The sequence below is a fragment of the Taudactylus pleione genome, unplaced genomic scaffold (genome assembly GCF_031769625.1).
Source record: "Taudactylus pleione unplaced genomic scaffold, aTauple2 ptg000619l, whole genome shotgun sequence".
Lineage (NCBI taxonomy): Eukaryota > Metazoa > Chordata > Amphibia > Anura > Myobatrachidae > Taudactylus > Taudactylus pleione.
Genome location: NW_028285021.1, coordinates 3,463,353 through 3,535,441, shown reverse-complemented (window position 1 = coordinate 3,535,441; position 72,089 = coordinate 3,463,353). Strand labels below are relative to the sequence as shown.

The following is a 72,089-nucleotide window of genomic DNA, read 5'->3' as shown; positions in this document are numbered from 1 at the left end:
ATAAAATTAAACTCTAAAGCTGGCCACACATCTAAAGATTATCTGTCCAACCAGCCAACTAGCTGATTAGTTGGAATGAAAATCTGGTAAGGTATGAGAATAACTGATGATCAGCAACTTGCTCCAAAATGCCAGAAAACAGATGAAAATGGTTGTCAGACAAGTTTGTTAAATGTTTAATCTAAACAATTTGTTCAAACAACAGTTTTTGTCCATTTTCCGGCATTTGGGAGCAAATTGCTGATTGTCATTTGCTTTCATACCTTACCAGATTTTCATTCCAACCAATCAACTAGTTGGCTGGTTGGACAGATAATCTTTAGATGTGTGGCCAGCTTTACAATGTCAGTATATAATATCCTGTGGGATTATTCATGTAAAAGCCAGGGAACAAGGCTGTGTGTCTGTATAAGATTTGAACTCCTCTTGTGGCTGTAGAATTTACTTGTAAACTCTCTTATAGGGCTCTATTTACTACAATCCGCATATTGAATGCGGATTGTAGTGTGATATTACCGAGTGAATTCGCATTGCGAATTCAGGTAATATCACAGGGATTTACTAAAAATCCCTTGCAGGGACAGAGCTTGCGATAAAGCTCTGTCCCTGCGGATCCCATCCGCACTCTAGTCGCGGTATTTTCGGAAAAAATACCGCGATTAAGAGCCCGCGCATGCGCCGACCCACCGTCACTGCTACTCCCCACTGACGCTAAGCCCCGCCCCCGGCACTAAGCCCCGCCCCCGCGATCGCGGACCCCCACTTCCCCCCCCGCGACCCCCCTCCCTTCATTACACTTACCTGCATCCTCCTGGCCTCCGGTGGTCTTCTCCGGGCTTCCCGATCAGGTGATCTCCCATACTGCACTGGGGCCCGATCACCTGATGACCGGGCCCCAGTGCACTGTGGGAGACCAGCTGACCGGAGAGGAGCCATCACCGGAGGCCCGATCACCGGTCCCTGGATTCAGGTAAGTAAAAAAAAAAATGTTTCATTTTTTTTTTTCTTTTTTTTACAGCAATCAGCTTGCGGTCTATTTAGACCACATAGCTGATTACTGGTACCGGCTCCCGCCTCTGCTCTCCCCGTTAGAGCAGAGTGGGAGCCCGGTAACCGGGGGGAGACCCTGGATAACGCCACCTCCAGGTGGCGTTATTATCACAGGGCTTCCCCCGGTATTTTTTTACAATTTATTTTTAGTAACCTGCACACAGATCACATTTCCCATTACAATTATGGGAACTGCGATCTGCTTTACTAAAAATAAGTGATACTGGGGGTTGGAGTAGAATTTTACTAATTCTACTCCAATTGCCCTGTAATAAATACAGGTGAAACTAAAATAATGTGAAAAGGGTGTGAAAACACCCTTTTTCACTTTATTTTAGTAAAAATAATGTTAATAAATAGAGCCCATAGTCTGCTAAAGTAATGAGCAATTACTCTCCTAAATATCCACTTGTTACACTGTAGCTTTTGCTGTTCCCAATATACTGTAGTAATACTCAATACGTACCGTAGTTATAGTGCAACTGTCTCTGAGATTCCTCTGGCCCAAGTTACACTGTATTCAGGGACTGATTTAGACCCTGGATAAACTCTACTGAATGTAATTAGAGGTTTCCTCTGATATAGTCTAAAAGGTAAATATCTATAGTTTCTCTAGTAGGAAGTTTGTTAATTGCTCCTCTTAGACAAATGTCTATGTAATTATACAGCTGTGGTAGAAGCACTGTAAAGAGCACCACTAGTAGATAAATCCTCTGGTGCTCCTTATGATCCTGGGATATCAGCCTCTGTCCCTATAGAGCCTCTTTGCTGCCACTAGGGATATCTGTGTCTGTGTGAGTGACAGGTATTAATTACGCACTGCTGATGCCGTCCACCTGACACTGGAGCTGCCTCACCTCTCAGTCTCCATCTCTCATTGGCTGCACGCCGGACCGGCTCCCAATCAGCGGCATATAGCAATGGTGATTGATGGCCCTGCAGCCGCTGAGCTCATAGCTGTGCACCGGCTCACCTCGCAACAAGCGCCGCCGTGCAACAGCACTACCGCCGCCTCCGGCAGGGAACACCCCCATCGGCGCGTGTCACTGCGCTCCTCTCCGCCGCCTCTCCTGCCAGACAGGGTGAGTACCACTGTCTCACCTTCTTCCCCAGCTCCGGCTGGGCTCCCTCTCCGGCTCTGCCCCCCTGCGCCTGGCAGCTCATCGCCGCTCACTGGCTGCCCGGGTCACAGGAGGGCAGGCACTGGAGGGAGGGATCAGCAGACTGCCTGTCAGCTGCTGTTAACAGCTGTTATATATCCTCCCTCTCACCGGATCCTCTTTTCCTGACAGGAACCAGTTCACTCCCACCTATATTACTCCACCCCTTTTCCCCCAGTGCATCCAACACACTGTAGCACATCCTCACCACAGAGATAAAAAAGTACCACATAAAATGATATGTTAATACATTAAATACATATATCATGAATTAAATTGTGACTATACATATATATATAACCTCATAAATTGTACATTTATAAATATTACATAGATTTATAAGTACAGTTCTTATTTTAACCCTTAACCATATATATATATAAGCACTGGGTGTCACCACTGAACATATGTTACTGCAGCAGTTCTGAGTGCTGCGATGCCTGCAGTCATCGTCTATCTGAGCAATTTTACTCAGAATGAGCAAAGGAACTGCTTAGCTGGGGCCAGAAATACACAGAACCTAGCCCTGGCACGCCTACAAAATGGGGATGACATGCCCCCGTTTTGTAATACGGCCCCCTCCCTGCTCCGAAACGACCGCTGCAAGTCCATCATCTTGCAGAACCCCTTTTGCTTATATCTGTGAATCAGACCCTTAAAGAAGCAATCTGAGGCTGCAAACAGTGAAACAATAAAATTAGAGTTGGGTTTCCAGGCTGTGAGACAGGTGCCTTATTACTAGATTAATTTTAGCAACGTTTTGAACAAATAAAAAGGCAAATTCTCCTTTGGACATCACCCCTCAGTCAAGGCCCAATCCAGTAGACCCTTACACTTTAATTGGAATTATTTAGTAGGATCATTTGGCAAAAGTGTATCGAAATCCTTATAATCTAATTGTCTCATCATAGCCTCCTTAATATAGTCATCAAAATCTTGTCTTGCCGTTTTAATGATAATAGAATAGTCCTCCTGTAATTCCCTGAAAGCCGTCTCTTGAAACCCAGTAAGAGATGTAATCCCATAATTACTGGAGGAGTTCTTACCACATAATCTCTTGAAATCCTCCTTTGTAGATTGAACACAAATGTGAATAGAGTAGCTCATCTGGCATAGAGAAAGGAATTCAGATTTAAGTTTAAACTTATATGCAGTATTTGGGGGTGCTCTGGTGGCAATTAGTCATTTGTATTAAAATTAAAAATAATGTATATATTACCGGAGAGTCCTGTTTGTATGTTTCCTACTTCCCACTAGGTTACAGGTGTTATACAGTAAAGATCGTTCTCATCTAAAATGACAGGTGACGACTCTAAATCGTGTTTCTATATATTGCAAAACAGCATTTATGCCAAAAAATCCTAACGAATATAAAAGCACCATAGACATGTCAGTAAGTTTGTGTGTGGCACTCGGGGTAAGATTCAGCCGCTTGCAGGAAAGGCTGATTTGTGAGGTATTTAGATTTTTCTTGGGTGAATTAATTATTCTTACTGTTCTTCATAATTTCTTTTGTCTCTTTTTCCTCTCTCTCTTATGCATTTGGGTTCCGATTATCCATCCCTTGCTTCCTATCACTGCACATTGCACACAATTGATTGGAGATGTGTTGTACATTATTTATTCACTTATAGAGAACGCTGAAGTCATTTTTAGGGCTCCCTTGGGAACTTAGGGTTAGACAGCCCCCAGGAGGGTTAGGTATAGGCTAGGGGAAGGGGGAGTTAGGGTTAGGCACCCCCCAGGAGACTTAGGTTTAGGCTGCAGAGAAGGGGGGTTAGGTTTAGGCACCAGGGGGGAGGTTAGGGGTAGGCACCCCTAAGGGAGGGTTAGGGGAGGGGGTAGGGATAGGGATAGGGCAGGGCCACCCCAGGGGTCGGAGCACCCTGTGCCGGCCCTCTTCACTGTGCTCTATCTTTGCGCGCGACCGAAAGGGGGGCGTGGCGTGATTACCATAGGCCACACCCCATTACATGACATTATTAGGAGGCATGCCTGTCTCCAAATAACGTCAGGCTGAGGGGAGCCTCACTAGCTGGGCTTCCCCCAGCCCCTCTCTCTTCACTGAATGGATGTCGCACACATGCGGCACCGCCACACAGCTACGGCGGTGGGGGTCCCCAACCTCCCGATTTGACCACCCGCGGGCCATTTTTCCCCACAGGTGGAACAGCGGGACGATGCTGTCCTGCTGAAATCGGGATATTGGGGAGGGGTGCATCCTCTATGGGTGGCGCCCCTGTGCGAACGCACAGGTCGAACACCCCTAGAGCCAGCCCTGGGTTAGGGGTACTTACCAAAATCAGGTGTCGGGATCTTCACCCTTGCCGGGCTTCCGCGCCAGCGGTATTACATACCGATTCCGATGCACTAAGCTGTAAAACGTGATAAATTGGAAAGTGATAAACTACTAGGCACTCAGCTCCTAACTGTCATTATACAGGCTGTGTTTGTAAAATGACAGTTAGGAGCTGATTGGTAGGTACTCTATCAGTCTCCAATTTATCACTTTTCAGAGTTTAGTACGTCTGCCGTTTATGAGACTGTACCCAGTGAAGCCAGAGCACACTGTCAAGAGTCACTTAGAGGAACTAGGAGAAGAGGAGCACTGGATAGAGATGGACATGAGGAAGGATGCCAGTCAGGGGAAAAGCAACAATCAGAGGGAGTATGGATATAAATGAGATTAGAGATGTAAGAGGGTGCACAGTGATTACGTGCTTTGTATGTAAGGGTCAGGAGTTTGCACTGGATTCGGAAGGGGATTGCGGCAAACAGGGCGATAGGACACGTTTAGCCATTTAACACTAGCCCCTGTCTGTTGTCGAAGTCAAATAAATGGTTATGATCGTTTGTAATTATTATCTAACGATCTAGTCATCTATGGCCCGATGGGGGGTAGATTGGATGCTGTCCTGCATCGGCGTGACCTGATGAGCACGGATATATATATATATATATATATATATAATCCAAAGAAAATCAGCGGCACTTTGAGCTTTTGCAGAGAGTTTGTTTAATGTGTACCCAAACACATGTCACCAACATTTCGGGGCACAGCGCCCCTTTGTCAAGGTAAAAGTGTATAGCGAATGTAAGAAAAGAAAGCTTACCTTATACCAAAGAAGCCCGCCAAGTGCAGGTGTCAGGACGCCGCACGGGACCCCTCGTGACGCTGCTGGAGTCCCGCACTGAAGACGTCACAGCGCTGGGCGTCTGCAGAAACCTAGGCAACCAGGGCGTCCGCGCTGTGACGCGGCTGGCCGTCCTGTAGACGAAAAATACAGAATGTTATAGATAAATAGAAAGAAAAAGAAATACCAATAAAAAGCGCATATGATATGCAATAAAACCCGTGACCTAAAATTAGACAGGTCTCAAAACAGTATGTAGAGAAAATGGAACACAACATGTCACAGGCAAATGATTAGCTAACTAGCTGTAGGATAAATACTCCGCATCATATTATACTTAAGGGCCAACTTCCATATTGGGAAGAAGGAAAACAAGGGAAAGAAGGGAAAAACAGAAAAAAGAAAGAAAGAAGGAATCATAAAGGGAGAAGGAGAGAAACACAAAAAACACAACCACATCAAAGAGTATCGGTACTCTAGCTCTATTAGGTGGCTACCACTTATACTCTCTGCAACCCTTGGTCAGAAAGAATCAAGCTGTAGACTAGTTAAACACGTTCCAATTAATCCTCTCATTGAGACCAAGGGGACTAATGGTCTGCAAGTTGTATATCCATTTGGCTTTCACCTGAAGGAGACGTGCTGCTCGTTCTCCTCCCCTGATGTTTCTGGGCACGTAATCTATGGCCATGTGTCGAAAGTCGCTGAGAGCATGTTTCTTCTCAAAAAAATGTTGGGCCACTGGTTGATCTGTAGTTTTCCCGGAAAGGGCTGCTTTTATAGCATATCGATGTAAGGCCATCTGCTCCCTCATTGTCCTAGTGGTCTTCCCCACATAGTGGAGTCCACATGGACAACTAGCCAAATAAACAATAAACGATGATGTGCAGGTCAAAATATGTTTGATGTTGTAGATGCGTTGAGAATGGGGATGAGTGAACGTCTGTCCGGTGATCATATGTTGGCAGGTTGTGCATCTCAAGCACTTGTAACAACCCGTTTTTTTGGTCAAAAAATGCCATCTGGAATACTGCTACTCTTTTCAAAATTAGTGATGTCGTTGTGGACTATCATGTCCTTAATGTTGCGCCCTCTAGTAAAACAAGCTAGAGGTCTCTTGTTCTTTAAGGATGGAAGGTCCTTATCAGAATTAACTATGGGCCAAAGTGCCCGGGTAGCTCGATGAATGACCGCACTGCTGGTGCTATACCTGCTCTTCCACGGAACAACAGATTCCTTGTTTCTATCTTTGGGAGTAAACAGGTAGTTTCTGGACATACTCAGAACCTCCTCCTTTTGTTGTTGTAGCAAACTCGGATCATATCCCCTCTGCAATAATTTCCGTATGATGCAATCAATGTTCGCCTCTACCTCAGTCTGTTCGCTGGTAATCCTTGCCACTCATCATTTGAGATTTCGGGAGGCCCTTTTTAAGGGCTGGGGGATGATGGCTGTTAGCTGACAGTAAGGTGTTTTTGTCAGTGGGCTTGGAATAGACGCTGGTACTAATACGCCCCTCGTTGATAGAGACTTGGACATCGAGATAACTCAAAGATTGTAAACTGTATTGGTAAGTGATCTTGATCGGTGAATTCCTAGCGTTGATATTAGACAACAGAGACAGAAGCTCCTCCTCGCCCCCTGTCCATAGCATAAAGAGATCGTCTATGTATCTCACAAATAATAAAATGTGTTTTGACACTTTGCTGTCGTTGAAGAACATGTGGTGTTCCTCCCTGAACATATATATGTTCGCATATGAAGGGGCGACATTACTCCCCATAGCGCAACCAGTGCGCTGAAGGTAATATCGCCCATCGAAGAGGAAGTAGTTCCTTGTTAAAATTAGTTCCAATAATTTAAAAAACAAAGCATGGTCAATAATGGACACATTCTCCAGCTGCAGGAACTCTTTCATGGCCTCCAATCCATCCCATCCTATCCTATCCATTTTCTTTCTATTTATCTATAACATTCTGTATTATTCGTCTACAGGTCGGCCAGCCGCGTCACAGCGCGGGCGCCCTGGTTGCCTAGGTTTCTACAGACGCCCGGCGCTGTGACGTCTTCAGTGCGGGACTCCAGCAGCGTCACGAGGGGTCCCGGGCGGCGTCCTGACACCTGCACTTGGCGGGCTTCTTTGGTATAAGGTAAGCTTTCTTTTCTTACATTCACTATACACTTTTACCTTGACAAAGGGGCGCTGTGCCCCGAAACGTTGGTGACATGTGTTTGGGTACACATTAAACAAACTCTCTGCAAAAGCTCCAAGTGCCGCTGATTTTCTTTGGATTATAACTATTGTGCAGGAGGCACTGGAGTACTTTAACGTGAGCTTAGCAGAGTGCCGGTCCGGTGGAGTATTATATATATATTTAAAAATTCAACTTTTAGCCAGTGTATAGGAGACAGGTTCTATGTATGTCTGTGGCAGATAATTGAAAAACACACACATACTGTGAGGTGCAGACAAGTGTTTTAAATGCAAAATTAGAAACCATTGTCATAAGTCTGACTATCATTTATCATTGCATGCCTAAAGGAACTAACGTTTACATTCCAAATAGGCAGAAGAGGCCTTTGATTAGCCATCAGACATTGTGACTCTTTCAAGTACCTATCTGCTGGTCATCTCTGATCAGAACAACTTCATTGTCTGTCATTTGTTGAACTTAGTTCAGACAGATATAATATAAAAAATACCAGTTACTGGATAAAGCTATATATATATATATATATATATATATATTAATCCATGACACATATTCAGACACACATTAACGAATAAAATACATACAGCACGTTTGCATGATACATGACACAGACACGCAGCGCAACGTTTGCACTGCGTTCAGACGCACAAACTCACAATGCATAATTGCGTTGTGCACAATACATACACGCACCGCAACATTTGCACTGTGCTCAGACACACAATGCATACTTATGTATTTCTGTAAATATCTCACTATTACTTACGTAAGCACATATAGAAAAGGTTTTATTAGACAATCATTATGGTATAAAGTGTGCATATCTGATATTTAAGGTATACAACATGGTAGACATGGCATGTTTGGTACTATACTGACACCCTGTTTATTTCCAGATATTCTAATCTATCAGTGAGGGAGTCGCATCTTGCGTTTGATGGTTATGGATTGTAGGAAATTATTGGTTAGAATGTATACTCTGTATGTAGTGTCTTAAACCAGTTAAAGAAAGACAATGTAATCTCAAGACATTGTTGGAGAATTGGGACATACCCCTAGTGACAACATATGAACTGTCCTATGAACTACAGCGTACTACAAAGACCAAGAACCAATGGAATTATGTTTGTCTGTCTACATTGTTGTTATCATGATCAGTAGGGTATATAACCTGCTCACCGGTGCCAGTCAGTAGCCATTCTCTTGGATGACCACAGACCTCAGGATTGATGACTGTATACTGGGACCGGTGCGCATGCGTATGTATCAAGCTGTACCTTTTGTATTTACTTGCTTCTTTGCGTTAATTGTTTAGATTAAAGTGCGTATTACCCTTTATGCGAATAATATAACTTTTGTGCTTTGGAACTACACTTTGTCTGGAAAGCAATTATTTCTTATGCGACTTGCAGCGCTAAAAGCGACTAGCGATTAAGGGGTATTCATACTGTTTAGATAGCTTTTAGTCAAACAGCAAAGAAGAAATTATAGTGTGCTGTGCTGTTATTTAACCTGCTCAGTAAAAAAAATAATACACTGATATATACTGTCCCTTAGTGGTTAGAACCGAGCGTGAATGTGTGTAATAGAAAAGAATATGGGGCCTATTCATCAACACTAAAATAATGGTGTTAAGGACATTTTCCTTAATTACCATTATTTTAGTATTCATGATGACACTTAACACAGGAGATATCAGATATCTCCTAGTTAAGTCCGCCTGCGTTCATTTCCACACTCCCCATACATTAGTATGGGGATAGGGAAATTATGCTATTCATCAAATTCCGAAAATTAGGTATTTTCGGAATTTGATGGTGTTACTATACGCCACTCTGAGGTGGCGTATAGTGGGTGACACTTACCTGCTGTCACCTGGGCAGGTCCTCTTCGGCTCGCGGTGGCGTATAGCGGGTGACACTTACCTGCTGTCAGCTGGGCAGGTCCTCTTCGGCTCGCTACGTCGCTCCCTGGTCCCTCCTATTGCTCTGACACTGTGTTCTCCTGGCAGAACACAGTAAAGTTTAGAAAAAAAAAAAGTTTTTTCTTTTCCTAAACTTTACTGTGTTCTGCCAGGAGAACACAGTGTCAGAGCAGCAGCCAGAGCCGGAGGTGGCTGCAGCGGGCAGGTAAGTGGGGGACAGGGAGGTGAGCGGAGCGGTGGAGGACACACAATTACCACAGCTGTAGGCAGTGCTGCGCATGCGCTGCTTTTACGGATTACAGCTGCAGTAAGTGAGTAGATAGGGAAAGTATCTATTTCATGCAAAAATGACGGCTTTTCGGAATAGATACTGATGGAGAGGAGGAATGATGAATTCCTCCGGTAATTAGGTAGAACTCTATGCGAGTTCTAAACCTAATTACCTCCATCAAATTTTTAGTAATGATGAATAGGCCCCTAAGCATCAACAATAAAATCATTAAACACAATGATTATAGTCTTTTTTTTTTAGAAATTGTTATTGGAGCAGGGACGGCAATGGGAGGTCGGGTGCCCGTTACGGGGAGAGTCCACTTGTGCCCGGGGTTGGGCTCTGGTGGCTGCTAAAATCCCCACCTGGAGGTTGATGGTGTTCTGCAGCGCTGCTCTTCTCGTTTGCGGCTGCCAGTGATTTTTATCAGGGACTCGTGCGGTGATGACTCTCCCAGTAACGGGCACCCGACTTCCCATTGCCTTCCCTGCTCCAATAATAATTTCTAAAAATAAAACTAAAAACAATGGGTGGAATTCAATTCAACGCAAATTGAATAGCGCCAAGAAGGAGCTCCCGGAACTATTCAATTCAGCGTGCTGTTAAGCCCAACTGAAGGATTTCTTCTCGAGCAGAAATCCGACAAAACTGCTGGCACGATTCTGTGCCTGCCCTTAGCGCGGTGGAAACAGCAGCGCGCCAGGCACTTATGTCGGAGAATGCCAGTTCTCGCGACTAAACATCATGCTTAAGGTGCAAGAACAGGCATTCTACGACATAACAGCGCGCTGAATTGAATAGTTCCTTCCAGCGCTATTCAATTTGCGTTTAATTAAATTCCATCGGTTGTGTTTTATCATCTTTTTTTGTTGCGGTCTCCTCCCAAAATCATAAGTGAAATAATTATCTCCACCTGTGGATCTTTCAAAATGTGTTAGTGAGTAATGAGTGCACCTGCTGGGTGACCTGGAAAATGTGACCTGTGTGGGGTCCTGAGGACAGAGTTTGAGAACCACTGACCTAGGGGGCAGTATATTCTAGTCAAACAGGCCAATGGACCTATGGTCAAGACAAATATCATGGGTAATAGAAAGGATTGGTGATGGACTTGCTTGGCATAAAACCAGCCTGATCTGGGTGAGTAATTTGTTTTAAATTCATTGATGCAGAAGGCCAAAACTTTTGCTAATCTCTTAGCATTTGTGGATAACAAGGATATTGAACTATATGAATTGGAACCAGGGGCGGCTGGGTGAAGGCATGGGCTGCCAGGGCCATCGCTCTGGAGCGCCGTAGACTGAAAAAGGCACAGCAATGTGCCCCCAGATGAATGGTTGCAGCTAGAGTTACCCTTCACCGCCCAGAAGGACCTTCTTGATGAAAAGCGTTGGGTGGAGTCGGGGCCACAGACAGCATGAGGAGTCGGAGTGGTGATGACTGGACACAGTGGACAGAATTCAAGGAACTTGGTGCTCCGGGGAATACATGCATCTAAGTAACCCTCCCTTCCAATATGCTTGAGCTTATTTCCCCTTCACTGTAAGGACCTGGAAGTGACATTAGGTGAGGGCGGAAGTGCACTTCCATGCACATAAGTTTTGCAAGCCGTGCACAATGGTCACATAAAAAGTCTGCACAGATGGCCAACAAGTCTGCTCTTTAACCTACTAACGTCATACTTACCGACTTTGATTAAAACCTTTCCGGGAGCAGCCTGCTGCATGTTGGTTCGGGGGGCGGGGCCGGACTCTTAACGTAATTAAGCTTCGCCCCTTTCCGGAAAAGTCCGCTATTTGCAGGTCCGTGGGGAAGGGGTGGGGCTAAAAGACAATGCTTAATTTAGTCCCACTCCCTCCATACAGACCCGCAAATTCCATAAAATTTCCTCATCCTGCCTGCTTCACTAGGAAGTGGGCAGGATGCGGGAGATCTTCCTACACTTCCATGGGGCTACCCAAAAAAATCGGAAGCCTCCCGCGACTTCCAGGAGTGTAGACAAGTATGACCAACGTGTGATGTTTTATTATAGGTGACTGTGCATTGACAATATGCTGCACTCTAGCATCTTAAATTATTTCCTCTAGTTCTCATCCATCTACCAGTTCATGCAATTGGTCACATATCCCCAGTAATGCATGACACATCCTTGGGAACAGATCTCCTATAATCTGTAATGCAAAAAACCCTGTACTAGATAATACATCTCCAGTAAATCACCTGTAATTCATCACAGATCTTTGGGCACACAGCCACTCATGTAGCCATCAGACTGCTGTAGAACTGCTGCCATTTTCTTGCAGTAGACATTCTACATATTCTTCTCCCCAGCGTTTCCTCCATGGAAGGTGGAGAGTGATGACGTCATCACTGTTGTGCCCTGATTATTATTATTTTCAGGGAGTCTTTCATTCAGGGAGAGACGGCAAGTATACACCAAACTCGTGAATTCAGTTTAGTTTTATGCCCTATGCTCATTTGCTTTAATATTTTTGAAAGGTAACAAAGTGCCAGTACTTACCTCCTATAAACATGCCTTCCCTCTATACTGTGCGTAATAGGAGTGGTCAGCAAGAGAAACCGCGTTCTCTTTCCAGCCATCGATCTCACTTTTTGTCCATTACATTATTAAAGTCAACCAAATACCAGTTCACTGAAAATTGAAAGCCATGAAAAACCTGCACTGTTTTTGGACTTTGCAGCTATATTGGGGTGAAGGTTACAAACCACAAGTATAATTAGATGCCACAAAATACCGTCTTACGTGTTACAAGAAGAAGCATAGCCATTTCCTATTAAAATTGATACACCCCTTGAAACACTGAATGCACAGCGTAGTGGGACCACACAAGACGTATTCTGTATTGATGGATTTTTTTTTCTTCCCCCCAAATGAATTTCTATCAGACACTCATCATCTAGATTGAATGTAACATGCTTTAGCATTGGGGCACTCTTTTTATGGACATTTAGTCCTAACAGTCCATGAGAGCAGGTGGAGCCTGTCAGCCGAACAGCTCATCCCAGCCATTAAAGGCATGAAACATACTGTAAGACAGCAGAAACAATCAATCATACTCCTGACAGTAACTGAGCTTTGATGTAGAACATGTCAAACAGTACTATGCAAGACTTGTTTGAAAGTCTAAAAAAAAGATACCACCCTGCAAAAATATTAATACCTATCCCCTACATAGTGCCACCTTAGAGCGCACACACATATGTGTGTGCGGTTGATGTTGTAATGTCATGATAAAACAAATATGATGACCATATCATTGTAATTGCAACAACTATTGGAAATTTAGATCATAGGACAACCATCCTGCAATCTTACCAGGGGCGCTTGGGTCCAATCACTCCATGGCTTCTTGTAGAAGTCCTCCCCCTTGCCACAACCTTCACCATTGCTGAGTACAGCAATGTATAGGGAAATTAAATCACCTACAATGAAGGGCCAAAAGTCATAGGATAGATGCCCAGTATCGTGTAGGACTCGACGTGGCATAGATTCCACAAGTGGACGGAAGACTTCTGGATAGATGTTGACCCATGCCATCTGGATAGCTTCCCACAGCTCCCTGATATTTGTAGGTGCAGGATCTTGTGAATGGACCTCTCCACCACTTCCCATAAATGCTTGATTAGGTTCAAGTTGGGTGAATGTGGTGGCTTCACCGTTCATCGGACTCTCCAGAATGCACCTTGAACCAATTATGGATAATTTGTGATCAATGACAGTGCATTATCCTGCTGGTGCCTTGACGACAACTGGGGTCCATGGCCTCATTGGGTTTGCAGCACACCTGAACCCTACCATCAGCCCAAAACAACTGGAACAGTGACTCATTGGAGCAAGTCACATGTTGCCAGTCCTCCAGAGTCCAATTAGCAACATCACAAGCCCAGGTGAGGCACTGGGATCCGGTGTCATAGTGTTTACAGGGGCACTCTGATGAGTATTCTGTTCCCATAACCCATGGAAGCTAAAGAACGCTGCACTTACCTGCTGGATATGCATCAGTTACCGCCTGCATTGATTGTGGATGTGATTTGAGCCAGTGTCGCTTGTCTGTTACCACGGACAACTCTGGCCAGTCGCCGCTGGTCACGATCATTAAGCACCCGTGGTCAGCCTTTGCGCTGTCCACGCTGGATGGTAATGCTTTCCATGACTATTGTTCCTGCTAGAATTAGGCTGGGCAGGGTGTCCGAAAAGGGGGCACGGCCCCACCGTCACTGAACGGCAGCCGCCAGGCTGTTTTAGCAGGGCACCGTTAAAAGGAGCAGGGCGCATTTTGCCCTTTAAAAATAGGGCCTAGCGTGAACACTACATGAGGTATTCCCAGTACAGACGTGACACCATAGATTGCACAATGTTGAATGTCCACACAACCTTTAAAATTAAATGTCCCATCCGTCGGGCACCCACTATCATGCCCCGTTCCAACTCCGATAATTAATGTTGTCTTGCCATGAGCAGCCTAGCTGGTGTTCAAACTGACTCACGAGATGTCAGATTACAACTGATGCAGGTCTGGGCATTTCCAAGATGTCAGAGTACGATGACACCACCTACCATTACCTTTACATACTGCTATCCCATGACTTTTGGCACTTCGGTGTACATTAGTTCCTGCACTAAGCTACTGTATATTCTTCACAAAAAGGACACACTAGGATTAATTTTGTCAGACATCAAAAACAACCAGGATGTATTTGGAGCTTTTGTGTGAGTAGAAAATTTGCCCGATTTGTTACCATCTACCATTATCAGTGAGTACTTAGACCTGTCCTGAGGAAGAGCGTTCCTGGATACGCATTGGCCAGTGACTGAAGGACCGTTGAAATTGTGGGTTGGAGAAAAAAAAAGATTGGACAGCGGTGACAGAGATAGTGGAGATTGATGTTCCGGAGCCTCCAACTCTAAATAATCTATACCAGCGATTCCCAACCTCAGTCATCAAGGCACACTAACAGTCCTGGTTTTAGTGATATCCATGCTTGAGCACAGATGGTTAAATCAAAATAACTGAGGTACTTATTAAGTCACCTGTCCTCAAGTATGGTTATCCTTAAAACCTGGACTGTTAGTGTGCCTTGAGGACCGTGGTTGGGAACCCCTGATCTATACGCTACACTATCACTACTCTGTGGTAACATCTCCATTCATTACCTGTGTTATAGTGATTTTTATCCATCAGGAATTTTTATCAGAGTGTAAATGTTGAACTTATTGTGAATTTTTCAGTCTATTAAACCGTATTTAATTGCACTATGTTGCGTTATCATGCTTTGTTTTACATATATATGGAAAACATCTGCTTAGAACTTGATACTTCCCATTGAACCAAGAGAGAGATCATCTCATTAAGGGAAGTGTTTGTTTATTTTATCTTTTGTGACAAATAGTAAATGCTTCATTAGTGGGATTAGCGCTATAATTCTAGTCACTTCTTGTATTATTTACTGTGAAATTAAAGTATAGACCAAATAAACAGTTGGAGAAAAAAGAAATTATACAATCATTTTAACAAAATTTTAGTCTAATAGGTTTACCGCAACAATCTAGCCACCTTTTCATATAGAATTGTCTAACACACTTGGGGCATTCTTTCTGCCATGGAAATCATTATTGTTTGGGAAGTTCTCCCTAACACTGTTGCAGTAGTTCCCACAAAGGTGTTGCACTTGTAGGTTGCTTTCACCTGTACAGTTCATTCCAAACCAGCTCAATGGGGGTTAATGTCTGGAGACTGTGTTGGCCATTCCATTATTTGTAGCTTACCGTTCTTTCCTCAAAGGTATGTTTCTGGGTCATTATCTTGCTGTAGGATAATAACCCCTTGACAAACAAAGGCGTAGACCAGAGAGCATTGGTAGCCCTTTTGGTTCATGGGGGTGTTCTAAAACTTTTGACCGGTAGCGTCAATGGGCATACATTCGATTCTGTATTTGGCAGATAACCAGCTGGCTAGTCCCCATGTTGTGATAAAACATCTTTAAAAACATATTAATGCAGTTGTCAGCATTGAGACGTTAATTTATTGTTTTTTATATGTCCTGCTGAATCCTTTACTACATACATTTCAATCTCCTCCTGAGCTCTCCAGTGGTGAATGTACTGTAAATTCTGTATCCGCTGTGCACTCTGGGCCTGATTCAGACCCGGACGCAAGCGCTGTGCGCTCGCAACAGGGTCGATGGTAGGCCAGTATGCATGCGCAAGACCCGGATAGCGACGGGCAATCCGTCGCTCCGGGTCTCGCACCAAAGGGGGCGTGCTGTCGATTATGACAGCATGCCCCCCTTTGGTGGGCGGGCCGGGGGAGTGGCTGCCCAGACGGAGGCGTTACCATGGGAACGCCTACCGTCTGGGGCCGGCCCCACTGACATCACAAGTCCGATGGTCGCGATGGTCTTGACCATCGCGACCATCATCATGGCTGCTCGCTACAGCTGTGGGTGGTCACTCACAGCTATGCGAGCGGCCAGGAGGCCGCTCTAAAAAACAAGAAGGCCGGCCCTGATTCAGAGCGAGCGCTCTGTCAGAGCGTCCGGCTCTGAATCAGGGCCTCTGTTCTGAGATACAATACGATACAGCTGGAAAATGCACAAGGACAATTGCAGTAAGGCATGTACAAACCAATGGATTAAAGTTGGCTGTAGGTGGAAGAATCCTTACATATCTCACAAAACATTGGCAGGGAGGAACAGCAATCCTTCATTGTGGCAAAAACGTTGTTCCTTCGACACTTAATTATTGTTGAAATAAAGACTCAAAGACAAAGAGCAAGTTTGATTTTTTTTTTTTTATTAATCTTCAGTGCCATTCCAAAATGCAAACTTTATCTTTAGTGTTACATAGTGAGTCAAGGAATGGGGGACCCCACATCCCATCTCTTGGCAGGCTCACCATAGAGGCTATAAAACAATGGTCCATGTTACAGGGATCACACGCAGGCATAGTGTTAAGTGTCGCCATGATAGTATGGCCTTGTATTAATACGCAGGCAGGAGGTCTGGTAACGTATGAGGGAGATGTGAGTGACTGCTACCACAAAAACGTCAGAATCATTAGTGAGCAGGATTATAGAGTTCATTTCATCAATAGACCAATCTGCTATTCATTAAAAGTTGTTAAAAAATAAATTATCCTGTGATTACCATCTCATGGGTAGTGTAAAACAGGACTGTGATAATTACATTGCACCTTTCTCTTCTGAGACCAAGCCACTGTACAACATAAACCATGTAAACAGCCAGTGGGTGCGGATACCAGAATAACCAGCTGAGATGTCAGACTGCTACCCTGTGCTGTTCTGTATTATGTATGAGGGAAAGAGTGTTATGTAGTTCTAGGATACAGTAATCTCTAAGGAGCCATTCCCTATAACTGTATTCAAGGCAGTAAAGCTACATCTCTACATTAAACAGATGTAAGTGCAAAGAAATGTCTGTTCCTATACAATACCTATGTCATATGGTGGCTGTACTGTAAAGAACCGTTGCCACAATGGCAAGTCGTGCGATAAGCCAAGTGTACCCCATTACCTACACACAATGGACGCAGCCACTTTGTGAGTTGAGACCATATTCTTCAGAATGCAGATCAATTCACTAAGAAATCGTAAAATCAGTAAAGCAAGAGGCACTCTGTACCTCATGCCTCACTGCGGTCATTCTGTTTTAGTGAATAGGATGAACATTAGTTTATCTCACAAAATGCCTGCCTACACGATCAGTAGTCGTTGGGTCCATTACAAGCAGTAATTACTAGTGTATTTAAATGGCACAAAGCTTTGGCACAACTCATCTAAATGGTGCTTTCAGTTTGAGGCACCATAATACTTCTCGGAGGCTTTCACTGTGCTGATCTCATTTACCTCCATCTTATCTGCTTTAAAACTTCATATGGGGATAAATTTAGTTTAATGTAATGAAGTATATACAGGCTGAAAATCAGGGATTGTACTACCGCCCAGGGCATGGAGCAGCCCATCCCTTTATACAGTCTGTATAGAATATACAAGAACATATGTATATATTTATATATTTATCATATATGTTATATCTTTATTACGCTTTCTTTACAATATCAAGTTTGTTTGCTTTTATTACATAAACTACAAGTGACGTGGAGTAATGGCACAAGACAAAGCAGCAGGTGGAACTAGAACATGCACAATAGCTTGCCTCCTACCAAGAGGTCAATCCCTCCGTGCCCTGCCAGGTGGCATCAACCAACAGGGTGTTACAAAGGGCAAGGGCGTTGAGGTGGGAGCTGGGCACAGAGGTTCCTGGAAATTAAGGCATTTTTATTTGCAAAGAAAGGTTCTTCAGCCAACTATTCTGAGATCAATAGCCAATAAGGCACTCAGGGGGAGAGGGTCACACGACAGCCTCTCATATTGTAAGAGAAGTCCTGAGTGCCACACTGCCCTGGCAGTGACATAACAGAGCACCACTGTGTAAGGTACCAGCTCACAGTACGACTCGAGGGCACCAGCTTTCTTATTAATATTACATATATGTTGAAATAACAGATGGCAGGGTGAATGACATAGAACAGTGCTCTCTCACACCTGGGCTAGACCAGCTCTCAAGATCGGCCAAGTCAATATTTAATTGGAAGAGCTCGGCGAAACAAAAAGGAGGCCAAGTCCCAAGAAGGCAAATCCTATCCATAAAAGACGCTGCACTCGTTGGCACACAGAAAGCACTTAAAATACATAAAATAATCACAGGGGTCTTCACTAGTGGTTATCCTGTCATCTGGCAAAACGTGCATTCCTGAAAACACTGCAATGGCTGCCTTGTCTTATTGAGCAAAATAGAACACCCCTATATAATAGCTACTGTGCAAAGAACATGAAATACCTCCAGTGTTAAGATGTCCCTGCCAGGCCGAGGGTGAGGCTTGGATAGGGTAACCCATAGGAGGACCACCACAACGAGGAAAGATGTAAACAGAAAACGGCTACATACAGCAAAACAAAAGGGGACAATAAATACACAATAAAAAAAGGCAATAAGCTCTGAAACACGACTGTAAAAGCTGTAAAACCGGGAATTGGTCGGGAACGTCAGTGCAACTTGCATTCCACTTAGTACGCCTTCCTAGGGCGCCTTAGCCCCGACTATTTAGACATAAAGGCATCATTCAAACAACACAGTAATAAGCAGACGCTGTACCATGCTATGAACATTTCATGGCTCTTCTCTGCATTTATATATAGAGCAATTGGTTTAATCTCGTACCAAAAAACAAAAAGTTATCAAGAATACTTTGGATTTTTAACCCATTGCTGCTAGAAGAGTCTCAATTACATTAAAGTGCCAAGCACTATTGTTGCGTTTTGCAGTCCTTATTTCAGATAACCGCTTGCCAGAAGCTCTACCTTATGCACCCGACAAGCTGATAATCATTGCAGTATTATACATCTTAGCACATTTCTCTTATATGTTGTAGGAGAGGATCTTTACCTCCCATTCAACATCTCTCTTACACTTGTATGTAACACATGCATTATCTGACATTTATACCTCATACTAATATATATATATATGGCAATATATGCCGCATTAAGTGTTACTGTATTTATCAGTCCTGAGTGCCGCCTGTGTGACACACATATAATATATATATACATACATATATACATATACATACATACATACATACACACACACATACACAACTGCTCAGAATTCTTCAGGTATTTCCAAGTGACACCGCTGCAGTCAGGGCATAATACAATAGCAATCAGGGAGGGGGACGGGGGTAATTGGCACACATCATTCTAAAACATTAAATAAGGGCAAGTTTGCCACAGCCTGAAAGTTCATAGCAGGTTTCTACAATGGTAGAAAAATGGCAGGAATAATAAACCTAAAAACGTATGCAGACCATCAGATCCTCCAAATATTATCCTGAGGGTCAGATCTACCTTAAGCTGGGTACACACCTAACGGATCTGCAGATGATGGTTGTTCATACACACTGAATAACCGTCATTTACCATCTGGCTGGAGGACACGTTGCGCCCCCCTCCATGATGACTCTGCAGCAAGTGTATGGGCTTTCGGCTGATCGCCCGTACACGCAGCACGATGTGCGGATATATTTGCCATCGGCTGTTCTGCACAGCCGACGTGATATGTCTGTGAACAACGTCGTTCACAGACATGTCGTCTGTACAGATTAACTGACGCACCCACGATATATTGATCGTACAATTTAACGACCGATATAATCGGCCAGTGTGTGCCCAGCATAAGATTGCACTAAGGTCGTGTTAACCAATCAGATTTCGACTTTCATCTATTAAAAAATACAGACTCTAATTGGTTAGAGTAACAGCAGCATTTTCTGATGCACTCGTGTGGAGAACTGACCCAAAATTCATCATCCTGGTATAATACAGTGAAATGACACACTGAGATTGTACTATTAAGGTATTGCAATCTAAACATGGCTTGGTGATATAATTGCTTTAGAACTGATTAGTAAAATGTATCAAATAATTACAGAACCTCCTACTGTAGAAAATAAAGATGGAAGTTAGTAGTTTGTATGTTTATTTCAGAGGCACAGAATGCCTCATTGATTTATAATAATATAATATATTTCAAGGGTACCAGATGTCTACACTAGAATATCTATTTTACAGATTTAACCAACATGATTCAATGGGAACCAATGATATCACTGAGACACAACCTACTTTATATGTCCCAGTGATGTCACCAGTCCCTAGTGAACTGATAGGCTGACTTGTCGTGACTAACAAACTGGCTGCCTTCATGTTTTAGTAATCACTGGGTGCACTCTAAAAAGGAGATTACTGCAACAACTAAGGCTGGGAAATGTACGGTCAATAAAGTAAACCAAAGTGAGACAAGACAGGAGACCAGGAAATGTGTGGTAACAAATATGGCAGTATAAAGCAGCTCCCACTTGCCTTGGTTTTCTTTGAATTGCGTTATGCTTTTACCTCATTGGGGCCCATCACACACAATTCTCAAGGGAGTAGAAGACATCACTAATTGTGCACACAGTCTTAAAGTACTTGCTATTGACCTTGCTATAGTGTAATTATGGGGCCCTTACAGCTTGATGCCAACTAGAAGCCAATGACCGAGATACACCTTTCTCCGAGGTTTTCATTCCCATCTCTCATGCATTCATCTATATCATCTGCACAGGAAACATAACATATAAATATGTAAGCAATGAAGGGGCAAAATGTAGACGGTTGTACCTGTTTGCCCAACAGTGAGTGAAACATGGTAGTATGACTATGTGCCTCTACTGGGCAAAGTGTAGTAGTATGGCCTTATGTAAATACTCGTGGGCAGACGTTGAGAAAGCGACCCTGAAAGCCGATTCACTTCTCTCGTAAAACCCAACATTAAACAGACCAATGACATTGGTTGGCAAGGTAGCCTTGGCTGGTAAAGGATGAGTCATGCAAGACTGCCATGGGGCGGCATCTTCTTAGTGCAATGCATCACTTTCCTGGGTTTGTGATCTTCACAAAAGTTCTGAAATCCCTTTTAGCTGCTGCATGGTCTGCAACACAGTGGTGCCACGGGCAAAGAACTTAATGGCAGGAGGGCAGCTGTTTCTGCCAACTCAATTACCACTGGTAACTAAGCTCTGGTACATCTCTCCATAACCCTGCAGGATTCTGCTCCTAAAGCTGCCTCCCACTACATATCCTCCATCCAGTTTCCTGTGTGCTTTCTGCTAGAGAGCCGAGATGAGCAGTTCTTCCTGTTTGCCATAACTGGGCCCTGTTGACGTAGGAGTTCGTGTGGGATCAGGTGTCAGGCACTCCTGGCTGCTCATTCCTGTAGGTGTCAGGTCCATAAGCTCACCCGAAGAGCTGAGAGGGAAAGAAGCCGACACAGATATGCCAGATGAAGGATCTGCCGAGCCAGCAAAGAGTCGGGGAGGTTTCGGCACCAGATTTGGCTCAAACTGTGCCCTTAGCAGAATCTCTTGATCACTAACAGACTTGGGCATTTCACGGTCTGTTCCTTCCGATACCATTATATGGTAGAGGTCCTGTAGAGACCCACTTTTACTGTCTAGATTGAACAGACTGTCTATAAACTCTGCAAACTCTAACACTTGGGGGCTTGGTACGTCTGTGAGGCGCCCATTCTGTAGAGCCAGCTCCTCCTGGGTTGGGGTCTGCACCCTGGTGATCTCTGCACCTGCCACCAGCTCCTCCTCCCAGGGTGGCAAGTCTCCTGGCGAGGAACGTCCACTGTTTTGAACAATCTCGGTGTGCTGGCTCTCCTGAGAGTGCTTAGAAAGGGCATCTGCTCCTAGAAGCTCAGTGCGGGAGCTTAGGGATGGATTCTCCTCTGGAATGGTGGGGTCGATGAAGAAGCAATGTGTCTCATCACGCTCTAGAACAGCTCTCAGACTGGGGGAACCACGAATGCTTCGGAATCCAGAGGAGCGCCTTGAATCAAAGCTGTATACGGACTCATTGTCTGAGAGGCTCTCCATTGTAGCCAATGGCGCTCTGCGGTCCTGCAGAGACACTGCCAAACAATCCTTAGTGCTCATCAGCAGAAGTTCAACAGGATCTTTCAGCACCGGGGAAAGTAGCCGGGAGTCATAAAATCCCTCAAAGCTGATCTCAGACTGCTTACTCCTGCAGCGATTTAGGAAATATAAAAATAGACAGTATTAATACACAGATAGGCAGGATGATAAATCAAAGAGATCCTAGGCAACATAAGAGTACACACAAAATGGAAAAAGAGCTGTTACTGAGAAAATAATACACAGAAAGGCTAATCCTCACACCGAGTGCATTGAGCAGATCACGCTTAAAAGGACATATGGAAAGTAGAATTTGTACCACCACTCTGTGCTGCCATGTAAGACGACAGCAGAGATAGTTCATGCTTTCCACTAAAAAAAGCAATAAAACATTCCTCCCAACTACAAATACATTGTGATAATAGGGTTTTACTTCAAACTTATTTGTATACCAAGTTCATCAATAAGTGTGCTTATGTAGCTGTGCAAATCATTTTTCTTATTTCTGCGTAGATAAGGAAATGCTAAAACATGACCCGCCAACATTACGTAACATAAGTTCTAAGGCCCGGTGCCACTCCTACAGTTTGGGAAGCCGCGTAGCGATCAGAGGATCCTCAGAAGCAAAGACTGTAATTAATAATATTCCACAATGACAACTACGTAATTCTTTGAACCGCATCTGAATCCGTTGATCATTGGCCTGATAAATGCGGCTTTCACAGCAGTAATTGTGCCTAACAGAACTGCTCTTCTTGACAATGTGTGGGATGTAAACAATGACCCAGGGCATACTACGTTCCAGTGTCCCTATAATAAAAACTGCAATATGATTTCTCCATGGGACAACATTATTCTGTGAGTTACTTGGAGTATCAGAACAGTACAAAAATGATGTGCCAGCAAGACCCCAAAACAATTCATGGCTGAGGGTGTAGTAGCATCCCCAAGTATGGGCAGTGTGGAAGTGGAATGTAGGACATCCTGGTTAGAGAGGGTTGAATCACAGAAATGATAGTAATTTGCTGCGAAGTTTACCAGCAGAGGGCGCTCCTAGTCAATAGAGGAATCTACCATTGTAATTCAACCCATTATGCTCACCACACACCCTGCTGCTGCTGCACAGCCTCCTGGATAATGGTGATAAATACTGCAGTTCAGCCAGCAGTTTCCTCCCACATTATAGTGTATTCTATAGGACTACAAAACAAGGTGGAAGCTGGACATTACATGATGAGCTGCATCATTTATTTGCACCCTGTGGAGCAGTAAGATCAGCTTTAAACCACTCTTCCATTTTCAGGTTTATTGGTCAAAATATACAGCACAGCACATTACCAGTTTTACCAGGTACATCTCACTAATCAGCACTACCACCCATGAGGTTTTCTCTGTTCAGAGCAAATATCTATATGAAAAATATCCTTTTCATAGAAGTATATAAAGTAATGCCACTAATGAACATTAATAATTATTCAAATGATTGTGTATAACTGAGCTGATCAAGATACATTAAATGATTGTTTGGTTTGGATACATTACTAAATAATAACCACCGTGTTCTTTTAATTCCTCTTCTGAAATGTTAGGATAAATGGGCTTCAGTAATTGAGCAGATAGTGAGTGACTGACAGGTTTACAATCATGCTCTGACACATTAACTGTGTGGACAGGACACAACCAGTGACATCACAGCAGCTTAGAAGAGTGCAATTTAATGTTTTTGATCACATTTGGAAAATGCCTAAGGACATCAAAGGCAGGAATGGATGGATAGATAGATGGATAGATATTAAGTTTGACCCTGGAGAAATTGCAGATAATTGTCGGATATTAGACACTTATAAGTTAATTTACACAGAACATTTTTCTTTCTGTTCCGTATTGCTCACTTGATATTCTGCGCAAACTTGAAGGCAAATAGGTATGTATAACGTACATACAATCCATCCTCACATTGAGAGGAAGAGCAGTGTCACAGATCCTACAGCAGGACGGGCAGCACTAAGAGCTACTCACAGGACAAGCCACCGACACAGAAACTCAGGAAAGATGGGATCATGATGGAACTTATGGGGAGACTGAGGACACAAAAGCTTCGTAAATAATGGCAGGTGGTACATACAACAAGCAAATGAATTACGAATATAATAAATGTTGAAAAACTCACAGATGAGATTACTAATCACGACACAAACTGGCCATGGTAATGCAAGAAAAAGTGACAGAACAGTGTCCATTACACAGGCGAACAAAGAGAAATCAGATCACACAGGACCCTGAATAATGAGGACAAGAGACATGCGTAAGAGGGGAGAAGAAAGGTACAGTAGGGGGAAGTGGAAAAATTAAAGAACAAGTTCCCACTCAAGTGTGTTAATACAGTAAGAATAGAGCCCAAGATGCTGCAGGACACATCACTTACTGACAGCTCTGCAGCATACGGGACTTACTAAATGTCATACAATATCTGAGTCTTACTTGGTGCTACTGTTCCTCCTATTGGCATTTGTCCCAGGCATGATGGCGGGTATCACCTCCAAGATCGGGGGAGACAGGTGTGGTGGCTGGTGAAAGATCAGTTCTGGGTTCAGATCCACCTCTGTTGGACTCACCATCACCTTGGCAGCTGAGAGGAGGGCAGTCTTGCCCTTGTTATAATTCTCCAAAACCTGTTCAGGAGACACCGGTCATAGAAGCATAACAGGAATCCTACACTTGACGAACCAACAAAAGAAAATGAGCAGCAAAAGCCACTCATTATACAAAATATTATATAACAAAAATTACCGGACGTTCCTTCCCAAGCAGCTTAACCCATTTATGAAGAACAGCTGCCTGATACAGAGGACCTCTGTTCCTTATAAACTGATTAAATGACTTCTATTTGTGTAATACACTTTGTGAGGTGTGTACTCGATCGGAAGCTGACCCACAGTGGTGGCCTGTAACGCCTGCTTATTCTGAGGACTCGGGGTGTATTTAATACCCACATAAACCCAACCCGTTGTAGCGCCCATTTTTAAATGGATGAATGAATTTACTGTTTAGGTATTATTGGTAATGAAAACATCATAAACTTTTTTTGAAACGCTGAATCTCCCATACATCTAGCAATAACACAAACGTCTCTCTCTGTATTTCCACAAACATACAAGTTACAATGCACAGACTCATCAATAATCCCAATACATGTCACCACATGACCATGTCTAACATCTGTATATTTAAAATGTTGGGTTTTGTTAGAATTCCTTCCACTGTGTATGTACTGTGGGCTTTACAAGACCACAAACCTAAAATACAAAGTTACTTTGCCTAAAAGAGCTACTACTAACACTGGGCCTGATTCAGCAAGGAACGCAGTTGCTTATACGCCCACAAGCGGCCGATTGTTGCGTTCTGCGAATGCATCACAGTGCGTGAACTAACCATTGCGATCGGGACTGCGATCGCAGAGGCTACGCAGACCCATGGCAGAGTGATTGACAGGAAGTGCCGTTTGTGGGTGGTGATGGAGGTGGGAATGGTCGTGCGAACACAGGCGTGCCAGTGTGTTGGGACGGTGTTGCAGGGTGTGCATTATCCACAGCGATACCATACGTACCCTAAGGCCTCATAGCTTGCGCTGAAGTCAGCAAATCCTGAAAGAGGTCTGACCTGCCTCAACTGTGCGTATGGTTCCGATGTTACCAATTGTTAAGCTATGTTGTCAAAGTATACGGATGTCAGTAAGGGGAAGTGGGCGTTCTTAGGTCAGGCTGCGACCTCAATGCGAATGCAAACATTTACATATCACCGCTGATATTAGCAACTGCGTTGTGTGCGTTTAAGCAGAATAGCGATCCATGCTGAATCAGGGCAACTGTCAACTATATTGCCTATGTTAGTTAGATACTTATCAAAGCAGGTTTTTTTGTGGGTTGATACTGCCCCCTTCATCACGCTAACCTAACTGCAATAACACCGTGATTTAAATCAATGTTTCATCCCAATTGATTATCTTCGGGGTCCTGTTAATACAATTTCTATTATTCCCTTTGATATGAATGCTATCAGCTACGAGTATACATTCTTCATGCATAAACCCGTTCTCAGCAGGTCCTATTATGACTGCGCCCCCTTGTGGTCTATTTCTCATGTCAGTATTCCAGGGGAGCAGTGGGCATTTTTAAAAAACATTTCTGATAACTGGAGACAATAGTTTACACTCAGCTGTATAACAAATTTAATTACAATATGAAACATTATTTCTTAAAGTACTGGAATGGTTACATAAGGTGACTTTCAGGTTTAGCGGTCTTTAGCAGTTCTTAAGTTACCAGTGCAATGACACAAATCAAGATGGCTGCATAGGAAGACATTTCTGAAGCATGTCAGATCGGCCTTGGGGTCCCTGTGTTCAGGGGCTGGCTGGCAACTTTTAGCCTGGGGGGAAAATGCATGCGAGGGGGCCCTGGCAGAGGAGTAGCGTGTAGCCAGGGTGCCCGAAGAACATGCGTGCTACGGCACCCCCCCCCCCTCAAGTGTTCCAGGGAGGAGGCGGGTCCATATGGGATTAATGTAAAGTAAAAATAAAGATTAGGGGCAGCTCCATCGTGGTGCCCATATGCAGTGCCCCCCTGTGCCCTAGGAGAGGACCCCCTTATGCAGGCCTCCAGTAGTGCCCCCACTAGTGATCCCCCCTATGCAGTGCCCCTTATACAGTGCCCCCAGTAGTGGTCCCCCCTGTGCAGTGCCCCTAGTAGTAAGCCCCTTATATAGTGCCCCCAGTAGTGGTACCCTCTATGCAGTGCCCCTTATATAGTGCCCCCAGTAGCAGTCCACCCCCCATGCAGTGCCCCCAATAGTGGTAACCCTTAGGCAGTGCCCCTTAAATAGTGGCCCCAGATGTAGTCTCCCCCCTATGCAGTACCCCCATTATTGGCCTTTTTATAGAGCCCCCAGCAGTGGTCCCTCGATGCAGTGTGCCCCCAGTGGTAGTCCCCTCCCCCCTATGTAGTGGCCCTAGTAGTAGTCCCCTCCCCCCTATGCAGTGCCCCTAGTAGTTGTCCCCTCCCCTTGTGGCACTGGTAGTAGTAGTCCCCCCTTGTAGTGCCCCTAGTAGGAGTAGTAGTCCCCCCTTGTACTAGTAGTCCCCCCCCTTGTAGTCCCCCCAGTTGTAGTCCCCCCAGTAATAATCCCCAGTAGTGGTCTCCACCTTGCAGTGCCGCCAGTAGTGGTCCCCCCCTTGTAGTGCCCCCCAGTAGTGGACTCCCTCTTGTAGTTCCCCCAGTAGTAGTCCCTCCCTCTTGTAGTGCCCCCAGTAGTGGTTCCCCCTTTGTAGTGCCCCCAGTAGTAGTAGTCCCCCCCCTTGTAGTGCCCCCAGTAGTAGTAGTCCCCCCCTTGTATTGCCCCCAGTAGTAGTAGTCCCCCCCCCTTGCAGTGCCTCCAGTAGTGGTTCCTCCTTTGTAGTGCCCCCAGTAGTAGTAGTCCCCCCCTTGTATTGCCCCCAGTAGTAGTAGTCCCCCTCTTGCAGTGCCTCCAGTAGTGGTTCCCCTCTTGTAGTGCCCCCAGAAGTAGTAGTCCCCCCCTTGTAGTGCCCGCCCCTCCCCCAGTAGACACGCGTAATAAAAAAAACCCCACTTACCTCAATCCCTGCTCCCGCCATCGCCGTCCGCTCCTCTATCTGTCATCCTCTGGGGCCGGGCCGCTCTGCATTATGAGAGAGACGTCATGACATCATGACGCCTCTCCCATTGCCCACTGCGGGAGCCGGAAAATGGAGTGGCTCCTGCAGTGGGCGCAGCAGCAGCCAATGAGAGTCTGACAGACTCTCATTGGCTGCTGATCAAAACAAACACACAGCTGCCGGTGTGTTTGTCACTTGTGTAGCGCTGACCGAACTCCGTCCGGTCAGCGCTACACGCGCGGTGCAGTCTGTATCACAGTGACACAGACTGCCCACGGCCCGCATTACACGCTGTGGCCCGGGGGCACATGGCACCCTGCCCAGCCCGCCACTGCCTGTGTTCACAAATATTTTGTTGTTTGGCTGATAGAATTTCACATAAGAGGAAGCTGAAGAGCAGGAAAGGTATGGAAATTATCCTATAGTGTTGATCAGGGCCGTAACTAGGGAAGTGCGACCTGTGCCGTGGCACAGGGCACTGCAGGGCAGGCGCTGTTTGGGCCTGTCAATTTTCCTGTTTATTATCATTCTCACTTTTAGCTTCCTCTTATTTTATCCCCAGCATCTCCTGGCCTCCCCTATCGCTTCCCTGGCCCTTCCCCATGAGGCCATGGCCCTTTTTCCAGTGCTTTATATCCCTATTTGAAAAATAGGAGGTTGCGCCAATGCGCTTTCTGGCACAGGGCACCAAAAAGTCTAGTTCCGGCTCTGTTGTTGATGAACTATCATAACCCTGCTGAATTTAGCAACAGTGGATCTATAGTATTATTGAGTGAAGCTTTAAAATAAGTTTAGGTAGAAATCCTGCTAAAGTAATTTGTCCATTAGGACTGTAACCCCCCTCACCTTGTTCAGTCCTTCCATAACTACGTGTGGGAGATGTTCATGCAGCATGGCCGGTGAGATGATTACTTCCTCAAACGCTTTGTTGTCTCCCCAAATGGCAAAGTATGTTGGCTCCTCTTGATCCCAGAAACTGTATAATATAAAGGAAAATGTATTATGATCCCATACACACACAGAATAGGAGACCAATGACTGGACTCACGTCCTGGCACTCACCAGCACTGCTCAGCAGGATGATTATGCACAACATGAATGATCCGTCCAGGAGGGTAGAGCGGCGTGCTGGCAGAGAGTGCTATGGTCAGGTCACTGGGGTGGGTCCAGAGACGATTACTGGGCACGGTTATCCCCTCGGACTCATCAGGGAGTTCTGATTTAGGTATACACTTTGTGCCCCCCAGAATGATCCGCCACTATAGAAGCAACACAACAGAATTGCATAAACAGAAAATCAACAAACATTCTGGACTCCAGGAGTAGAAGGTTTCAGGCCAACGTCTAACCTTTGGCTTGTTACTCCTCTGAAGAACATCTAGAAGATGCCTGCGGAAACCTTCAAGCTGAGATAAACCAATCCTAGGGAAGGTAAGAGCAGTGTAAGTCCCATATTCTCTCTAGCACGTAGGTCAGACAACAGCTGGGAAACATTTACCTTGGAACTAAGTCTTTTCCCAGAACTACAGATGTAACAAACTCCTTTGAATATTCCATGGCATCCTCACTGTAAAGCATTAATTGGCATTAGTGTAGCTTACAAATGCCATCCTGCAGAAGAGTTCTTTCATAAACCCTGAGCATTATGTACCTGAGGAGGCCCCCTGGTGGAGAGTAAGCAAAACACTTCAGGGATGGGTACTGTGGGCGCAGCAGAAAGGAAAGAATAGCAGCAGTGCCAGCTCCCAGTGAGTGGCCCACCACGATTAGGCCGTAGTGTTTTGTTCCACGGCCCTGATGACAAAGGAAGAATAAGATGTAACTTATTATCACCTATAGCTGCCACTATCTGAGCTCATGAAATGAGAGACATCTGCAAGGGCTACAGTATGAGAGAACACTAACACCTCAAACTCACTCTGCAAATAAAGCATCATGGACATCCCTCCACATGCTTACTTACTGGTCTCAGAGGTGTTTCTGTATCGGGAAACCATATCCTATACTAGCTTTAGTTCAAGAGTCAACCGCACATAACCACCTCATATAAAAAATTCTTCACATATTATACACTTAATGCAGTCCTTTCTACAGTACATGTGCCCAATGTGTAACTTACCAGGTCTCGGCCGAATGCTTGGGAAAGCACCATTTCTTGCTCCAACTTTTTCTTAATGTACTCAGCAGAGAGAACCATTCCCTGTTAACAGCAAGACGCATGCGTGACCATACAGCCTCATATGAGCAAAGGGAATGTCCTCCCCACCCCCAGCACAGAGCTAGGCAGAAGTTCATGGCCATACCATTGACAAGGGTGACATCACTAGAAGGGCAAAGTGCGTGTCACTGATCTCTCAGTCCCAAAGGGTCACCCACGCTGGTGAAATGGCTCTAATTTGGGATATGTGTATGATCTCACACAAGCATGACTGATACAAATATTGCAAAATAATCAGGTTAAAAGTTATATTGGCTGACACAAGCGTGAGATATAACCAACATACTAAGAGTAGTGTAACTTGATGACTTAACAGATCAAAAGTCTTCTGAAGGCAACCTATTAACTGGCGTTTTACATTAGTTTTTTACCGCAAAAACGCCTGTAACATGCATTAACAACCGCAGGTGGGTATGAGACCTAAAAGCATGTTTGAGGTTTCAGCAAAAAGTCATAAAAAGTATCCTTATAAAAAAAAAAAAAAAAAAATTGCTAACATAGTCTTAATGAATATGTTGTTAAAAACACTTTTCCAAGAAGTAAAACGGTTTTTATAAATATAGTATGATTTTAGGATCCTTTGTAAACCATATCATTAGTTTGGTACAGACCCGATAATAATTTTACATTTTTCTTCTTATTTAGAATATGGAGTTAATGCCATTTAAAAGGATAATTTTACTCACTTTCACACAGAACCTCTGTTACAGAATATTTATTTATTTATTACCAGTTATTTATATAGCGCACACACATTCCGCAGCGCTCTACAGAGAATATTCGGCCATTCACATCCATCCCTTCCCCAGTGGAGCTTACACTCTATATTCCCTACCACATGCTCACGCACATACACACTAGGGTTAATTTTTGGTAGGAGCCACTTAACCTACCAGTATATTTTTGGAGTGTGGGAGGAAGTTTCCACCGGGAGCACCCGGAGGAAATTGACGCAAGCACAGGGAGAATATACAAACGCCACACAGGTAGGGCCGTAGTGGGTATCGAACCAACAACCTCAGTGCTGTGAGGCAGTAACGCTAACCATTACATCGTCTGTGCTGCCCATTACACCATCTGTGTTGCCCATTATCACCCATTATTAAACTTCATATATTGCCCGCCTATTACGCAGCGCTTTAGAGATAGTAACTGAAAGCTCAACAGATCTGTCTACCTTGTGCCCCAACCATGTACCATGGTGACCTTCCACTGGTAGGCGCTCTGCATCTCCTGTAAGGTCTGTCAAGGCGTCCTGGGAAAATGAAGAGTCAGCTTTCTAGCATATACCTGCAAGTGTGCATCACATGAAATCTGACTTTAGCGTCATACCTTAGGAGAGAGTGTCCCACGTATACTTATCACCACTTTCTTTTTATCATGATCTACTGCCACAAAGAATGGGGTTTCATAAACCTGTAAAGAGAGAATGAGGTTACAGGCTAACCGAAAATGTAACTTAAGACACAGCAAATACCTACAGAGGGAATAAGCCATACATGCAGATTCATTCCATAACTATGTATTATCATCAATAGAGGTCTCTAAATATTGTGCTGTATTCTATTATCATCTTATACCAATAACCCCTTTGTAGATGCACCAGATCATTCACAGTCTGGTGCAAAAAGAATGTGGGAAGGAAGATGAGCAGGGAAGGAAACTGACCGCATCATGACATGAAGTGTACACAATGTCCACCATGTTCATGTTCTCATCCAGGAAGTGGCGCTTTATGGCAATTGCATTACAACCACAGCAGTTATCTTCCTCGATGGTAACTCCGGGGGCAAAGCGAGGGCGAGAAGAGCAGAGGCAGCAGCAGCTGCTAAGGACGTCATACCATCAATATGCAGAAACAAGGAGGAGAAGGGGGAGAAATATCAGTGCCAGGTTAAAAAGACAAAGTATAGTCACTGCATAAAAAAAACACCAACAAAAAAATCTCAAAAATTAAAAACGAGCAAAGAAAGCAAAAAAAAGGTAAATAAAAAAAAAAGAAGTGTAAAATAGCAAAAGTGAATAAAATTCATGAAAACAAAAAGAAAAAAAATCAGGAACAACTCACGAGCATGCACCCGCCAATCGGCAAATGCCACAAGTTGGTTTCCGGATCAAGTACATGGGCCAACCATATGCTGCCAGTGCGAAGAGCATGTAATAACAAACCTCCTTGTATCGCTGCATCTCTTGCTGGAGTGAAAGAGAGAGAGTTTTAGTAGGAGCCACGACTCGGATATAGCTGTACTGTAGTGGAAGTTGTGGTACTCACAGTATTTTTTAGGTCCAGGTACTTTGTTTTTCTGGTGACAGGCATGCCAGATAAGAAAGCCAGAATGTCATTATTAGCCTGAAAGAAGAGTAAAGAGTGCGGATTAGATTATGACGCGCATTTCACTCAGTAAGTCACTAGACCCCATTCTATGCAGTCCCATTGTTTAACTTTCCCGCAGGACAAACCTCATCGAGCACTGCGTTACGTTTTGCCCTCTGTCTCTGACGTAGGAGGACGAGCCCAGCAATGATGTCAGATGGAACAATATCCAGATCACGGAAAAACTCGGCAAACAAGTAGGCAATCTCTGAATATGCATCCTGCAAGAGGAGACAACTACTGAGCAGGCACAAGCATAGCATACAATACTATGTCATTCTATTTTTATTGGTCTGCAATAGTAGTAATCTTTGCACATAAAATACAATCAAACATTTATATGGGGAGCAGTGCAAAGCAGTTTTATATAAACGTGGCAATATGTGGGTACGGGATCCCGGTGGACAGGATGTAGACAGTCAGAATACAGACAGCGGCATTCCCGACAGTCAGAATCCCGACAGACTTTCAGAAGTAACTCTAACTCTTCTCTCCAGCAGCCTAACCCTAACCCTCCCCCGCAGTGTAACCCCAACTCTACCCTCCCACAGCCTAACCCTAACCCTCCCCCGCAGTGTAACCCCAACTCTACCCTCCCACAGCCTAACCCTAACCCTCCCCCGCAGTGTAACCCCAACTCTACCCTCCCACAGCCTAATCCTAACCCTCCCCCGCAGTGTAACCCCAACTCTACCCTCCCACAGCCTAACCCTAACCCTCCCCCGCAGTGTAACCCCAACTCTACCCTCCCACAGCCTAACCCTAACCCTCCCCCGCAGTGTAACCCCAACTCTACCCTCCCACAGTCTAACCCTAACCCTCCCCCGCAGTGTAACCCCAACTCTACCCTCCCACAGCCTAACCAAAACCCTCGGCCACAGTGTAACCCCAACTCTACCATCCCACAGCCTAACCCAAACCCTCCCCCGCAGTGTAACCTCAACTCTACCTTCCCACAGCCTAACCCTAACCCTAGTGCCTAACCCTAATACTACAAGATGGGATGTCAGTGATCGGGATTCTGGAGCCGGGATTTTGACCACCAACATCCTGACCGTCGGGATAGCGATTACATCCCATATACAAGTAATATAACAATAGTGTTTGCACGATTCATACTGCATGCACTAAAGTGCTCCCAGTGATGTACAAGTCACATAAGCTGCACATTCCTGCCCGGTACTTGTAGTGTCACAGGGCCTGATTCAGCTCAGTACAGAATTACAAAGCTGCACGCAAGCAGCTTTGCAATTCCGTCCTTGCAATTATTTCCAAGGCAGCAGAAGGCACAATGACTCCTACATGCATTACTTATCCGAGCTGCTTTGTACAACGCATCGGATAATCTGCGGGAACATCGGCTGACTAAGTGACCCATGGGGTTACGCAAGCCGGCTGTCGCAGATGAGAGAAAGAGGGCAGGAAATCTCCGTCAGCTGACGGAGATCCTGGCCTCTTCCCACCCCCCCAATGGTGGCGACACGCCTCTGTTTCGGGAAACTGAGGCTGTTGCCGCCCCCTCCCCACCCACAAAGAGCAGCAGACTGTCAAATCAATGACAGTCTGCGTGGGGGAATCGCAGACCTGCTTTGCACATGAGCAGAACGGGTCTGGCACCAGCGCAGATTCCTGACCATCGGGGATCTGCGTTCAGCAGTGCATGCTGAATCAGGCCCACTGTGCGGCCTGTGCGTGACTTGGTCAGTACTTCGAGCACAGGAGGGGTAGAACCTGCAGACTATTTCAGAAGTGTCAAGCAGCTGTGTATTTGCTTTGGTTACACCTTATAAAACCTGCTGAGAAAAAGTATATAGTAATAACAGCTGTCTGTTATACGGTGATATGAGTTTAATGATAATACAACAACCACCTCTACTAGCATGCAGCACTCTGCCCGAGTGACATACGTTTCAGTGATGTGTAAGGTTTGGTTTGCTTAGTAGCTGGTGAAACTTGTTAACCATTGAGGTCTACAAAAGTTGTGATAACCCCAGTAATATTTAGCAATCCACAGTTAGAATTTGTAATACAAATCTAACAAATTCTTAGACATGTATAAATGATAAATGTGTGGTAGGAGTTCTTTCGCATAACTTGTAGTAAACATTATTAAACCATATGTTTAATCATTAGCTAATATTTGTACAGGGTGTTGCTTGAAATAAATTTGCGACTTCTTAAATGTATGTATTTTCAGGTTTAGGCAAAATAAATATAGAAATATACAGTTTTTAATTTGCAGATTTTTATAATGATTAAAAAGAGTGCAGTTTCATTAACTGTTATGTTTGATTAATGTCACTCATTATATAGAATGGACTATAGTTTACGTCTAAGCCAACAACTAGCCTATATCACGTACTAACTGCTTTTCTCTATTACAGTAATATCAACTCTGTAGATGTACTGGGATACAGCATAGGGTTTGGAAGAAAATAATACATTTTCATGTCAATATATTTATTGTACAGTTCAAGGACAGGAAATTATTATTTTTTTTTCACTAGCACGATTATAAAAATATATTGATAAATAGAAACAAATTAAAAGGAAGACATGAGGTCTATCACACCAAGTGCCGGATTCAGCTAGTCGTGGAAGTGTTACGGTGGCTTCGCTCGCTACCATCCGCTAGCGGATTTCTGCTCGCAGCCTATGGAGGCGCGAGAACTCTCAGCAACAGTAAGGCAGCATGTGTCTAATTGAATCCAACACCAAGACTGTAGGATTACTTAAGGTGCATACACACTAGACGATATGCTCCCTGAGCGATATCGTCTAGTGTGCCCCCGGCAGGCTGTGCTCAATGTCATTCATGACATTGAGCACAGCCGCTGAACGATATCATTAGCGATATCGTTCAGCGCCGGGCTCTCTCACCCATTCCCCGACATGCAGCAACCTGACGAGGTCGTCAGGTTGGCCTGCATATCAGCGCGATGAACGATGATGACGAACGACCCGCGGGAACGCGCGTCGTCGTTCATCTTTTTTGTGTTAAAAATGGACGATAAAGTGGACGACTGAACGATAGCGATATCGTTATCGTTCAGTCGTCCACTTTAATCGCCCAGTGTGTACGCACACGAAGAGTAGATATCCACATGAACTGAAAGCCAAATGGGCTGGAGTCAAATGGAGGAGTCATTCATCCATGGGGGCAATTCAATTCTCCTCAATGTGTGGCTGCACACATCACCGAGAATTATGGTAAACCAACATCACACAGTTTTCTGTGCACCCCATGAGCTGATGGAGGAACGGTCGAAACACCTGCAATCAATGTTAATTGAACTGCCCCCATTGTGTGTAGTTTTGTACAGTGTGCAATTAAGGTAAACTGAAAAGGTTAACACTTTACAATTGACGTAAACAAACAAACAATAGATTCTAAATCAGCAGTAATGTTTTATTTTTAATGACCAACACTGGTCTATTGGATTTTGTTTCTTATCAGAGGAATGTTTTTGGGCACTGTTTATAGAAACGATACGGAACGGCGTTTATCTTCCGTTGTAAAGATTTCCCGCCTTGTATTATAATGAGCCATGTTATTTAGTTAGCTCAGCTATGAGATCTCAGAGTGAAATAGATCCTCGCACTACTTGCACTTCTCTAAAAATGGGATTTTGGTACCTACCGGTAAATCCTTTTCTCTGACTCCACAGGGGACACTGGAGGTGCTTACGCAGGGGTATAGGAGTCGTGGATAGCTGGAGCTGGCACTTTAAACAATTTAGAAGTGTGAAGCTTCTCCCCCTCTATGCCCCATCAGCCCTCAGTTTAGAAAATGAAGACTGAGAGGAGATGAAGAACAAGCAGAGTAAAAGGAAGAGAACACACAATAACCAAAACATACAACATACGGAACAACCGAACAGGCAGGCAGAGAGCGCTGAGGTGGGCGTCCAGTGTCCCCTGTGGAATCAGAGAAAAGGATTTACCGGTAGGTACCAAAATCCCATTTTCTCTTTCATCCACTAGGGGACACTGGAGGTGCTTACGCTGGGGATGTTCCAAAGTTTACCCCATGGGCGGGAGCACTCTGCGGCACCTGCAGAACAAGACGGCCAACACGATGCTGAATCCGCAAACGTGTCAAATCTGTAAAAATTTACAAACGTGTGAACTGAAGACCAAGTTGAAGCACGACACAATTGTGACGTGGGGGCTCCCCTACCGGCCGACCATGATGCACCCACAGAACGTGTGGAATGAACTGAAATGGACGAAGGAGGCCGGCGGTCGGCACTAACATAAGCCTGATGAATAGTCGGCCGGATCCAACGTGACGAAGTCTGCTTAGACGCTGGCCAACCCCTCTGAACCTCATCAGAGAGGACAATAAACAATTCAGACTTACGGAGGGAAGTAGTCCTGACAACATAGATGCGGAGAGTTCTAACCACACCAAGTTAGAACATCCAGAGTCCTCCACCAAAGACGGTACCACAATAGGCTGATGAATATGAAAAGCCGACACTACCCTGGGAAGGAAGACGGTCAACGTCCAGAGTTCTGCCCTATCTGCATGAAACACCAGGTAAGGGGGCATATAGGACAAAGCACTCAATTCCCAAACTCTACGAGCCGAAGCTAGAGCCAGGAGGAGGACCGTCTTTCAAGACAAGTACTTAATATCAACCTCTTCCAAAGGTTCAAACATGGACGACTGAAGAAACAGAAGCACTAAGTTCAAGTCCCAGAGAACTACTGGAGGTACAAAAGGAGGCTGCAAGCGGAAGAACCCTTGAAGAGACATTAATTAAACATCCTGTTGATTAATGTCTGAAATCAAAGATAAAGCATTGAACAGCGATATTAATAAATAAGAGGCTGAAAGCGGGACATTGCCTCTCTTTCCCTATAATTTAATTCATATGCGCTGTGCTCTTACAACAGCCTTGAAACTTGTCACGTAGATAGGCAATAGATAAAATATCATTGGTTTGATAAAAGAAATCTACTGTCAATAAAGACTAATAGGACTAATTTAGAAACATGTCTGTTATATAAACACAGCACTTTAATGTGTCAATTTAACTTCAACCATCAGTATAACTAAAATATATAACTACAACAGCATTTGAGCCTACAATTGAGATCTACATATGAAATAGCAGCTGTTATATTTTAAATACACTTTTTTCTTGACTTTTCACTTACTGCATTTTAATATTTCACCAATTCTCATTTTTATTACATATCAATAAAAGTATAAGTTTTAAAATAGCTGGTTCAGAGTGCACCAAATAGGATGCTTTCTTTTTTTCTTGAATAAAATTGTCCATGTTTTTTAGCATCATGGTAGCACCCACCATCATAAACTTCGAAAGGAGGAATATATAGTAAAGTAGAGTAGAGGTAATTTAAAACCTTTTTTCAAATTAAGATTACTGCAATTTATGAGGTTTGAACCTAAGACAATATAATAAAGTACATACCCAGTCCTTTGGACACTGGAGCGGGACTTATTCAAAACAAGTTTCCCCCTTGAAGAAACGTCTGCACCTCAGGAATGAGGGGCAAGTTTTGTTGCAAGAAAATGGAAAAGGCAGAAACCTGCACCTTTAAAGTTCCAAGACGAAGTCCAGAATCCAAACCCGCCTGAAGAAAAAACAGAAAACCGGGACAACCGAAAAATCCTAGATGGATGATCCCGGCTGAAACACCACGAGATATAAGAACGCCAGAAGCGATGATAATGCGCAGCCGAAACTGGTTTCCTGGCGCATAGCATGGTGGGAATAACTGTCTGGGGGCCTCTGCATTCAGGATATCGGTTTCAAGAGCCACCCTGCTATAGAAGATCTGGGCGCAGAGGAAAGGCCCATGGATCGTCTGACAATAGGGACCGAAGGTTCGAGAACCAACTTCTCCCTGGCCAGTTCGGAGCCACGAGAATGACAGAGGCCGACTCGTGTTTTATCCTCTTTAGCAGTCGAGGAAGAAATGGAATCGGAGGAAAAAGGTGAACGAAGTCGTAGGTCCACGGAACTGTCAGAGCGTCTACTGCCTCTGCCTGCGGATGTCGAGTTCTTGACACGTAAACCGGGAGCGGACGATTCAATCATGACACCATGAGGACATCTCAATCGACGTATCAGCGCGTTGAACACACCTGGATGAAGCTTCCATTCCCCAGGATGAATATCCTGGCGGCTTAGGTAATCTGTGCCCAGTTGACTTCTCGCATGACCATGCGACTCAGAGGCCTTCCTTGGCGGCTGATGTACGCGACGGCCATCGCGATAGAATTCTTATTTCTTCTATCAGAGCATTGTAAATCGCTCTGTTCTCACACCTTTATGTGCCACCTTTGTTCTAGATGGGACCATTGACCCTGAAAGTGATGATCAAGGGCTACTGCTCCTCATCCTTGAAGGCTGGCATCCGTTGTTACGATGATCCAGTTCAACACTCCGAATCTTCGGCCCGCTAAAAGATTGGTGGATTGTGTCCACCAGAGAAGGGCTACTCTGGTAGCTGGGCTCAGACTGATCTGTCGATGTAGAAGCAGATGATATCCTGATCCCTGTGTTAGTAGGTCCAGCTGAAACAACCTTGAGTGGAACCGCCCGAACAGTAGTACCTCGAAAGCAGCTACTATGTTCCCCAGGAGATGCCTACAAAGAAGTAGGGAAACCTTCTTTGGTCTGAGGACCAGCTGAACAAACAACCGGATATCCCGGGCTTTGTCTATTGGAAGAAAGATCCTCTGTGATGCCGTATCTAAGATCAGTAAGGTCAGTAAGGCTGATTTCGCCTTGAGTAACAGGTCGTCCAAATAAGGGATTATGTTCACTCCCTTTGACTGAAGGAGAGCAATCATGACTGACATGATTTGGGTGAAGATGCTGGGAGCCGAGGAAAACCCGAACGGCAATACCCGAAACTGATAATGATCTTTCAATATGGCGAAACGCAGAAAGGCTTGGTGTGGTTCCCAGATGGGAACGGGAGATAGGCATCCTTAATATCCAGGGATAATAGGAACTGTCCTGGTTCCAAGCTCGCAATAACAGACTGCAGAGACTCCATTTTGAACCGATACATCTTCAGATACAGGTTCAATGACTTGAGGTTCAAGATGGACCTGACCGAACCATCCGGCTTCGGTACTACAAACAGGTCTGAGTAAAAAAACCCATACCTCGTTCTGGAACCGGAACTCCCACAGATACTACTAGAGACTGGATAGCCTCCTGTAGAATTGTGGCCTTGTCTGCAGGTATTAGCAGACCTGTTGAAAAAAAATTTTTTTTTTTTTTCAGGTGGGCTTCCACTGTAGGTGGTCCCAGGTGGGACGTTAGACCGTCATGCCACCTGTTTTTTTTGCTGGTTTAGGCTCCTGTCTACATGCAACCGTGTGTGGGCGACCTCTACCTCCTCTTGCTTGTAAGGGAGCACCTCTGGCTCTACCACGAAAGGAATGTGGCGTACAAAAGGAATAAAACGAAGGTCCAGTGTAAGGTCTTCTGGGAGCCGGTGCAGTAGACGGGAGGAAGGAAGACTTACCCCCCTGTGGCTTGGGATATCCATTTGTCTAATTCCGGGCCAAACAGCCTGTCGCCATTGAATAGTAAACCCTCTACCGCCCGCTTGGATTCTGCGTCCGCTTGCCAGGCGCGCAACCAGAGGGCTCTGCGGCCCGAAATAGCAGAAACAGATATGCAAGCACTAATCTGACTGATATCTTTTGACGCTTCTCCCAGGTAAACTGCAGACTCACGGATATGTTCTGCTAGTAGGCGTACCTGTAATCAACTGGTCAGCCCAGCAAACCACCGCTTTGTTAACCCAAGTAGTAACAAGGGTGGGCCTAAGTTGAGCACCTGCTGCAGTATAGATAGATCTTAGCGTTGTCTCCAATTTACGATCCAAAGGATCTTTTAGTACTGTAGCTCCCGGCTACTGGGAGTGCTTCTTAGAGAGACGGGAGACGGACGCATCTACTGGAGGGGGGAGGTTCCCACTTCTCCATCATGGTTGATGGAAAAGGGTAGCTAGACGAAAACCGGCGCGGAACTTGGAACCGTTTATCCGGTTGTTTCCAGGCCACTGAGAACTGCTGTTGAAGCTGCAGTGAGAATGGAAAAACCGCCGAGCGCTTTCACACTCCTGGGATGCAGGAATTACATCCTCAGGTAAGTTAAGGATTTTTCTGGCCGTCAAAATTAGAAATTCCACCCCAGGAGAGGTGGACTCTAACTCTTGAGGGGTATCGTTTTGTAATGATTCCTCCAGTTCCCCTTCCTCAGTATCCTCCGTAGTGAGGAATTCTTCGTCAGACTCTTCTAACTGAAGAATAGCCGATAAAGGACACTTTTGTGTCGGTCCCTGTAAGGAAGTGGAGGGTGCGGACACAGCTGCACCCCTTACCTGTACCAGGGTGTCAATAGACTTTGTTAGCCCAGCAACCCAGGGAGGCTGACTTGCGTGTCTCAGCTAACTCAGACGTTAAATCCGTCATTACTCCTACCATGTCAGCAGCCCATGTAGGTGCAAGCGAGGCAGTACTAGCCATAGGTGGATCAATTGCTATACAAGCATCACATAAAGTGGACCCAGCGGCATGCAGCTTAGATAGTTTGTTGTTACCCTTAGAACCGACAAACATCCTTTGTGATGCCTTTTCTGTTTGGCATGGATACACACAGTCACCACACACAGAGGGACAGAGTACAAACAGAAGTAATGAAAACAGAAGGCTGGCTTGGGACACAGAGGAGGAGATACACCCCACTCACTTCCCACTGATCAGATTCCCTGCACTTACAACCCCAGTGTATTATGTAGCCAGAAATGGGGAGCAAGAGAATCCAGCCTTGTGAATGCTGCACTCTTCCTGTATAAGGGAGAGATGTAGGCATTTAACAGTTAAAGATCGGCAGCCACGCTGTTTTCTACAGCCGCTTGCCGCGTATAGAGAGAGAACATCTGCAGGTTTAGGCTCCGCCCCCTTCTTCATGCCCCAAAGGGCCACCATTATGGCTGTTATGAGCCATTACCTCCCCCTCCGCACTACACCGCGTGCATCAGCGGGGAGAGGGGAGAAGCAGGGAGCCGCATGTAGCACTGTTTCAACTGCGCTATTGTAATTAAACACAGCGCCGACCTGTGCCAGCGCTGGACAGCGGGGAGAAGCAGGCAGCCGCATGTAGCACTGTTTCAACTGCGCTATTGTAATTAAACACAGCGCCGACCTGTGCCAGCGCTGGACAGCGGGGAGAGGGGAGAAGCAGCAGGGAGCCGCTTGTAGCGCTGATTCACTGCGCTATGTATAAATAAATGCGCTGACATGTGCTAGCGCTGGACAGCGGGGAGAGGGGAGAGGCAGGAAGCCGCTTGTAGTGCTGTTACCACCGCGCTATGCATAATTAAACACAGCGCTGACATGTGCTAGTGCTGGACAGTGGGAGAGGGGAGAGGCAGGGAGCCGCTTGTAGTGCTGTTACAACTGCGCTATGCATAATTAAACACAGCGCTGACATGTGCTCGCACTGGACAGCAGGGAGAGGGGAGAAGCAGGGAGCTACGTGTAGTGATTACACACAGCCTCCCTAACACAGCAGGAGCAGGAGCCGGGGGATGTGCAGTTTCTTACTCACTGCGTGTCCCCTGTAGTCTCTCTCTGGCAGGTCAGCACAGTCTTCTCTTCTTCTGTGTGAAGACTTGCTGTGGCGGTAAGGAGCTGTCAGGAGCTCTTTGGAAATGAGCCCTGTGCACTCCTTCCTGATGTTTGTTAAAACACCAGGGCGCCAGGTACCCGGACCCCACCTTTTAGATAGGTGGCGAAGGGTACCTATAGGAATGTAAAAGATGCTTTAAAATAAAATAAAATTAAATAATATAAATGTATTGCTGGAGCACAGCATGATGTGACCAGCTCCTAGAGGCACATTGTCTAAACTGAGGGCTGATGGGGCATAGAGGGGGAGGAGCTTCACACTTCTAAATTATTTAAAGTGCCAGCTCCAGCTATCCACGCCTCTATACCCCAGCGTAAGCACCTCCAGTGTCCCCTAGTGGATGAAAGAGAAATAAGAGAGAGCGTGCACAAGAGCTGGGAGATGTAATTGAATCAATATTCCTGCACCCTGTGGTCACGCCATCAAGACTGTGGTGACCAGATCCAGGGATCCCTAAAAAGTAGTGAGCTTAAGGGTCCTAATATTGCAGGATGTTTTTTTTTAAATGACTTTGTGGGTGCAGGGCTGGACTGGAAAAAAACAATCCCACACACAGAGCGCTGGTATCATCAGAAGTGCATAAAGAGATAAATTGTCATTTACAGCTAATTTAATAAAATTACACTCATAAAAAATACACATAAAAAGCAATATACATATAATAATAGGCAACTAGTAATTAGCAGTCCTGATGATCCAATGGTCAATGAAATAGGCAATACTGGCAATGACCAATAGGCTGTAAGTACTGTAGTATGGAGCATTCAATAGGACAGATATAGGTTCCAAAGTGGCTTCAGGAACCATAATGTCCCAAAGAGATCTGTCAATGATCCAACAAAGCAAAATGCATGTAGGTAGGATGTATAGATGATCCATATACAGGGCAGGCAACAAAAATCATGGGGCCCTGTACAACCTGTTTTTTAGAGGCCCCCCATCCCCGGGTCCCTGGCAGGTCTCTCCAGCCCTAGTCCCCCTTCTGTCTCTTCATCCCAAGACCCCTTCTGTCCCTCCAGCCCCACACTTACCTCACCTTATTCTATGTTTTCTGGCTGCCTGCCGCTGTTTCTCTGCTCAGTCTTTCAGTGGTGCAGCGCATGTGACGTCATGAAGTCACGTGCGCTGCGCTGCAACAAATGACAACTTTATTGCACCAACTATTGTCAGTGCAATACAGTGGCTCCCTGTCTCTTCCACTGGGCTTGTTGGGCAGATGCCCAAGGGCCCGAAGCTTCTAGGGGCCCGCCAACCCATTCCCCTGCAGCCGCGGCCAGTTAGTAAATTAGTGCTATTTTAAAAAGCTGGCCGCCGGCGCACTGTAGTATTCCGCTCTGCTCTGCTTCCCCCCACCACCCGTGACGAGTACTCACCTCCGTCCATGAGTGCGGCGTGTGGCTCCGCCCCCACCAGATAGTTGTCACTTTCTCCAGGCTCCGGCTGGCTTGCGTGTGGCTCCGCCCCTTGCTTCCCACAGTCTGTCACTCACTCTGTCTGCAGGCTCCGATTGGCCACTGTTTAGCCCTGCCTCCTGCAGTCTGCTTGTCACTCAACTCTAAAGCTCCCAGCTGGCCGGTATTTGGCTCCACTCCCCCGCCTCCAACAGTCTGTCTGCACTCACTGATCCATGCATAGGAGGTGAGGGGAGTAAGGAAATTTTTTTTACAGGTATTCGTGGATTATCTACTTGGAGAGGGGACGTGACTGGCTTCAGGGATACATAGGTGAGTATGTGAGATAGTGAGTGAGCATGTATGTTTGAATAAACTTTTACTTTCACGGTGAGTCTTGTCATTTTTTAAATATTTTTTTGCAGGTGAACTACAGGTACCAGCAGGTCCGTAATGTCCTGCATGCTGGTACTTCTGGTTCTCCAAGTACCATCATGCGGGGGAGGCTTGCTGGGACCAGTAGTTCTACTGCAAAAGACAATATTTTAATTCTTTCAAATGCACCACATTTTTAAATAATCAGCCCCTGGCTGTTGCATTACTCCCCCGCTAGAAAGGGTCCGGTGCTGGTTATGGATAATACAGGGAACCCCTACGCTTTTTGTCCCCTATATTTCCAGAACCAGCTCGGCTGAGGGGACTCCTGCGTTGTTTGTCCCTTGTATTTAGCACAACCAGGACCGGCTGTGAAAAGCCCGGGGCTGGATGTGCTTTGGGGAAGGGGGCAAGACATTTTTTGTTTTTTTACTTTGTTTACATATTTTTTTAACAGATGCATGGACGGATCTCACTAATCTCACCAATTTGCAATAGCACCTCTCCTTGTGTATCAACACCTATTTCCCTATAGACTGTAAGCTTGTGAGCAGGGCCCTCTTACCCTTATGTATGTCATGTATGTATGTCTTTTACAACCCAGTATAATGTTAATCTTGATTCAAATTGTAAAGCGCAACGGAATTTGCTGCGCTATATAAGAAACTGTTAATAAATAAATAATAAATAAATAATCTGTCCCTCATATGTGTCTTTTATCACAGCTGCTTGCTGCACAGATCTCACTGGTCCGTGCGGACATCTGTATCTTGATGCATCCATCACAGATATCCCTGATCCGTGTATGCAGCATCATGCAGATCCAAACTACATATAATTCAGGCATACACACTGAACGATATGCCGCCAGATCGTGGACGATACCGACAGATCTTTCCTGCAGCAGGAAAGATCTGACGATACAATGAATGACCAGCGGCCGCCCAGCCTCTGCCGCGTAGACTCCTGGACACGGGGGACCCATCACGGTCTCTGTCCCCTCAGAGGAGACACCTCTGCCACTTCCTCTGTTCCGACTCGGACTCCCGACCCGGCCACAGGCGCACACACCCACCTTCACTGAAAAGGTAAGGGCTGTGCTGCGGCTGAGCAATAAGCTCCAGGGCAGTGTGAGAGACACAACTGCTCATACACAGCAGCCTATCTCCAGTGCTGCTGTGGGATATTTATTTACTTGTGGGGACAAAAAAGTTGCAGGTACTTTATTGGACTGCAAGGGACGGCTTCTCAGGTCCAACTCCACTCCTCTGGTTACCAGGAGCAACCACCAGCTCTCCAGCGCCTATGTTTTATATACAAGTCATTTTGGAAAGATTGCACAACTTTTCTTTTTTGGGCAGCTGCAGCCTATCAATTATCCATACACAGTATACATAGTGAGCGCCAGGGGCAGCCAAACCTTTCTATTTTTTTAATCAAATGTCTGATTGATTTTGTACTACTAAATGTTTCATTTTATTGACCATTTCAATTTTTTTGTCCTGTGAATGGCTGGGTAGGGGCCCCAGTGCATTGCTTTGCTCAGGGCCCATACTGCTGTTAAGACAGACCTGCCTGCCGGATCCTCAACCCCCTGCCTGCATTGCTGCTGCACTGATCAGCAGGGGCCCTTGTACATGCCTGCACCCTGCTGATCACTGCAGCAGCAGCTCAGGCAGCGGTTACTCTCTGGCAAGGACTGGACTGACTGGCAACTTGCAACATGGGGGAGGGGAAACATAGAGGTGGCCCCGACTTTTCTACCGGCGTACTGTAACAGAAAAAGGATGTGACAATAAGCCTGTAGGCATGGTGTGCCTAATGGGTGTGTGGCTTAAATAGTCATGAATTGACTAATTGAATTAATGTTAGGGTTACTAATACCACCCTCAAACACCTTTATAAGGGAATCCAATTGATTGCAATGTGCTGTGCCCAGCTGCACACATTTTGTCAATTATGGTATTGCTGACATCACAACTTTTCTATGGTGTGTGTGGGAAATCTTTCGATGCTGGCGGGCACAGTGTCAGGGATTTGTATTCACATGCACTACTATAAATTGCTAAATGTATTACCAAATTCTTCATTGCTTTAAGAATAAGGAACTTACAGCGGCATGGGAGCGGAAGTAGCATAAAACTAATTCTCGGAACTCTTTTTCTGATTGTTAGGTTTTTGAAAAATCTTTAATAAAAAGATATTACAAAAAAAAAAAAAATTCTCATACTCTGTACAAAAAAAATAAAAAAAATGCAAGAACAGGCCTGGTAATATGGTGAGCATATGACTAAGCAGTAAACCAATCTATAACGGGACAACCAGGTGAGATTGGAAAACATGGAAGGCAGACAGACACAAGAGTGTCCCAGCAGTAGGTCACAGCAAAATACAAGTAGTTCGCAGCGCAGCACCTGTGAGAGATCATTTCACAGGGCAACACCAATCCAAAACATAAGCAGCAGGAATCGTATTGGAGAGAAGTCAGAACAGAACGGGAGAGGAGCCCGTCAAGCTCATAACCAAGGAGGGAGGGGTTCACCGGGCAGCAGCTGCATGGAGGAGTCATCAGAGCTAGCCAGGAGGCCTTCTGTGAGCGGCGGAGCCGCACTGACTGATGAATGCTGAGGATGTCAGAACAACTCTACTCCACCTCTGCAATGCTCCTGATTGGTGAAAGAATCAGCCCCCCCTCTTGGCAGCCAGCGCCACGGCTGCATCACGCGGTAATGGGCCAGTTGGATACCGGTCCAAAATCATTCACAGCTGGTGTGGCCCAGGGAGCACATATGGCATCCTGCCCCCCTGATCCAGCCCTGCTCTCCGGGGTCCGGTTCAGTTGTGCCCCTAGGCCCGCTCTGTTGCCAGGCCTGTCCATATATTAGCTGATATCTAACTGCTGGTGTCTTGATGAGATTCTCACTTATACCCTTTTCCACTGGCCAAAATACCCGGGTTATTGTCGTTTCAACCGAGGTAGCGGCTCAGTGGAAAAAATCCCGGCATTTCTTCCCGGGTCTCGAGCAGGGTTTTATACGCGGGTAAATACTCAGTGGAAACGGGTAACCCGGGTCTTCCGCCTCGGGACCCGTTCACAGCATGCTTATTGGGTGCTATTCAGAAGCTGTCTGTGACAGCTGTCACCGGGGAGGTAGAGATTACAGCCTCCCCGTATGGTAAGGACCGTACCGGTGTTTACCCCATCCCCGCTTCACATGGGGAGGCTGTAATCTCTCCCTGCCCATCTCTCCCCGGTGACAGCTTTGACATCACAGCCTCCCGAAAGGACACCCCACTCCACCCCAGGAAGGACCCCCTCTCCCCTGGAGCTGGAGTTTCCAGCGCTTGGTGCTGACATCATCTCCAAGTGCCGGGACTGTACCCGTATGCAGTGTGAACGGCGCTGCAGTGGGAATGGGGTAAATACCGGGTCTGACCCGGCTTGGAACAGTGTTCCAAAACCCTGGACAGACCCGGGATTTTGGTGCAATAGGGCTATTAGAACACCAGCATAAACAAGATCCAGATAACAAGACAGGCTATTAAATGACTAGGAACGCACAATATCTAGTGCTGAACTGAACTGCAAAAATTTCCCAGACCCAGAGTTGGACTGGCCCACAGGGGTACAGGGGAAATCCCCGGTGGGCCCCACAGCCTAAGGGCCCACCCCCTCTTCAAGGTGTCAGGTTCCAGACATCAAATTATACATTGTTACTCTATTAGATGGTCAGTTATCTGGTGGAGCAGTACCACTGATCAATATGGGTGATTGGTTCCCTTCTATACAATCTACACCTATTGATTAGCCAAGCATTTTGGGTGACTTGCCACACCCCCTCTGATGGATAACCACACCCCTTAAGCATGGGCCCCTACCACTGCATTCCCCGGTGGGCCCTTCATGCCCCAGTCCGACACTGCCCAGACCTAGTCTGCATATTAACTATTTTACTCCATAATTTACGGTAATGTGCCAGCCACAGGAATCGCTGACTAGAGATGTATTAAATAAAATATAGAAGAAAAATTAAAAAAGGTGTCAAGAGCTCAATCTTTCAGCTCAGTTATAACCCTATCTATTCTTCTGTGGGATTTAGAAATATATATTAGCACCTGCAAACATTAAATACAAAGAAACTGCTTTATAATCAAATGCATCACATCATGATGGAATTGTTAAGTAGACTGTGCTACCCAAATGTGCAACATGATGTACCAGGGGCCATTGTTTTGCCTCGAAACGTTTGCCTTTTTTATGATGTGTACCTGGATATTTTGATTAATGAATGTAAAGCTCATATTAGTTTGGACAATACTAAGGTTTGAGGAGACCTCTCCACAAAGGAGACTCAAGCAAGGTTGATGACTACACCATACCTTCCTTGGAGGCAGGCTGTACTATACATAACATCATTATATCCAACGGCTCAGCAGCAATGTGCCGCCAGAGATTATAGTAAACCGTTGCCAACTTTGCTAGACCAGAATATTATATGCACCACACAATTACACTCCATTTAGATGTCCAAGGGGAATTGGCCCCATATCTACCCATGATCCCCAATCTCCAAACATTTTATATAATAAACCCCTCAATGTTCATCCATATAGCACTGTACAAAGCTCCCATATGTAGCACCCCATAAATATACTACCCCAACGCTTAGCCATATAGCTCACAAAAGATATAGAACATGAAAATATATTTTTTATATATATATATATATATATATATATATATATATATATATATATATATATATATATATATATATATATATACACACATATATATACATATACATACATACACATACACACACACACACACAAACAGTGATCTATGGCCCTGATTCATAGCCGGACGCTCTGACAGAGCGCTCGCTCTGAATCAGGGCAGGCCTTTGTTTTTTTAGAATGGCCTCCTGGCCGCTCGCATAGCTGTGGGTGACCACCCACAGCTATTGCGAGCGGCCATGATGATGGTCGCGATGGTCAAGACCATCGCGACCATCAGACTAGCGACGAGACCCTTGTGGTAGGGTCTCATGGCCGCAAGCCCCAGAGAGCTTTCGGCTCAAATTGAGCCGGAAGCTCTCCCACTGACATCACTGGTGATGTCAGTGGGGCCGTCCCCAAACGGTAGGCATACACAAGTCCCGCGGTTCAAATCCCGACAGCGGCAGGCCGACATGGCTGAAAATACCGATCGTCCCCAGGTAAGTATGAACTAACCTAACCCCCCTAACCCTCCTTAGGGGTGCCTAACCCTAATCCCCCCTCTAAGTGCCTATACCTAAGTCCCCTGGGGAGGTGCCTAACCCTAAGTCCCCCCGGGAGCCCTAAACCCCCCCCGCGGCTGTCCGCAGCTGCGACCGGCATCACTTCAATCGGGATGCCGGGCGTCGGTCTCCCGGCGTCGGTAAAATGACCAGCGTCTACATCTAGACGCCGGTCAATTCACCCTCGCCAGGATATGACAGTCGGGAAGCCGCCTGTCGGTATAATGTCGGCCAGCTTCCCGATTGCATACCATTATAAATGACCAATTAGTTAAGGAGTACATTATGCTTTGTGTGTTACATCAGCTGTACTGCTCCTCTAGATCACCATGTCACATTTCATGGGTTAACAGAATTATTATGAAGCTTGGAATCACCTTGTCATTTTAAATGAACAAGAACCTTTAGTACAAGTTGTTTAAACCTAAAATGTAAGTTAAAATAAGTAGGAAGATTCTAAACATGTCACACAATGAGTCTATATACAGATGTAATGCTCAGCAACCATGTTCCTACATCAGTCGTGTGCTGTGGACTTACAGACTGAGAGTCCTTAGTACGAGTGCAGCACAGGAAGACCTTCAGGCGGCGAGTCCAGCTACTGGCTTGGCCTTCCTCCAGACGGTGCCTAAGGTTGAGGAATATAGAAGATCAGGTCAGGCTACACTAGACTAAATGACAATAAACAAATTAATTTAAAAAAGTGGTACATGGCACAAATGCTAGGGAGGGGCCCACTCACCGTAAATTGTACGTCCGCAGGTTTCTCTGCCTTCTCTTCGTCGCTCGCAACTTCACAAAAGTTCTTCCGGTTGGATCAAACACACAGAGCACCGTAATGCAGACACTGAGTATGACCACCCAGTTGCATACCACCATCCCTGCAAAATGCAATTACAGAGTATGACCATTTAGCATAGGTAATGAGAAAACCACCCTGAATAAAAGTGGATGAAGAACAAATTTATAGATATATAGGGCTACATTTACAAAGCGGCGGCTTTTTGTAAGCAGACGCTTCTCTGGGTAGTTGGAGCTAAGAATTTAAAACGGCATCACATTCAGTGCAAAGCCCAGCATGCTTTACACTGACTGCGAGTGCCGCTTTAAATTTTCAGCTCCAACCCGCCGAGAAGCGCATTGTAAATATAGCCCATAGATGGGCAAGTAAATGTCTGTGCCTATTACCTGGGAAATATCCCTCTCTGCAGCGATACCATGACATAGGAGGAGCACAGGTAAGATCTGGCTGGCAAAGAAGAGATTAAAATGACACAAAAGGAAAATGATTCCACTTACCCAGCGTAACGTTCTTTGCGGTGACATCATTGCAGGACGTGTAATACTGAGCGAGCCAGACAATGCCCACAATGGCATAGATGAACTCAATCACCAGAATTGCTAGAGGACATGAATGACAGTGTAAACAGACAAAGTGTTTCTACCCTGCACATAGCAAGAGGACGCTTAAATGTAGCTCTAACCCACCAAGCCGCACATATAGCACATACTGCATGGAGTCCCGGGGCTCAGTGTATAGGATTCCTCCTCTCATACTCAGCCAGATGATGGCCACCTCTGCAATCATGCAGCTCAGCAGAATGCCCAGATATCCACGTCCATGATCCACCAGATTCAGGGAACATGTCTCATGCGGGTTATAGGTCAGACCGAAGAGAACCACAGAGAGGATAACAAACCTTTAAGAGACACACAAACATTCACAGGTCCATGTTCATTAGTAACGTCACAGAACCCCACACCACACTGACACACACTGGTGTTACACAGACACATGCACAAAGTGTGTGTACGGCCACTTAGCAGGGATATACAGTGTTCCCTCTTTATACTGGGTATAATAATGAATGACACTGTTTTCATTCCATTATAATGTCACACACTTTATAACATCACCCTTGCTGTAATGCCAGGATATGCCTATGTACTGTATGAAGTTGAGGGAGCACTGTAATTACAATAGAAGCCTAAAACAGATTGAATGACCCAATATGAGCTCTGTAACAGAACCTCTGCCAGGCTTAACTGCTACTACCCTGCTCCTTAGTCACTTCTGAGTCAGCCCTGCTCAGCACACTGCACACAGTTACAGGTTTCCAGTTCATGCTTAGATCAGTAGGAGCCCTACAGTGCTGCCCGAGGATGGATGAATGGACTGCAGCAAGAGCTAGCGCAGTGTAAGAAAACATTGATGCCTGAGGGCCTGATTCAGCAAGGAACGCATCCGCACGCAATAATCCGAATGCATCGCAGTGCGCGAACTATCCATTGCGATCGGAGCTGCGATTGCAGCGACTACGCAGACCCATCGCAGAGTGATTGACAGGAAGTGCCATTTGTGGGTGATAATGGGGGGGTGGCCAGCCAAACGCAGGCGTGCCAGTGCATTTGAACGCCGTTGCAGGGGTGTGCATAAATTATCCACTGCGGCGATTCCCTACGCAACCTGAGGCCTGATAGTGTGTGTGCAATTTCTGAGTAAGGTCAGCGCTTGTGCCAGTGTGCGTGAGGCTGCGATGGTACTCGCTTGTACCGATGGTTTTGCAGTCTTGCTACACATTACAGATGTGCGTAAGGTAAAGTGGGCGTCCTTATGTAGTGCAGCAACCGCATTGCGATCACAATTAATTAGCATACTATCGCTGTTGAACTGCGTACATAATCGCTACTGCATTCGTAGCTGCCTTCCGTAGTGAATTAGGCCTGGAGACAAGAGAAGAAAATGTGAAATGACTAATTAGTTGCAGCAAAATCATCCCAATAAATAGGGTCCTGCCTGCAACTCACAAGGTGGAGGATTCCTGGGCCTCCTGCCAATATGAATATCCATGTCCTGTGAGGTAAGGGGGGCCCTGCCTGTGTAATCATGCTCAGGGACAATGCATAGGACGATGGGAGGTGTGAGTGTTCCATGATCACCAGTTAAGTTAAAGGGTTCTGCATCTTGTCCTCTAAATCAGGTTTCCTGGTTTCTGTTGATTTTAATGTTGCAGAATAGCAACCGCCAACTGCTACCATCTTGTATGCATTTTTAGAACAGAAAAAAGCAGACATGTGCAATATACTTTTATTACGAAAATCAGGAACTGAAAGACGGTTGTAGGACCAGCTTATGTCCATGGACTAGCTATTACTACCTGACAGCACTGAGGTCATGAGTTCAATTCCTTGTCATGGCCTATCTGTGTTAGGTTTGTATGTTCTCCTAGTGTCTGCGTTCTCTGGTTTCCTCCTGCACTTTAAACACACGCTAGTGTGTATGTGCTTGTGTGTTAGGGACTGTAGACTGTAAGCTCCAATGGGACAGGGACTGAGATGACTGACATACATTCTCTGTAGAACTCTGTGTTAATTGGCACTACATAAACTAAGAACAATAATATACCCAGAAGTATTTTCTCTGGTTAGGCCAGTTTGGGGAAGTTCCCAAGCCTAATAGTATACTGTATAGGAGCATGTACTAACTATTAAATCATTTTGTTTTCACTCACCATGTGCTGTGCAGTACAAAGAGGAAGATTCCCGGCAGCACCAAATCATCGCTGCCCACAGACCAGCGCCGGCGGAACACCACAATCCCCGGCATGGTGAGCAGCAAGCACTGTGTCACCGCGGCCTGCCTTTACTGTCTGTACAAAAGAAACGCACACTTTGGTATACAAGAAGGAAACAGAAGATATTAAATACTGTCATTTACGCCATAATAGTCAATAAAATAAATATTAATAGTGACCATGCACAAAAATATATATTTTTTAAAGGAAATACTGATGTATAAGACAGGATAACCATATAGTTAGGTAGTACAGAGACAGACAATCTTCAGATACCCGGCTAGACGGGCGTTAGGGAGCTGTAGTTAGTTACCATCCTGAATGAAGGCTAATCCTTACATGCTTTTTCAGAGTCAAACAAAAATGTCAGAACTGTAATGTAACCTAAAGCACATCGTACAGATTACATATTCACTACAGACACTAGGAGAATTGTTTTCCCCACAGAGCTTACAATCCGGGATTCGCTAACAGATGTATTGTCTGCATCTTTACATCTAGCTTGAAAACTGAATATTAAGATTTCGTTGTTGGAAGCCCCAGGCCATACTCAGAACAATTGTGAATGTACAGTAAAATTCTGCTCTGTCTGACGCCACAGTATAACAAGCAGCCTCTGTTCCTACTCAATTCAGCCCCCACCACCATCCATTCCTATCCCCTGCTCAGTTTATTCCAATGGCCGCACACACCTGCTGCAACGCACTCAGCGCCGGGTCCTGCCTTTGTCCCAACTTTAGCTGGTGACACTCGGAACTTCTGCTATTTCTCAACGATTTCCTGAATCATTTTAGCCTCTTGCAACATTGCATTATCTGCCCTTCAAACCACAAATCACACATTTCCAGAAACTCTTCCGAAGTTAGCGGTACCCCTTCTATAATTTACATACACACCTCCCATAGATCACTATTATTACCCACCTTTTCCTGCTAATTTGATGATGAGTGTTCCCCCCTCCAGCAATCATGTCTCTCTTATCCCACCACTACACCTCTCTCATCAGATCTACAGCGCACATCTCACCTTTGCCAAACCACCTAACCATTTACTGGTGAAGGTACCACTGGCTGTAACACATGCTTCTCTGCTATCGTCTCATTTAAAAACATTTCAACCTGATTGCTTTTATTATACCTCATTAAAAAAATAAAAGTGCTGTTTATTGGTTTATTGCTCCTGTTATAAAACCTGCTTATGAGAACTTTGAATATCTAGTTTACTGAACTTAAGACCATAAACAAGATATCTGCTTGAAGGTACAGACCTAAGGTGTATAACTCCTTACACAAATGCACTTTCCTTATTTTTATTTCAATTAGTCCTTGCATGTATACAAATAGTTAAAAACAGATGCATGTGCCGTATAGCAGATTAGACTAGTGAGGTTTCTGTATGCAGTCCTACTTCCACACACTGCTGATCACTCCACTGTTTCCCAAACCCCGTCTCCAGAGAGAAGTACTAGTACCTGTTCTTCAATCAGTGTTTTGACGCCGGAAAGCCCATGGTGTCTGCCCAGGCCCACCGGAAAGGACTATGTCTGCCCATTACTTGCCGTGTCCTCTCATCCGCCCTGCACTCAGCTCTCCCTCTACTCTCTGTCTGTACTACTGACTTTCCAATCAATACTGGTAGTTTGATCTATGCCCAGTGAAACAGGTGTAAATAGACAAAATGCTCTGTGCGGTCACTCTCTAGATATTTAACCGTTTCTAACCCCAGTATGTCGGCAAACTCCGCTTCATCTCCTCGCCCACATACCTTCATGACTAGGAGATGCACGCTTACCTTAATACAGCATGGCACACACAGTATGAAGGCTATCGATGTCATTTGTGACTAATGAGAACATTATGCGCAAAATTCTAGACTGGTCAATCTTAAAATAAAATACAGAATGGTGATGGTATTCCATTGGCTATTTACGGTGACAGATCTGCAGAATGAAATGAGAGACTGGGAGAAGTGTGTGTAGTATTGCGGATTAATGTTCTATTGCCGTTTGTGCTAAGTAGTGTTTTTGTGGTATTACCAAAACTCAGAGGCAATTAAGGAAAAATAGCATAAGTGCAGCAAAGTCCAGGTACTATTATCTGTTCCTTTCAAAGATTGTGCTGCATGGAAACAGCCTAAAAAATGCCATCAGAATATTGAAAGGACACATATACGGTGTCTAAATAATGAGGGTCCTTCATCTGGAGGACACGTCATAAGAGTGGTTCTGAATGTACAGGTCCATCCCTGCTAATCATTGTTCTCCATGCTGCCCGGGGACTCTAAAATGTTATGACTATAAGCTGAGCAAAGCATCATGAGGTGGCAGGAGACAGTGCCAACGTTACTCTCTGCTGCCCCCAACTCTCTGTATTAAGTCCTCTTTGTGTAGACCAAACTTCATGACTGGCCCCAACACAGAGAAATTGGATCCAAGACAAACCACCGCTTTTCTTTCAGTGTAAAGGAAGTATAAAATACATTTTTAACAATACTATAAAGTGGAATTGTCCGTTAAGGTTCATCATATTAAAATGTTTACATTATCTCACTGTGCTTATATATATATATCTAGGAAGACTGAAGTTGCATTGATGCAAAATGAGGACTATAAGCATCAGAACAATTCTCTATTTGGTAGTCTCAGGAGATACTTCTGACGGTACGAGTAATAACACCTATATCAGTAGCATGAATCACACTAGTGTCACTCCCATATAACCTGTGGATATGGACCTTTCTGCATACCGTAGCCCTAAATATTATAGGGCAGGTGGTATTTGCCTAGTAAATTACTCCAACCATTCATTGGGGGCAATTAAACTTTTGGGCGCCCACAGCAATATTTAACTGTTTTGTAAAATGGGCACAAGCACAAACAATTGAATATGTGTCACTTTAAATGGGATCCATGGGCGCGAGTAAAAAATCCCCTCATGTGCGACAAGCTAGTTTCACTATTGCCTATGCTATCTAATTAATTATTGCTGACTGCTAAAGCCTGAAATTCATCCCCGATATCTGGTATAAATCTGTAACCCCACTCACTCATATATAAAGTTCACACAGAGGCCCTGATTCAGAGCCGGACGCTCTGACAGAGCGCTCGCTCTGAATCAGGGCCGTCCCTTCTCCTTTTTGGAGCAGCCTCCTGGCCGCTCGCATAGCTGTGGGTAACCACCCACAGCTATAGCGAGCGGCCAAAATGATGGTCGCGATGGTCAAGACCATCGTGACCATCGGGCTTGCGACGAGACCCTTGTGGTAGGGTCTCGCTGCCGCAAGCCCTGGAGTGCTTTTGGCTCTATCAGAGCCAAAAGCACTCCCACTGACATCACTAGTGATGTCAGTGGGGCCGGCCCCAAACGGTAGGCGTTCCCATGGGAACGCCTCCGTCTGGGCAGCCACGCCCCCGGCACGCTCACCAAAGGGGACGTGCTGTAAATCACCATCGACAGCACGCCCCCTTTGGTGCGGGACCCATAACGACGGCTTGGCCGTCGTTATTCGGGTCTCGCGCATGCGCACGACGGAGCCGCCTCTGTCGTGCGCATGCGCATTTGGGCAACATCGACCCGCTTGCGAGCGGGTCTGAATCAGGCCCAGAATCATCATTATAATCTTAACACATCATTTAAGAAAACTGACAGGGATATTATAATCATATGACAATGAACTAATTGGCGTCAATTCATAATTATTTAAAACAAACACTTTAAAAACGTTTACCGGTAAACAACAAAACACAACATGGAACTTTGTGAAGTACGTGTATTAATGAATGTAACTTTCCTGAATATATGTATCTATATATCTATAAGCAATCTGTTCTCATGACTTTTTAGCAATCCAGTGTCCGCCTTGTTTAACAAACATGTACTAAAACAGTTTAATTCTGTCCAATTACTTTCCCAGACACACCACACTCGGACACCCCCCACGTGAGTGTTCTCTGGTCTGCCAAGCGTAAAAAAATATTCAAAGCAAGAGTAGTGAACTACAGCTTATGATGTCTGTCAAGATTCAATACTGATGCTATGTGTCCCAGATGAACGGATAACCCACAATTACAGTAACTAAGATCCAGTCAGGGCTTGTTCACTAATGTACACTGTTGTTTGTGCTTTCACACATTAAAAAATGTATTAAAAGCTCTTTAAAAATAGTAAAATATTGCTGCAGCTCCCACCAATGTGTTCTATAATCTTACCACTGTTTAATAAGCTAGAATGCGTCGTGAGCTATTTTTAATGTGCACTACTAGTACAATGGATTGAATTTATGTCATGCCCACATACACCAGTGCCATCGGGTAATCCATGTCTGGTCGCCTCTGATGCTGGAGCACTGTATACAGTATGTGTAACTGTGTTGTTGTGAATGGTTTTATACAGATTTACGAAATTTGTCGCAGTTGCCAAGGACACGAATGTAACCTGTGCCAGCGGGAAATCCCTGTTTGGTCGTATCTGATGAGACTGCAGCCATCGACGTGTACAGTGATGCGCATCACTTGTACTAATTTATATCTACAACGCGACCACATCATTTGCTTGACAATGGCTGTATAATGCAGATACATTACAGTTTTGGAAAGACGCCCTCTGACATTTCTGTGCTCTCCCCAGAAAATGTTTCCAGCCGGGTGCAATCAAGAAGTGGCCGGGTGGGGCCTTCTCAATAACAAAATGTTTTAAACCCCGACCTTATAATGATTTAAACTTGAAATAACATTTTATATATTAATTCTTCTCTTCTTATTAGAGGCCCAGACGTCTGATTATGAAAAAGCTGCAAAGTCTGTAGGATGTGGTCCTTTTTATACAGCTCCCAGATACTGTCCCCACTTGCAGGCTCCCAAAGTGCCGGGTGGTGCAACCGCAAAATACAGCCTGGGGAGAACACTGCGTTTGAAAACTGGTATTACACTGTGTAGCATCTTAGTCGGCCATATCGTGTCTTGGCTTTGCATATAAGACGCATCACGTATTCTTGTGCAAAAAACGATAGGCAAATGAGGTAATCCGTAAACTCATTAAAATAGATTGGGTAAAACGAGCTGGGTCTGGGATCCTAGCGATTGGGATGCCCCAGGTTAAAATACAGACAGCGGCGTCCCGACACCTATAGGTAAGTACTACTAAAGCTAACCTCTACGCCTCTCCTAACCCTCCCCCCCAGTGCCTATTCCTAACCTCCCTCCCTAATGCCTAAACCTAACCTTCCCCCCTAGTGTCTAAACCTAACCTCCTCCCCTAGTGCCTAAACCTAACCTTCCCCCCTAGTGTCTAAACCTAACCTCCCCCCCTAGTGTCTAAACCTAACCTCCCCCCCTAGTGTCTAAACCTAACCTCCCCCCCTAGTGTCTAAACCTAACCTCCCCCCCTAGTGTCTAAACCTAACCTCCCCCCCTAGTGTCTAAACCTAACCTCCCCCCCTAGTGTCTAAACCTAACCTCCCCCCCTAGTGTCTAAACCTAACCTCCCCCCCTAGTGTCTAAACCTAACCTCCCCCCCAGTGTCTAAACCTAACCTCCTCCCCTAGTGTCTAAACCTAACCTCCTCCCCTAGTGTCTAAACCTAACCTCCTCCCCTAGTGTCTAAACCTAACCTCCCCCCCTAGTGTCTAAACCTAACCTCCCCCCCTAGTGTCTAAACCTAACCTCCCCCCCTAGTGTCTAAACCTAACCTCCCTCCCTAGTGTCTAAACCTAACCTCCCTCCCTAGTGTCTAAACCTAACCTCCTCCCCTAGTGTCTAAACCTAACCTCCTCCCCTAGTGTCTAAACCTAACCTCCCTCCCTAGTGTCTAAACCTAACCTCCCCCCCTAGTGTCTAAACCTAACCTCCCCCCCTAGTGTCTAAACCTAACCTCCCCCCTAGTGTCTAAACCTAACCTCCCCCCCTAGTGTCTAAACCTAACCTCCCCCCCTAGTGTCTAAACCTAACCTCCATGCACCATAAACCTAACTCTCCCCTCTTAGTGCCTAACCGTAACCCTCCCCATAGTGCCTAACCCTAAGCTAACCCTCCCCTAATCCCCAATAGTTACCTTCGGGATGCTATGTGCGAGCCGAGTTGCACCCGACCTAGCGGCTCACTTGCGCCACATGGCGTATTGAGACTAGGGGTATGAGGACAACTCTCTAGACTGCACTGGCAGTGCCAGCAGCGAGAAATCCATAGAGTTTACTATATTTGGGGAAAAGTTTAGGTAATTTGTTTTGAAAGCTGGAGTCTACAATTAGGGCCCGATTCTGCTTTGGGAATAGAGTGAGAAAGAGCACATAACTGTGAACCAGGACAAACCATGTTGCAATGCAAGGGGTGCAAATACATACATTTTATTTTGCATATAGGGTAAATACTGGCTGCTTTTGCATGTAGCCCACAAATAAAGCTGTGCAGTATTTTTACACTGCAATTTAGATGTCAGTTTGGACTCTGAATCAGGGCGGGTTTTTTTTTTTTTTTTCAGCCTCCAGGCCGCTCGCTAAGCTGTGGGTGACCACCCACAGCTTTTGCGGGCGGCCTGGCGATGGTCGCGATTATCGCGACCATCAGGCTTGCGAGCAGACCCTGAGGTAGGATCTCTGCTCTTGCAAGCCCAAGTGGACTTCCTGCTCTAATAGAGCAGGAAGTCCACTACTGACATCACGAATGATGTCAGTAGGGCCGCCCACAAACGCCAGGTGTTCCTAAGGGAACACCTGTGTTTGTGCAGCCACCCCCCCTCCCCGCCTACAAAACGGGGCAAGCTGTCAATCAACATCGACAGCCGCCCCGGCTTGTAGCGAGACCCGTTGCGACGGCGCTGCCTCCGCAGTACGGGTCTCACGCATGTGCACGCCGGAGGTGAAGCATGCGCAGTCAGGGACCATCGACCCACTTGCGATCGGGTCTGAATCAGGCCCTCACTCCTCTCAAATCTAAAGCCGCGAATCCACTAGTAGACATGGAAACGACAGCACGATTACGACATTGAAATCGTGCTGTCGTTTCCATGTCTAGTGATGTGTCTACACTGAACGTTCACTCATTCAGTCTAGGAACATCCATCATCCCCGCACATGCTGACACTGATGGGATCGTCAGGTTGACCAGCATGTACGGGTGATGATAGATGTCGGAAACGACCAGCGGGCACGCGCATCGCTGGTCGTTTCCGACCTAAACCTGCCCGATGCATACGCGATTTGCAAGCGATTGCATGATAACGATGTCGTTATCGTGCAATTGCCTGCTTAAATCGCTAAGTGGATGCCCCCCTTAAATCTCTCTGTACATTTTACATCTGCCCCCCTGCAGTGCAGCATGGTTTCACCAAGATGATCAGTTACTTGCTGTTTCTCACTCTATTCCCAACGCTGAATCAGGCCCTTAATTCCATGTCACTGTCTTTTTTTACATCACTCAGGCTATGCTGCCAATGTCAGCCTTAGTTCTAAGCTGCCAGCATAAAGAGCAAACACTGTATACAAATATTAACACAAGCTAACAGAAAGAGAACATCATCACAAATGTTTAAAATACAAAACCACATTTTATTTAGTGGATGAATCTATTATAATACGGAGACCTGAGCAAATACAAGCTGTTAAAGTATCAACAACTTTTTACCTACATTTTGAAGTTTCGAAAATATGTTTTAATATTGTAATAAACGCTACGTTTTAGTGCTTGCCGATGCCAGTGTACGGACCTGCTAAACTTGCCTATGCCGCTTTCGAATACCAACAGATAAGTTATTTTGGGCATTAATGTGTATACAATTATTTGATGCTACAATACAGAACCATGCAGGTGGCAAATACACTACAGCTGTCTCTCCTAACAGCACATGGCCACGTTGCTGAGGCAGGCCCGTCACATTCTGGGCCCGTCAACTAGATTTACTACATATTTTGTAAACCCTGCTGAACGCACAAAGAGGGATGGGCAACCTTACATGCTATGACTGACTGAGCACCATGGCAGATGTTGGCAAGATCAAGAACACGTCTGTGATTTTTACCCGTGCTTTACAATAAAATAAAAATCTCCAACAACTATGAAGACAATGTAGCGTTAAAAGATATCATACCACCCTCTTGTATACAAATGTATTTCTTATTTCAATCCTTATGGGCAAATATCGTCATCAATCTACTCCATCTGCTTAGGGACTATTAATATTGTCTGCATTCCAAAATAAGCGAAGGCTAACTAACAGATCAGGGCTTCTGATCCTAACTGTTTAAGCCTAGTGGGTTGGATAAGGCATTAACGCTGGATTAATCTCCAGGCATACTAATTTGTCTGTAATAAAATCTCTGCTAATCTGTTTACAGAGCTGTCATTAAAGAAAAGGGGATATTCAAGGCATGAACGGCTCTAGAACACAGAGGGACTTCGGAAGGCTCCAACACTTTATACATTTTGTTTAAAAAGTCGATAGGCAGACCTGAGAACTGAAGAGAGGGGTGTCATGTTGTAATGGGCATGGTTTATGTTTCGCCTATGCTAGCAACTTTACTTTGGCACAAAAGAAGGAATGTGGTATTACAAAATCTGGGTAAATTAGCAAGAATATACACTAGCACCTCATGCACAGCAAAGTACCTTATGGTCACATGCAGGATATACCTGACCAGGACATCTCTCTGAACAACACACACTGAGCTGGTAACAGCCTCCACATGCCAGTACCTGTAAAGCTCAGAACCTTCCCTTGCTCATAACCTGTTAATAACACACCCTTAATAAGGAGCATCCCCTCCAGCACAAATAAAACTGCTGCCACCGCCCAAACACACTCTAATATTATTGTAAAAAGCAGATATTTACTAATCTGGCTGAGAAATCTCCTGTGGGTCTGTGTAGTACTACGCTTCGGATCATTACACAATCACATACATAAAACAAAACACCGCCACCACCACTTTTGGGTCATTCCATGTTAAGTGGACCAATTTTGATGATCGGCCCCACCTGCTGATTGTGCACGGAGGGGTTGGTGACAGTTGCACCCACCCTCACTTTGGGGGCCATAGTTTTGCTACGATTGTATATTGTGAACTACAACTAAGATTTTGACAAAATTGGAGATGGTCAGGTGGGGATCTCTGATCCACTTGACAAAAAATATATATATATTTTTTAATTATAATACTACACAATATAAACAGAAAAATATACATGAAAGGTATATTGACTTTCATATATAAAAGGTGTAACTTCCAACTTCAATAACATTGCAACTAAAGAAACACAGCAACCTAAACAAATATACACTGCACAAAAAATAATACTATAGATGTGCACCTGTAACACAGGAATACATACAAATGTATAATATAATATACTATAGACGTGCAGCTGTAACATAGGAATCCATACAGGTGTATAATATACTATAGATGTGCAGCTGTAACACAGGAATAAATACAGGTGTATAATATACTAAACTATAGATGTGCAGCTGTTACACAGGAATACATACAGGTGTATAATATACTATAGATGTGCAGCTGTAAAACAGGAATACATACAAGTGTATAATATAATATACTATAGACGTGCAACTGTAACATAGGAATACATACAGGTGTATAAAATAATATACTATAGATGTGCAGCGGTAACAGGAATAAACACAGGTGTATAATACACTATAGATGTGCAGCTGTTACACAGGAATACATACAGGTGTATACTATACTATAGATGTGCAGCTTTTACACAGGAATACATACAGGTGTATACTATACTATAGATGTGCAGCTTTTACACAGGAATACATACAGGTGTATACTATACTATAGATGTGCAGCTGTTACACAGGAATACATACAGGTGTATACTATACTATAGATGTGCAGCTTTTACACAGGAATACATACAGGTGTATACTATACTATAGATGTGCAGCTGTAACACAGGAATACATACAGGTGTATAATATACTATAGATGTGCAGCTGTTACACAGGAATACATACAGGTGTATACTATACTATAGATGTGCAGCTTTTACACAGGAATACATACAGGTGTATACTATACTATAGATGTGCAGCTGTAACACAGGAATACATACAGGTGTATAATATACTATACTATAGATGTGCAGCTGTAACACAGGAATACATACAGGTGTATAATATACTATAGATGTGCAGCTGTAACATAGGAATACATACAGGTGTATAATATACTATAGATGTGCAGCTGTAACACAGGAATACATACAGGTGTATAATATAATATACTATAGATGTGCAGCTGTTACACAGGAATACATACAGGTGTATAATATACTATACTATAGATGTGCAGCTGTAACACAGGAATACATACAGGTGTATAATATACTATAGGATGTGCAGCTGTTACACAGGAATACATACAGGTGTATAATATACTATACTATACTATAGATGTGCAGCTGTTACACAGGAATACATACAGGTGTATACTATACTATAGATGTGCAGCTGTTACACAGGAATACATACAGGTGTATACTATACTATAGATGTGCAGCTGTAACACAGGAATACATACAGGTGTATAATATACTATACTATAGATGTGCAGCTGTAACACAGGAATACATACAGGTGTATAATATACTATACTATAGGTGTGCAGCTGTAACACAGGAATACATACAGGTGTATAATATACTATACTATAGGTGTGCAGCTGTAACACAGGAATACATACAGGTGTATAATATACTATAGATGTGCAGCTGTAACACAGGAATACATACAGGTGTATAATATAATATACTATAGATGTGCAGCTGTAACACAGGAATACATACAGGTGTATAATATACTATACTATAGATGTGCAGCTGTAACATAGGAATACATAAAGGTGTATGATATACTATAGATGTGCATCTGTAACATAGGAATACATGCAGGTGTATAATATACTATACTATAGATGTGCAGCTGTAACATAGGAATACATGCAGGTGTATAATATACTATACTATAGATGTGCAGCTGTAACATAGGAATACATGCAGGTGTATAATATACTATAGATGTGCAGCTGTAACATAGGAATACATACAGGTGTATAATATACTATAGATGTGCAGCTGTAACATAGTAATACATACAGGTGTATAATATACTATAGATGTGCAGCTGTAACATAGGAATACATACAGGTGTATGATATAATATACTACAGATGTGCAGCTGTAACATAGGAATACATACAGCTGTATACAGACACATCACATCTTTGCACCAATGTAATATAATAGAGTGTAGATGTGCAGGCATTATTAGTCAGGAGACTGTGATGATGCGAGGCACAGCGGTCATGTCAGTAACATGAGGAGAGACACCAGTGGCAGTGTAACACCATATAATATACTGTAGCTGTGCAGGCATATAACATATATAAGACACTGTAGCGGTGAGGAGCCGGAGATGGGAGACACATCTGGACGTGGCTGTCATGTCAGTGAGAGGAGGAGGAGGAGACCCCAGTATACATGCAGCTCATACACATGCCTGTGTAGTGGGGATGCTGCGCTGTACACACCTGTCTATGACATCCCGCACAGCTCTATACCAGGACCGGCCCATGCGTCCCGTTCTCTCACCTCTCGGCGGCTCCATGCTTCTTATTCTCCGCTCCTGCTTTCCGTGATCCCGGCGCAGCGGCACGTCCGCACCGGGGCGGGACCAGACGTCACTTCCGGAACCTCCTCCCGCACCGGCGGTAACCATAGCAACTACGCGGCCGCCGTGACGGAGCCGGGGGGATTGTCGTGACACCTTGTGTGGATGACGTGTGTCCCGATGGGTCCTGGTGCCGCCGGTCCCTCATCATCCCGTCACTGGCTGCATACATACACCAGATTCATAACAGCTGCAGATCCCCCTCCCTTTACCGTCACTAATACTACGGGACCGACCCCACGGTGGCTGCACAATAGGAGCCAGTCCCATCACCCGAATTGCCCTTATAGATACGTTTTCTGAGTGTATGCCATCCACTGTGCTGTATTACTACATTACCATCTGCTGTGATTTATTACTATGCTGTATTTACATTCCCCTACATCGTGCTACTCTATGTTAGTATAGTACCATCCACTGAGATTTATTACTATGCTATATTACCATGCATTATGCTACATTATGTTACATCAACTGTGCTTTGTTACTATGATGTATTGCTACATTACCATCCACTGTGCTTTATTACTAAGCACTCTCCTATTTTGGTATATTACTATCCACTGTGCTTTATTACTGTTACCATTCTCTATACTATATTACTAGGTCAGATGACTATCCACTGTGCTATATTACTATACTGTATTACTACATTACCATTCCCTGTGCTTTATGACTATGCCGTATTACTGCATTACCATGCTCTATGCTATATTACATTATTATCCTCTGTGCCTACTATCTACTGTGCTTCATTACTTCATTACCATCACCTGTGCTATATTACTAGGTCAGATGACTATCCACTGTGCTATATTACTATACTGTATTACACCATTACAATTCCCTGTGCTTTATGACTATGCCATATTACTGCGTTACCATGCTCTATGCTATATTACATTATTATCCACTGTGCCTACTAGCTACTGTGCTTTATTACTACATTACCATCAACTGTGGTATATTACTAGGGCAGATAACTATCCACTGTGCTATATTACTATGCATTATCGCAGCACATTTCCTTTTCCATCACAACCCCATAGCAACACATCCTCCTGCACTACCACTGTACCCTCTTGGCTCCCACTACTGTAGAGTCAGTAGTAATGCCGTCAAACAGATGCCATACTAAAATGGATATTTCTAAATGATCAGGTTCTACTCAAGGCAATAAGAAATGAAAGACCACAGGCACGTATTGAAAATATGCAGGGACCGGTGCTCCAAAAGGAGCCGCTGTCTGCGGTGTGTTACAAATGAAGTGAGGGTTAGGGGGGGCAGGGTTAAGGTTACTTACCTTAATCCCCTGTCAGGATCTTCACTGCTGCCGGTCTTCCAGCGTCGGTATTTGAACCGCCGGACATAGGTCCAGCAGTATTTCATACCGATCCCGCTTCTGCGGGTCCCTTGCACCGTTCTGCTTGCCATGCATGCTCGAGTGGAGAGTATTGGGGAGGGATCCTACAGATCCCTTTTCGGTACTTTTTGAGGAAAATAGCCCAACGTTTACTTGAAAGTCCTAGACGAGCCCTGCGGAATATGTGTGCGCTATATAAATAACTGGTATTAAATAAAGCCTGTCTCTGCAAAATTTTCTAAAATGTAGCAGAAAGACACTTATTGTTAGCAGGCAATTAGACAATAGGGAATTAGAGTGATCTAAAAATAACATTGCTAAATACAGCGACCGATCAATTTGACTTATAACTTTATGTGTGAAAATTAAAAAAGACAAATATATACCTACCTGGCAGTGGCGTATACATAATGGGTGCAGTGTGTACGGGGCAAACGGGCCCCCTAACCGCACACCCTGCACCCATATTATTTTAAACTTACCTGTCCGTGGTCTCGCGTCGGGTGTCAGCGCTGCTCAGAACACCGGAAAATGGGCGCCGTGCCCGGAGTCTACTAATGCTCCGGTGGCTGGCCAGCCGCGTCAGTCGGCTGCCGGTCACCGGGTAGAGAGGAGGGGGCCCCGCACGGGGAGTGCACACAGGCTAGAAGCTGTGGCCCAGTCGGTCGGAGTAGACCTAGAGCAGTGAGCCGGAAAGCACTAAGGGCCTGATCCAGAGATGGACACAAATCCAATTGCGTCTTTGTATGCAGCAAATGTTCGAAAATATGCAAATATGGTTATCACCAGGATTTGTATTGAGAAGCCCACCAGCGGATTTGTAGATCAGTTGCTAGTGTACAAAGATGCAACCTGGCTTCTGAGTAACCCTATGGACACGTAGATCTAAGACTCAGGAGCTTTAACAGCTGTGTAGAAGAACGCAGTTGTAGGCTGACACCGCTGTGTATTAGTCACCACTCCCCCATTACCTCCAGGAAATGGTCCCTGCCTGTCAATCACTTTGCAAATAAATACTCTCTGCAACTGCCATCGCAAGATCATCGAGGCATGTGCTGTGTGACTCAGACGCATGTGCAGTAGAACAAACATTGGCCATTTGTAAAAATATTTGCTTTGCCTCCATCTCTGCATCAAGCCCTTACGGCCTGATTGCGTTGCATGCAAAAGCGCACGCAGCAGCATGTATTGGCGGTAGCCGGTCTTCGACTTCATGCAAATGTCACTACAAACCCCCCCGTGTACATCCATGCAGACAAGTGTGCAAGGACTGAGGCATCCGTGAACGCTGTAATACCGATTGGTAAGTCCTTATACACCACCATTTGTGCGCACATTCTGTAACGCATGCGCCATAGAGGTTTTAAAACATTTTTTGCACATGCGCAGCTGCAAAAACAAAAAAATCAGGTCCTTAGTCTCAATAATGTAATCATTATATTGTGAGATTGCCACTGAGAGCTCTGCGGCCACAACACAGATGCCTGGCAGCTATTTGATTGATCGCTAGGCTGCCTGTCACAGGCATGTCTCTGGGGATAGGGACAGAGCTGCTCATCAGTTCCGGGAACGCTACCCAGGAAGACCCCTGCTACACCTCCCAAACACCACAGCCTGTTAAATCAGGCTGCAGCTGGTTGTGCTAACCATCGGATTAGCGTATATCTCTGAATCAGAACCAATAATGAGGTCAACATCAGGCCACAGGTTATGCATGGCTGGTATAGAACAATATAATAGTGTGACCATTTCTAGATGTCAGTCAGGTAATGGTGGGTAGGTGTCTACAACTGCTCAACATCTCCTGACCTCTGCAAAAAATTAGGTTGTGTAATGTCCAATGTTTGTACAGACTTTAGTGTATATAAAGTTTATAGTCAGAAACGGGTTGGGTATGAAATACTGGCAGTCAGGATGCCAGCTATCAAAACACTGACAGCGGCATCTTGATGCTCAGTATCCCTACAGAGGTCCATAAGTATGCTAATCCTACCCCCTTCTTCCCCTAACCCTTTGTTCCTGCATCCTAACCCTCCCCAGTGGTTCCTAAACCTAACCCAACCCCTTGAAGCCTAACCCTAAGCCCCCCATGGTGCCTAAACCATAACCCTGCTCCCCCAGTGGCTAACACCTAACCAGGCCCGCTATACTTACGTTCGGGATGTCAGGATTCCGGCGTTGGCGCCTGAACTGGCGTCAGGATTTCTTCAGCCGGCATCTCGTACGTACAGTAGGTATCATAACTACATCTCAACAGAAATTACTAAAAACAGGGTGGATAATATAAAATCTACCACTGTCAAAAGTGTTGCAATAATGAATAAGTCTAAACGTCATGATTTATAGACGTAATCAGAAGTTTGAGCAGATGTTTGGAAGTATTGCTCAGGCAGTTACTGCAGGGAGACACAGAGCTAATTTGGGTTTCGATGATGCATCTTGAGACGCACAGACACAGATTAGCACTGCTGCAAGTGGGTATCTCAGGATGATAAAAATCGTCTGTGGCATTAGAATAAAGACGTGACCGCGCCTGTGCCCACCTCTGATTCAGGCCCTAAGTGCGCTGTCCTATGGCTTTATAGTGTATAATGTGCTGGCAGGTAGGGTCACTGGACAGCTACACCCAAGTATTATTCATCATCAGAAGCACGGACATATGGTCAGTGTTTGATTTCTGATGGTATTCAAAAATGATAACAAGAGAAAGATGCTGCTACTGTGTGGCTCATTCCATGTCAGGTTACCCAGGCCATGACACACACCCACTCAGATTTTCATGGAACTTTGTACACTTGATACTACCACATAGCAACAAACCCATGTACAATTGTTCTTCTCTAGCACTCATAATATTTGGGATATAAGGGGACAAACTTTCAAAAAATTGCTGGGAAATGCCGCTTCTGATGCTCCGTGTTTATGTGTGGTGCACGTGGAAAAACATTTCTATCCACATATCACTATGAAGTTTTGGCCATTTGTCAATCAGAATATGGAGATTCCAGAAAACTATGGCCCTCATTCAGACCCGGACGCAAGTGACCGTTCGTACGTTCGGCGTATGTAAAAAAATATTTAAATTCGCTCGCAGCCAAACATCCTCCCCAAACTCAGGCGACCCCTCCTCTATCTAACGAGCGTGCCAAATAGCGAGCGTACATCCCCGAAGTGGTTTGAAGGGAACGCACGCACTAGTACTACCCGGAAGTTGGACTGTCAGATTTCGATAAACTGCTCGTTTATTCTGCCTACCTCCCTCAATCGTAACATGCCAATCAATATATCAATTAGCTTAATTGGTTTTTTTTATTTTTTTTTACACAATGCAATAAACTTTATTTATATCCGTGTTTGTGTTTACCCGCAGAATACGTACGGCTTAAACATTCGCTTTTAATTGTCCAAATACATGTTAGCCCCTATTAAATAATTGTTCTATTTGTTTTTCTACCCGCATATTTCCTGGAGTTCAATTCTTTATGTAAATTTGCTTACGCATGTCACTGCATCAAGCCTATCATAAGTCTCAACAGATTTCTGGCCCTGTCGAACACATGACTCATACACTAACCAATAGAATTGCTCCTGTTAATTTCCTAAATACATTAGCCAATCATAAAATTTGGGTGCACTTTATCAAAAATTATTTTTATGAAAAACTCCATTGCCATCATGAGAGCCTCCGCATTCACCAGGCGCGAGCTGCTGGTGCTTACGGAGGTGATGGATAGGCGGATCACCAGCCAGCCTCCACCCATCACCAACCGCGAGAAGCGTTCCGCATATGCGGAGGTTCGGGCCCGCCTGCGCTCCTTCGGCTCACGCCGCCATATCAGGCAGCTGCAGCGCAGGTGGTCGGACCTGCAACGGCGGACGCCCCTCTTGCTGGCATGCTTTCGCATGCAGATCGCTGAAAGTAAGTTTAATGGATTGTGGTTTTCATGTTTGTCTTTGTGGCCCTAACTGCGTGTGCATGTTTTCCCTGTATTTCATATTTATTCATTCTCCTCATATCTGCATGGCCATGTTTTCCCTGTATTTCATATTTATTCATTCTCCTCATATCTGCATGGCCATGTTTTCCCTGTATTTCATATTTATTCATTCTCCTCATATCTGCATGGCCATGTTTTCCCTGTATGTCATATTTATTCATTCTCATATCTGCATGGCCATGTTTTCCCTGTATTTCATATTTATTCATTCTCCTCATATCTGCATGGCCATGTTTTCCCTGTATTTCATATTTATTCATTCTCCTCATATCTGCATGGCCATGTTTTCCCTGTATTTCATATTTATTCATTCTCCTCATATCTGCATGGCCATGTTTTCCCTGTATTTCATATTTATTCATTCTCATATCTGCATGGCCATGTTTTCCCTGTATTTCATATTTATTCATTCTCCTCATATCTGCATGGCCATGTTTTCCCTGTATTTCATATTTATTCATTCTCCTCATATCTGCATGGCCATGTTTTCCCTGTATTTCATATTTATTCATTCTCCTCATATCTGCATGGCCATGTTTTCCCTGTATTTCATATTTATTCATTCTCCTCATATCTGCATGGCCATGTTTTCCCTGTATTTCATATTTATTCATTCTCCTCATATCTGCATGGCCATGTTTTCCCTGTATTTCATATTTATTCATTCTCCTCATATCTGCATGGCCATGTTTTCCCTGTATTTCATATTTATTCATTCTCATATCTGCATGGCCATGTTTTCCCTGTATTTCATATTTATTCATTCTCCTCACATCTGCATGGCCATGTTTTCCCTGTATTTCATATTTATTCATTCTCCTCACATCTGCATGGCCATGTTTTCCCTGTATTTCATATTTATTCATTCTCCTCACATCTGCATGGCCATGTTTTCCCTGTATTTCATATTTATTCATTCTCCTCATATCTGCATGGCCATGTTTTCCCTGTATTTCATATTTATTCATTCTCATATATGTTTTTTTTTTTTTTTTTTGGTGTGCATTTGAAATTGTTTTTGGGCGCGGATTTGTGTTGAAAATAACCACAATTTGTTTCACATCTTTTAGGGGCCCAGCGAAGACTACGCCGTCAGCGTCCGGCCAGATGACGATCACGGCCACTCTCCCCAACCCCCAGCCAACACTCCAACTCCACTCCTTCCCCTATTCCCCACTCCTCCCCAGCCTTCCTAGACCCTCAGCCTGATTTTTTGGGCCTCCTTCCCCTCCGTCCCAATTCCCCCTCTCCTCCAACCACCCCTCTTAGAATGACCCCCTCCCCGGAGTCGGTCATTATCCCGCCCCGATCTTTGGGGAATGGACCCACCTCCGAGGAGGACGATGGAGGGCCTTCCGTAGCTGGCGTTGGGTCTTCCGGTATGTTTTTCTTTGCGTTTTTTTATCGTCACAAACTGTTTGTATGTAATCATGGGTGTTTCCTTTTTTTGGGTTTTTTGGCTATACTTTTGGGGTTTTTGGCGATTGCCTTTACCTGTTACTGCTGTTTTCAACATACACATAGCACACCTGTCGGAATTTGTACATAGGCCTTGTATTTTTGCCCTACACCATTTTAGTTTGATGAGTTTTAATGCTGTGTTTTTTTTAATGTTTTTTGTGGAGTTTGGTTTTGTTTGTTTTTTTAATGTGGTTTCACTATTGTTGTATTAATCCCCACACTTTTCTCACCCACAGAGGAACAGAGGCGTCGGGCCGATTTATCCGCCTGTGTGGCCCAGATGCACACCAATATCATCGGGGTGCTGGTGGTCCTTGACCGTATGTCGGTCCTCCTTAGGGAGTAGTTTTTTATTTTTGGCCCATTATGTTAATAAATTGTTATTTTTGAAGTTGCGTTCTGGCTCATTCGTTTTTTCTAAAGCACATATTGTTTACCCTGACATAAGTAGACTGTTCCTGCAAGGATTACAAATTTTTGACACTAAGAGTGTGTGTTGGATTTTGATGTCAAACAGCCACAAGAAACACTTAACAGTAACAATCTGATTTCCCTTTTTTGGTGTAGTCACAATTAGATATTTCTACATTTTACAGGTTCCTAGTTGGTGTGCAAGCTGCTTAGGCCAATCTTACGAAGCAAAATGATTGTACAGGCTTCCTTTTGGTGTTGGTTTGGCCCCTGA

At 44.8% G+C, this 72,089-nt stretch overlaps 1 protein-coding gene across 2 annotated transcripts; it reads right to left on the bottom strand.

Moving 5' to 3' along the window:
- Positions 1-16,576: 16,576 nt before the first annotated feature.
- DAGLA (diacylglycerol lipase alpha) lies at positions 16,577-64,566 on the bottom strand. 2 transcript variants are annotated; one of them, XM_088454531.1, is made up of 20 exons: positions 64,504-64,566; positions 52,833-52,970; positions 50,809-51,020; positions 50,620-50,721; positions 50,063-50,201; positions 49,861-49,948; positions 32,664-32,798; positions 32,476-32,553; positions 32,272-32,396; positions 31,872-32,031; positions 31,536-31,619; positions 31,381-31,458; positions 30,105-30,185; positions 29,637-29,779; positions 29,484-29,552; positions 29,335-29,407; positions 29,048-29,244; positions 28,832-28,961; positions 24,796-24,986; positions 16,577-22,423 (listed from the first exon to the last, which is right to left on the bottom strand). In XM_088454531.1, exons 2-20 carry the CDS (start codon positions 52,925-52,927, stop codon positions 21,502-21,504), a joined length of 3,102 nt encoding a protein of 1,033 aa, XP_088310657.1. In that variant the 5' UTR covers positions 52,928-52,970; positions 64,504-64,566; the 3' UTR covers positions 16,577-21,501. The 2 variants fall into 2 exon arrangements, with proteins under 2 accessions (XP_088310657.1, XP_088310656.1); XM_088454530.1 differs by having other exon boundaries at positions 64,443-64,562.
- Positions 64,567-72,089: the final 7,523 nt, after the last annotated feature.

Bases quoted from the DNA above. Each gene is read 5' to 3' on its own strand.
- DAGLA (XM_088454531.1), bottom strand. From the start codon at position 52,927: ATGCCGGGGATTGTGGTGTTCCGCCGGCGCTGGTCTGTGGGCAGCGAT. The intron at 50,202-50,619 runs GTAAGTGGAATC...TGCATTTTGCAG, and splicing joins CGCAAAGAACGTTACGCTGG to GGATGGTGGTATGCAACTGG. The intron at 29,553-29,636 runs GTACATAATGCT...AATGCTTTACAG, and splicing joins CCACCAGGGGGCCTCCTCAG to TGAGGATGCCATGGAATATT.